This window comes from Rhineura floridana, chromosome 8 (genome assembly GCF_030035675.1).
Source record: "Rhineura floridana isolate rRhiFlo1 chromosome 8, rRhiFlo1.hap2, whole genome shotgun sequence".
NCBI classification, from domain to species: domain Eukaryota; kingdom Metazoa; phylum Chordata; class Lepidosauria; order Squamata; family Rhineuridae; genus Rhineura; species Rhineura floridana.
Window position 1 is genome coordinate 21278241 of NC_084487.1, and position 72089 is coordinate 21350329.

The 72089-nt window shown below is 44.4% G+C and overlaps 1 protein-coding gene and 2 pseudogenes across 1 annotated transcript; 1 reads left to right on the forward strand and 2 right to left on the reverse strand.

The window, feature by feature from the left end:
- Positions 1 to 9688: 9688 nt before the first annotated feature.
- LOC133363524 (small nucleolar RNA U3) lies at positions 9689 to 10032 on the forward strand (annotated as a pseudogene).
- Positions 10033 to 22814: 12782 nt separating this feature from the next.
- MGST1 (microsomal glutathione S-transferase 1) lies at positions 22815 to 38537 on the reverse strand. The gene is made up of 4 exons (XM_061638481.1): positions 38385 to 38537; positions 30666 to 30814; positions 27170 to 27264; positions 22815 to 26295 (listed from the first exon to the last, which is right to left on the reverse strand). The coding sequence occupies exons 2-4, from the start codon at positions 30789 to 30791 to the stop codon at positions 26049 to 26051; spliced, it is 468 nt and encodes a 155-aa protein (XP_061494465.1). The 5' UTR covers positions 30792 to 30814; positions 38385 to 38537; the 3' UTR covers positions 22815 to 26048.
- Positions 38538 to 61981: 23444 nt separating this feature from the next.
- Positions 61982 to 63907, reverse strand: LOC133363081 (endogenous retrovirus group 3 member 1 Env polyprotein-like; annotated as a pseudogene).
- Positions 63908 to 72089: the final 8182 nt, after the last annotated feature.

The window sequence follows — 72089 nt, forward strand, 5'->3', positions numbered from 1 at the left end:
GAGTTACAATTGGCAGCATCTCTGCAAGCTTTTCGATGCTCAGTCATTTTAAGCTGCTATTTTAAGTTCTTTATTGGCTTGTCCTTTTAAAATGCACACCCTGGCTGCATCCCTAGGTTTTGTTCCTAGGGCCAGTAGGCCACACACACCCTCACCAGGCCCTGCTCAGTATTTTTTTATTTCAAGATCTGCTAACCTTACCCACAAAGCAAGTTCCTGCTCAAATCCATGCAAGAATTTAATGAACGAACTAAGAAAAGAAAAGTGGCCAATTCCCTCTTGTGGCTTTAGTAGCCCCTGCTTCTGACTAGGGATGGGGGAGAAATTTGATTCAGTTTGCATTTAAAGCTGGGACTATCCAATTTGCCCTTTCCGAAACAATATAAAAACTGAAACACCGCTGTCCTTTGAAATTAGCAGGTATCTGAATTTTGCAGTACAGTTCAACAACTAAACAATCTTTACAAAAATGCACATATTAGAGGAAAGTGTGCATAAAAATGAACATATAAGTGAAAATAACATACAATATTCATTAGAAAAGAAATTTATTTATTTATTTATTTATTTCATTAAACTTATAGACCTCCCCATAGCCGAAATTGCTTGCAAAATAATGTGTACATTCATCAAAACTTCCTACAAAAATGTATTTATTAGGAGAAATTTGCATTAAAATGCTGGAGAATTCTCACAAGGATTTTTTTTAAAAGCGCAAATTGCTGCAGAAATGTGGAGAACCGAATTTCAGATTGGACAAATGAGAAGCTGAGAGAACCAAAATTGACAGAACTTTCCATCCCTCTTTCTGACCAGAGGATGGGTGAGAAGACCTCACTCTTCAAACTGGAAAGAGCAAGGCAGGAATAGCCCATGTGATGCCATCCAGATGTTATTGACCACAGCCCCCATCATCCCTGATCTTTGGCCATGCTGGCTGGGAGTTGGGCTGATGGGAACTGGAGTCCAGCAACCTCTGGAGAGCCCCATGTCACCTCTCTCTGGTCTATACTGGCTGGTACTGGTTCTCCAGGGTTTCAGACAGAAATCTTTCCCAATCTGACTGGAAGATGCTGGGAACTGAGGGGGAAATACTTCTTCAGAAAGTGCATACTTGAACTATGGCGGCAGTGAGGAAAATGCGGCCCTCCAGATGTTGTTGGACTCCAACTCCCATCATCCCTGGCCATTGTCCATCATGAGTGGCTGGGATTGATGGGAGCTGGAGTCCAACAACATCTGGAGGCACCACATTGGCTAGCCTCAAAGCAAGGGACAAGAGGTAATATTAAAATCTGTGTTTTTGATTATTCTATGGACAACCACAAACTGTGCTTCTCTGAAATTATTATTTATATTTATTTTTCACTTGCTACAAAAAATTGTCTTAAAGCCACTTACAACTTTTTAAAAGCATACAATACCATATTTAAAGTATATCAGAAGACAAATGGACATTATTAACTAAAAGTGCTCATCCTGCAATAACATAAAAAGGACACATCCTACCCTACCCAGCTAAAAGATGAAGGCCGATGAAGAGCAAAATGCCTGCATGAATAGGAATGTTTTCACTTGTTGCCTAAAAGTTGATAGTGATGGTACTAGGTGCATCTCTCTGGGGAGAGCATTCCACAGTCAGGGAGCTACCACTGAGAAGGCCCTGTCTCATGCTGGCACTCTCCACACCTCCCTCAGAGGGGGCACACAGGGCGCACAGGGCCTGAGTAGAGTCATACAGAAAGAGGCAGTCCTTAAGGTATTGGGGTCTTGAGGCAATTTTCATGGTAAAACCTATAAGGCTTTATAGGTGAAAAACAGCACACTGAATTGAATCTGGAAACTAATTGGCAACCAGTGCAGTTAGCCCAGGATCAGAGTTACATGGTCAAAGCTTCTAATTCCAGTCAACAATGTGGCCACTGAATTGTGCCCTAGCTGCAGTTTCCAAACTGTCTTCGAAGGCAGCCCCATGTATAATTGCAGACAACAGAAGTTTGGGTATCTCTGTCCAGATAGGATTGCAGTTGGACCACCAGCTGAAGCTGGTGAAAGGCACTCCATACCACCATGGCCACTTGTACCTCCAGTGACAGTAGTGGATCCAGAAGTATCCCCAAACTCTGCACCTGTTCCTTAGAGGGAGTACAACCCCATCCAGAACAAGCAGAACCCTACGTATCCCTCAAAGGAACCACCCACTAAAGTGCTTCAGTCTTATCTGGTTTGAGCTTCAGTTCATTGGCCCTCATTCAGTCCATCACTGAGGTTAGACACTGGTCTAGCACATCCACTCCTGCACCTGCCGATGTAAAAGGAGAAATTATGTTGTGTGTCATCTGTACAGTGATGACAATGCGCTCCAAATCCCTAGATGACCCCACTCAGAAGTTTCATGTAGATATTAAACAGCATGGGGAATACAACCAGTCCCTGTGGCACTTCACACTGGAGAGTCCATGGGGCAGAACAGCATCCCCCAAGCACCATCCTCTGGAGAGGGCCATCCAAGTAGAACTGGACACACCGTAAAGCAGTATCACCCACCCCCAACTCAGACAGCCACTCCAGAAGAATACCATGTTGATGGTATCAAAAGCTGCCAAGAGATCAAGGAGAATCAACAGGGTCACACTCCCCTGTCTCTCTCCTGACAAATGCCATCATACAGGATGACCTAGGCAGTTTCAGTGCCAAAATTAGGCGTAAACTCCAACCGAAATGGATATAGAAAATTGGTCTCATCCAAGAGAGCCTGGATCTGGTTAGTAACAAGATGCTGAAGAACCTTACCCCAAAAGGGAGCATTAGCAACTGTTTGGTAGTTGTTTAAATTTTCTGGATCCATGACTCCATGACTCCAATCTACCCATCTAGTTTATTCCCCCTGCTGGGCCTCTCATTTCACATGTAATGTAACAGTGCTTAAGAGTATCAATCTTTTCTCTCTTTTTTCCCCCCACTCCCGAGTATGCTGATGTTTTACAGCCGTGCTTGCTTTGCAATACAAATGACATAATTACTTGTTTTTGTCTGGAGGCGGTCCAATCCTTGAGTTCATTTTTTAAATGCAAATCTTTTAAGTATTTTATCCTAAAATGGCAAATGCAAAAAGGGTAGCCTGAGACTAAGACAGACAACCTATCACCCAAAATAAATATGGTGCAAGTAATGGAACTTGCATTCCGATCTCATACTGCAAGCCAAATTGATTACTTATTGAAATATGTTAACATAGTGTAATGGGCGAACTGCCAGAGCCAGACGGACAATAATCTTGCATGAATCATGGGAAGGGACCAGCCCAGCTTTATAAATAACAAATAATGAAGCAATAAAACATCTTGTTTTCTCTGGAAATATACAGTAACTAATCTGTGGCCACCTAGGAGTTTATGCATGGAATTTTTAGACTCTGGTGAGCAGTTAACTTGGTGGGCCCAGTGGATCTGTGCTCACAAGCACTCCTATATTTTGTAAGAATCTACAAAATGTGCAATAGCATTACAAAGCATGAAATAATACTCTTTTTTTAAAAAAATGATTCTAGTCCTCAGTATTACAGGGAAAACAGGATCTAAACTGTGCAAGCAGTTTCAGCTGAAAGACTTATAAACCAACCTGAAATCAAATGCTTTACTGGGGGACTACTTTGCACGCCTTCTATAACTAGAACAAGAGCACAAATCAATCCTTTGTGTCAGCGTGCTCGTGCAGCAGATTTTAGTTGTGGTGGTGCATTGGCGAGTGTCCCCTCTTTGCTAAATATGGATATAATTCAAATGGGCAAACCTGCACATCTTGTGACCAACCAATCAAACTGCAGTGACATAAGATGGCCTACTGCTTGGGATTGTAGGACCAGGAGAATTCAGTCAATGTGGAGGGCCCCACCAAGGGCAGCCCACTGAAGCCCCCCAAAATCTGGAGCAGGGCCTGTAGAGATGTGTTTACTAGTCTCCTGAAAAGGTTTGCTAGTCTTATCAAACCTTTCCACTTCCCTCACCTTTCTTCAGATGATTTGCCCAAGGGGAAAAGTTCAGATTCACATCAAAATTTTGTTATAGGTAAAATTGTGGAAACTTTAAGCTAAACTATTTTTGCCCCTTGCAAAACCATCATGCAAAAGGTAAAATCCAGTATTGGGTTGTCTGGAAATGCCCAGATCCAAATGAAATCTAACTGACCCTCACTCTCAAGCTACGTCTGTCTTCTTCTGAATAACAAGTGGTTTTGAATATTTGAAATACTTAAACGATTACGTAAAGCTGCAAATGACATGCCTCCTTTCCCCAAGATAAATATTTATGGCATTTTTGAGTTTAAAAGCGATATGACAACTTATAGATTTGTGATATTCTTGAAAGAAACCTGCAAAATTGGCCTGACAAATCCCTAATCCATTTATCCATAAAATGCAAACATTACGTGGCTGCTCTTAAAGAACTGTGCATATGTTATCAGTTTCTTCAGGTGTGATTGAAGCACTGATACTGGCAGGCAGCTTCAAATCTCAACAATGCTAGAGAAAGTTAAAGAGTATTTCCAGTGTAACCGCTTTGGATTTAACTTCCTACTGCACTTCAGAAGGGAGATCTAAGGTGCAATCCAACTCACCTTTCTGCTGGGATGAGTTATTATTATTGTTGTTGTTGTTGTTGTTTGTTGTTGTTGTTTGTTGTTGTTATTGTTAGATTTATATCCCGCCATTCCTCCCAGCAGGAGCCCAGGGCAGCATTGGGTGCTGCAGAGTTGGAGTTGGATGGAGTTGGCTCTCAGCTGCACTGGGCTCCACCAGGCTCTGCCGGCAGCAGCCCTCTGCCGCGGCTGAGCTGTGGCGCCACCAGGAGCCTGCTAGTGTTACTGGGGGTCCACTGGGGACAGCCAGCCCAGTGGATGGAATGCTGGTGGAAGCTTCAAAAATGGGGCGTTCTGGGGGCATGGAGAGAGAGGAGCTGCAGGGGGAACTTATGTGAGATCCTCCTCACATTCAGACCCCTCCCCCGGATCCCGATCCCCCCGCAAACTCCGCTGCCAAAAGGCTGGAGGAGTAGAATCATTACCCTAAATTTCCACTGTGGCCTACAGAGAGTGCTTACTCCCCAGGAGGCCTGTTCATCAGAGCTGGCACTTCCTGGCCAGCGCATGCTTGCGGCTCCCCACAGAACTGGCAATCAGCCGGGCAGATGGCTCCCAAGGAGGAGGAGGATCCCATGGAGCTTTCTGCCAGCTCCTCCTTCACCAGCCCCCCTTTCCACTGGCTCCCCAGCATTTGGATTGCTCTGCCCGTTTCGATAAGGATGTTCAATTCACACTAGTAGCTCAACTGCAGACCATGCAACTTCCCCCTAAAGTCGGGTTGCTAACCAATTTGAGAAAAACAGCAGCCTGGCCAATGAATTGGACACTGGGCTGACTGTCAGAATCCTTTGCTTGAAAGCCTGAATTCTGAGCTGGTTGGTTGTTGTCAGAAGGTTTTGAATTAGAATCAGCAGCATCACTTTCCCTTTATGCACAGGCCTGAACCGTGTAACTAAGGTTGCATGTGATCTCCTTTAGCTTGCACTAACAAGGATGAGGGAACCTGTCGCCCTCCATATGTAGTTGGGCTACAAGTCCCATTGCCCCTGACCACTGGCCATATTGGCTGGACTCTGGAGCTGATAGGAGTTACAGTCCGGCAACATCGGGAAGGCTCCCGATTTCCCACTCCTATGGGAACATAGGAAGCTGCCTTCCCCTGAGTCACACCATTGGTCCATCTACCTCAGTATTGTGTATACTGACTGGTAGTGGCTCTCCAAAGGCAGTTTTTCCCAGCCCTGCCCAGAGATGCCAGGGATTGAACCTGGGACTTCCTGCATGCAAAGCAGATGTCTACCCTTTACTTCTATCATTGTCTTCCCCCCCCCATCCCCTTGGGCCAATTTTGACAGGTGGACAGGATTACCCACCTATCAATCACCTGACATCATTATGGCATAAGTTAATTGACAAGTGGCTGGTGCCACCCACCTGTCAAAGTTGGCCTGCATAGTTGAGGGAGATAAAGAACTGGCCCAGTAGGCCAAAAAGGTTCCCCATCCCTGTATTAAGTCCTCCCTGGCTGTACCATTGGCTCCAGGCACCAGAAGCACAGACAGACGGACGGACGGACGGACGGACGGACGGACGGACGGACGGACGGACGGACGGATAGATAGATAGATAGATAGATAGATAGATAGATAGATAGATAGATAGATAGATAGATAGATAGATAGATAGATAGATAGATAGATAGATAGATAGATAGATAGATGACAACTTTGGTGTAAAATGTCAAAATCCAGGAATAGTTTTATCACCTCATCTGCTGATGAGCTAGACCTGGGAAGCATTACAAGGTTACTGTTCAGGGAGAAATGCTCACAGAAGTCCCACATGACTTCTATAACTTCATCAAGGAAAGTTTCAGACAGAATATACGCCTGTTATTCTCCAGACGCTTTCCATATCTCTTTTAGCCTGGAAACCCTTGCCCGGCATTTATCAATGCATTCTGTTGCACTGTAATGCCCTGCCACTGAATAAGGACAGCATGGACTAAAACAGTGAATGAACTGACTCATCAGAAGAATAGGATGAGAGATTACCCTCAAACCTTCCTTCTTTTGTGCACAGAAAGTATTGAGCAAAGCAGCATGTTTAGTCAGGCATTAAAGTGCAAGTGTTTCTTCACATGGACACAACCACCTCCCTTCTGAGGTTCCTGTTTCCAGAGATAAACCATTCAAAGGGACCATTTCTGCCCTTTGGCCCACAAAGGAATTGAAATGTGGAATGCATGATGTACTAAGACAAGATAAATAGATATTGCAGAAAGCCATGTGGCAAGAATTAATACACAAGTGGGGAGGGTACACAACTTGGCTACTTTTATGAGAAAGGATATACAAATTATACAGCCATGATGAGAGCCACTGGGAAGTGTAGTTTGTGAAGGGTGCTGAGAGTTGTTAGGAGACTCCTATTCCCCTGACAGAGCTGTTACATATTACCAAATTCTTCCAAGCTACACAGGAAGTGGATTGGACTGTGAAAGACCAACCCAAATTGTGTTTGCATTTTGACAAATTTGTAGGGCAGTACAATATCTCAGATCCTCCGTGGCGTAGAGTGGTAAGCGGCGGTAATGCAGCCGAAAGCTCTGCTCACGGCTGGAGTTCGATTCCAACAGAAGGAGGAAGTCAAATCTCCGGTAAAAGGGGTCGAGGTCCACTCAGCCTTCCAAGCATCCGTGGTCGGTAAAATGAGTACCCGGCATACGCTGGGGTGGGGGTTAAAGAAAGGCCGGGGAAGGAACTGGCAATCCCACCCCATATATACGGTCTGCCTAGTAAACGTCGCAAGACATCACCCTAAGAGTCGGAAACAACTCGCACTACAAGTGCGGGGACTCCTTTACCTTTACAATATCTCAGAGAGGAGGTCAGATCTCCTGCTCCTCTGATGCATTCTCAATAGCTGCCCAATTTCCCCGCTTTTAAAAGTTTAATAGAAACATCTGTTGGCTATAGTTATGTTCTTAAACTGCAAGGTTTCCCATGGCCCCCATTTCCTATGTGAGCCCATGCACTGAAACCATATTTTGGTTATCTTTGGGTCATATTAAGCTCTGATGCAGAGTCCTCTGGGGGAGGAGGTGCAGACATCACATAACAACCCACCACCCAGCAGCATCCCATTTCCCAAAGCAGAGATGCTTGCACTGAGGACAAATACCCTCTGTCTGTTCTAATAAAATTATAAGTTATCCATGAGACTTGTCTGTTAATAATTCTCCCTAATGTAATTCCTGTCCACCGCTCATAAGCCTCCGACAACCACCCTGTAAACCACTCAATTCATTTCTAAAGTTCTCTCTCTCTCTCTCTCTCTCTCATTCTCTCTCCCCTAGTATGAGAAGTGCCTCCTTCAAACTGATAACCCCTTTTTGGAGAGATCATTCTGAAAGCTAATTCTTCCTTTTGATTGTGAATAATGAATAGCTGGAGAAAAAGGAGGGAGTGAGAGCTTGTATGTCATTTTCTTTTTTGTAGAAGATGTTCCTTCCAATTGCCATTCTCATTAAGAAAATTACCACAAGGGTGGGCTTGTAAAGGAGCATATGTGTCACCAATACGCAGAGCGAGTAATAGAGAAGGAAGTTGAGGCCATTCATCAAAGCGTTTAAGCACATGCCTAATTTCTGGCAACAGCAGACTCTGCCAAGATGGCAGACACAGGAAAAAAGGAGGCAGCCTGCAGGGGAGTTTGAGACTTACCATCTTTGAAACAAACATGCCCATCCCCCCTAGAAGTAGCCATCCCTTTCACAGAAAGCGCATTTCTTCTCTCAGGAAATACTAGGGATTGGGGGTGGGGGTGGGGGTTCAGTTCACATTGAAAGACTAACTTGCCTAATTCACCCTTTCTGGAACAATATGTGAGCTGAAACTCAGCCATGCTTGGACATTTTCACTTCTCCAGATTTTGCAATGCAGTTCTCCACCCAAGAAATATGTGCACAAATATATATACCGAGGCAATGGGTGCATAAAAATGCATATATAAGTGAAAATAATCATAAAAATGCATTATATTATGGGGAAACTGCTTTGCAAAATGTGTATATTAGACAAAATTGCATGCAAACATGGGTAAACTAGGAGAAATGTGTACTAAAATACTAATGAATTTGCATGAGGGTTTTGTTTTTGTTTCTTTAATTGCAAACAGATGTGGACATGTGGAGAAGTGGAATTAAGACTGGAACAATGAAAAATTGGAAAGAAACTGAAACATACAGATTCACCCATCCCTAGACAACACCCATGCTGCCATCCCTTCAGGATACCCTAACTCAGATTCTCGCTTTCATCTTAGCAGGGGCCCCAGCCTACTCAAGCAGCTCTGGTTAGATTATGTGCAGGAGACATAATTTCCCTGTCCAGGTCCGGCAGTTCTTCAACAGGTGGCATCGACAGAACTCCCAGACCCCTGAACCAGCCCAAGAGCATTCTGGGATGTTATTTGAGCTAGGGATGGAGGAGAAATTCAGATCAGTTTGCATTCTTACTCAAATCTACCTAATTTGTACTTCCTGAGACAATACATGCATCGAAATTCAACTATCCTTTGTAATACGTACTTCTCCAAAATTGCAGTGCAGTCCTCCAACTAAATAATACACACAAAAATGTGTGCTTTAGGAGAAAGTGTGTATACTTTTATTATTATTATTATTATTCCCTCCCAAAGGAGTCCAGAGTGGCAAACAACAAAGTATTAAAACAATACTATTAAAATTAAAATATATTTAAAACGTCCATTAAGAGCATCCAAAACTTAAAACATTTTAAAAATTCACACATTAGTGAAAATAGCATATAAAATGCATTCTATTAGGGAAAATTACTTGCAAAACTGCATATATTGGGGAAATGTGCACTAAAATGCTGATGAATTTTCATGAGGACATTTCACACACACACACACACAAATTGCTGTGGAAATGTGGCAAACTAACCTTAAGATTAGAAAAATGAAAAATGAAGAGAAACTGCAATTGTCAGATCTGTCTCTTCCTAATCTCAACATATGGTAGGTGGTGGCAGCCCCGAGGTTTGGGTTAGCCCTTCCATTTGATGCTTTCAAAAGGCTCCCTCCTCCTATACTTTCAGGGATCATTTCTGTAGTTTCTGTGGAGACTGGTAGCTCCAATGCTGGTGAGGCAGTGAAAGCACCTTCGACAGTTCCTTGAAAGTTCAGACTAAAACCTGGAGTGAATTCACTACCCCACTGACATTGGAACCACCAGCCTCCACTGTAGTGCCAATTAGGGATGTATACTCAAAAGTGATTGGCAGAGCAAACCATGAGGAGGAGTCAAAGTGTTCTCTTCTGAGTGTGGAGCAAGGGGGCAGCATTGCACTTCTGGAGCTGCTGCCTGCCACTGGTGACCATTCCACCTTCTTATGCGGAGGTTGGAGGGAGAGAACACAGACCAGTTTTTTAAAAATTAAAAAGTCTTCTCAAATGGGCTCAAATATTTGCCGCTCTTGATGTTGCCTCTCTCACTTTGGCCCCGGTCTGCACCATCACCCAGAAGTGACAGCAATTCCTTCTCACACCTGTCACTGTCCATTTGCTTGGGAGGGCAGCAAAAGAGGATGCAATAATAGAGGCGTCAGAAGCTTGCCTTAGCAGGTACCTAGCAAGATTGACCTTGTGTTGCTTGCTGTAGTTGGTAGGCACCATATATGAATGGGAGATGGTGGTCTCACTTGCTCTCTCTCTGGGACCAAGGAAGAATGTGTCTCGTGAGAGTCTGAAACTCCACATAGAGCACATTGTCTGCCCTCTCCAGATCTAACTATGAGCCATGATGGCTAGGCTCTGCTGCCACAGTAGGAGGCAGAATGCTTCCAAATACCAGCTGCTGGAACCCCTAGGAGGGGAGAGTGGACTTGTGCTCAGGTCCTGCTTGTGGGCTTCCCACAGGCATCTGGTTGGTGAATGTGAGAACAGGATGGTGGACTGGATGGAGCCATTGGCTTGATGGTCGAGCAAGGCTCTTCTTATGTTCTTAGCTAGCCATGCAGATTGTGTGTAAACACTACACACAAGCATGGCAAGTGGGGGCAAGCAAGCTAAGCTCCACCCTCCATGAGTTTGAGGGCAAAGGTCTACCCACGGAGGCTCCCCATGTGATTTAGAACCCTGCAAATCCATGGAAGGCAATGGGTATAGTGACATATGGGGATGAAGCTTAGGGCACTCATCCCCACACACATGTGGCATTTACATGCAACCAGCACACCCAAACAGGTCTTCGGTCACTGTAGAGTGATTACTGGCCTTTGGGTCCTCCTCAGTTCAGAGGCATTCAAGAGTTCCTACAAGGCAGAGTTCATGAACAGCATTCTACTTACAGCACCCACATCACTGGAATCAGGGATGGAGAACTTGTGGCCATCAAGATTCCATGACTTGGACTACAACCCTCATCAGCCCCAGCCTGCATGACCAATGATCAGGGATAATGGGAATGGTCGTCCAACAATATCTGGAGGGTCACAGGTTCCCCACCCCATCCTAGATGGAAAGAGTCGCTCTTCCTGTATAGCCAGCCTGTGCTTTAAGACCAGGAGACGAGACTCTTCTTTGCACTGCCCTGTTAGGGGAGGCTCATTTGGTGGTAATGTGGAACAGAGTCTTCTCCATGGTGGTGCCCCTCATAGGTGAACAGGGCACCAAAATTGCTATCATTCAGCACTGTATATGATCTGCTTTATTCAGGGACTTAAGTTTTTTTCTATTTGAGTGGCTGTTTTAACCTTTTCCACCATGTTCAGCATTTTAGTGCACGTTACTCCTAACACACTTTTGTATGCAGTTTGACTGACATACACATTTTTGCAAGTGGTTTTTCCTAAAATAATGCATTTTGTATGTTATTTTCCCTAATATTTTCATTTTATGCACCCTTTCCCCTAATATATGCAACATTGCTTGGTTGGAGTGCTGCATAGCAAATTTAGATCCATGCGAATTTCAAAAGATGGCTGTGTTTCAGTCCTTGTTGTTTCAGCAAGTGCAAATTTGATAAATTCTGGTTTAAATGAGGAATGATCCAATTTCTCCCCCGTCCTTACTCAGAAGTAAGTCTTAGTTAAATTCAGTGCGGCTTACTCTCAGGTAAATGGGATTAGGACTCAGCCTACATTAATGTTTTGTTCTTCTGCAATGTTTAGCCTTTATGTTTAAAATGGGTTTTATCCAATGCTGTGTGGGCATTGTTTCGCTCATGCAATGGGAGTTCCCCTTCCTCTCCTTTCCTGCTCCCCCAACCCTCTGGAACAGATTTTGAGGGTGCACAGGGGGCTGCAGTGGAGAGGAGAAGAGGAGGAAGTTCGGTTTCACAAACAGAAGTCTGTTCCGTGAGTGGAACAACAACATTGGATGTAATCCAATATGTTCATAATATGCGTATGCATGTATTAGCCTGTGTTTTGTATGTTTGTAATATAAAAAAAATAAAAAGAGAAATGGTGCTAATTTTACTGAAACTTTTTAATGTATTTTATTACATATATATCCCAGCTTTCTTCCAGTACTCAAGGCAACACACACAGGATTCCAAAAAATCAATTCTGAAGGAAAAAAGCAGAGCTTGGAAAAGTTACTTTTTGAACTACAACTCCCATCAGCCCCAGCCAGCATGGTCACTAGATTGGGCTGATGGGAATTGTAGTTCAAAAAAGTAACTTTTCCAAGCTTTGGAAAAAAGCAAAGGCTGAAGGCTGAAAGTGACAAAAAGACTCCATGGGGAAGGGAATTTTGAAGGCTAGGCACCACCACTGAAAAGGACCTGTCCTACATAGCCACCAATTTAACTTCAAATGAGGTGGGATGTGGAGCAGAACTTCTTCTGATGCGTGAGCAGAGTCACACATGTGGTCCTTTAAATGCCCCAGGCCCAAAACATGTATGACTTTAAAGCCCTAAATGACTTGGGACTTAAATATGTAAAAGAGCACTTTCCCCGTATCAGCTAACTTGGACACTGTGGTCAGCAGGTGATGCCTTGTTGGTGGTGCCCACTGAGGGCTGTCTGGTTGGCATTGACCTGTAACAGGACTTTTTCAGTGGTGGTTCCCTGATTGTGGAATTCCCTCCCTGATGAGGTACGTCTGCCTCCCTCATTATTAACTTTCAGGAGGGATTTAAAAATATTTCTGTTTACCCAGGCATTTGATCGCTGAAAGACACTGATCCTGGCAACCTGAAGATCTCTGGTTGAGATAATGTTTTAACTGTTTTTAGTTGGCTTTTTCATTTATGATGATATTATGTTATTATTGATATTGTGTTTGCTGCTCTCGGTTCCTTAAGGAGGAAGGCAGGGTATAAACTGGATAATAAATAAATAAAGGTTGAATTATCTGTCTGGAATGAGGCCTCGGAAGGCCACTTTCTCTAGCTAGTGCCCAACATGGCCTTTATAAAACAACATTGAAAGAGTCATTTTCATTTTAAAAGAAAGAAGGGGGGGCGCTTCAATTAGCATATTGCCAAATTATTCTACTATAACAGTTCTTTGAAGTCTGCCTTGCTGAGTGATTCCCCAAAGGAAGTCAAGCACTCTGAAAACAATTAAGAACAAAGGAGGGGGAGGAAGCGAAGGAAAAAGTGAAAGAATACTGTAGTTAAATTAAGCAGAGAGAGAGACAGAGTTGCAACAGTCTACAGATTAAACAAGCCATCGAATCATTTAACAGCACTTCCTCAGACCTGGAGACAGTAAATACCAATCAGATTTTTAAGAGAAGGGGGGGGGAGAGAGAGATAATAGCTCAAACGATTAATAAATGAAAATGACTTTGGAATGTAAGCGAAGGTAATAATCCACCTGACCTGCCACTTAGAGCAGTTTGTTCTGTGTTTAAAATGGATCTTCTCCCAGCATCCTCCCCACACACACACTCAACTGTCCTCCCAAACTATGCACTTTAAAAGTAATAAACAAAACAATCAGTGCCGCTTTAAACTACGTAATGATTTTGTGTTAAAAGCAATTTCCCCCTTCTCCGGCAAATATCAAAATGTTTAAGTCCCAAGGATATTATTTATTGTGATACAGGACAATATATTTTAAAATGGATTTTTATTAGGGGAAAAAATATCAAGTACATGACTCCATACATATCATTATATAAGCATAAGTGGCAGCATAATACTTTCAGGAGGAATTACTGCTGGCTGTTACATTGTCAAGCAGAGGGAGGCGATTGCTTCTTGGTCCCAACTTGCTTTGGTACCACCTGAAGCGTAGGAACATGAAAAACCTTCTTTATGTCAAGTCAGCCCATCAGTCCATCTTGGTCAGTATTGCCTGCACTGACTAGCAGTGGCTCTCCAGGAATTCAGAAAGGGTTCTCTCCTAACCTTACCTGGAGATGCCCGGACTGAACCTGGGATCTTTTGCATTCAAAGCATGTGCTCTGCCATGGACCTGTGGCCCTTTCCCTGAAGTCCTTTGCATTGGGCTGTGAAAAGCATCCTCAGGCGACCATATACTGTATTGCCAGTGAAGGCTGGCAGCTCCAGTGTCAGTGGGGCAATGAATGTGTGATTTTACTAATGGTTCTGTTACAAAGAAATAAAAGCCACAAAGTGTGTGTGTGTGTGTGTGTGTGTGTGTGTGTTTGTGTGTGTGTGTGTGTGTGTGAGAGAGAGAGAGAGAGAGAGAGAGAGAGAGAGAGCTTGCAGTCAGGACCCTTTCACATGGGAAAGGGGTTTAATCCTTATGCACATGCAGACATATGCTGTAGTCCTTATGAAAATCTCCAACTTTTGAATCTGCTTTTTGCCAAAGAATGCCATTAGTGCCAATTTTATTTTTTTGTGATTTTTTTTTAAATTAGCAAATCTGATTTTTAAAAAACCTTATTTTGAATACAAAATTCATTTTTAGAAAGTTTTAAAAAACAAAACACTATTATCTTTCATCCATCTAGCCAACATTTCGATAGAATTATGTTACATTTTAAATGACCAGTCATGATTTTCTACTAAATTTTCTCCAGGTTCTTTCAAACATTTTGGAAATAGGAGTGTGGCAAATTTATAATGCAATCCAAAAATTATTATTAATGCAACCTTGGTACCAGTGGGGTGTAGTCTAGAATCACAGAGTGAGAAGGGACCTCAAAGGCCATCTAGTCCAACTCTCTGCCGATGCAGGAAATCCACTACTACAGCATCCCCTACTAGGTGGGCACCCAATGTTGGACTAGGAGTGGGAATATGTGAGTCCAAATCCCCATCAGCCATGAAGCATACTGGGTGACTGTGTGCCAATCACCATATGTCAGACTAACCTACTTCACAGGCTTGTTGTGAAGATAAAATATATTACCCTGAGTTCTTTGGAAGAAGGTTGCAATTAAAATGTAATAAAGAAAGAAAGGCTCATTTAGATATATGTCACTCTTTTTTTCTGGTTTTGTTGGGTGGAAATCTATTCAGAAAATAAACATTTTACAAAGCCAAAACAAATAGTTGCACAGCTTCTCTCCTGCAGTGAAAATATAGGAGATTTTGAATGCTTTCTTTCAAGCAGAAGGGAATAAAATGTCTTTTAAGTAATCAAGCCTCACTGTGAGAATTAAAAATACCTTTTCTATATGTCCCTGTCTCAAAGCAAAGTAATACTAAATATATATAAGAAAGTTCAGGCTGGAACCGCAAATGATTAAAACAATGTCCCTTGGGTTGCAACTCAACCGGAGAAGACATAGATAAAGTAGCAAGGAAAGGAGATGAAATACAAATAGGGATTCGCTGCGGTGTCCAAATGAGAAACATTTCTTTAAAAGGGGCTGCATCATTAACAATTCCATCACTGGGCTGTGCAATGGACTCTCTATTGCTTACCCCAATGGTTCTTAAACTATAATCCAGGGACTGTAAGTTGTCTCTGGTGCACCGGTCTTTCAGATGGTCCCTAAAACCACAATGAAAGTAGCAGTAGAAAAGGCTGGAGAGCCAGATGTTCCTTTGGGTACATCTGCTCCAAAAACATATATCAATTTTATGGCAGGTTATAGGGTTCCCTAGGGTTTTTGGTGACTCTGCATCCCCAAACTAGCCATTGGCAGCTTCTCCTGATGTGGGAAGACTATAAAGCAAGCATGCAGAACCTTGAGGTCCTCCAGATGTTGGACTACAACTCCCACCATCCCTCAACATTGGGCATGCCAGCTGGATATGATGGGAGCTGGTATCCAACACCATTTGAGGGCCATAGGTTCCCCATCCCGACTATAAAGATTGAAACTCTGCCTAGATGAAAACAGCATCTACTGGGTCCAGTTTGCAGATTCTGATTCTTGGCTCATGACCCCTGGCTTCAGATTTATGATTCCTGATTCTTAATCAGATACTCCCTAACTTCCAGCATTGACAGTGGGGCAGTTTTGCCCATTTACAGCTTAAGCCAATTGGAGAATGTGGCCACCCTCCTGGGCAGACAAGCAAATTGGGCACAAATGACATGCTGCTATAAAAGTGGAGGCTCTGTCAATTGATGCATCTTCCTACAAGGGTCTAGGAATAAGGCGGCTGCATGGTATTAGCAAGAGAGAGCAATCAAGGGAGATATGATCTGCTGCTATTTTTTATTAATGAGGACCTGTTTGATGCTTTAATTTGTTATGATTAATGTATACTGTTAGCTGTCCTGTGATCCTATTTAGTTAGTTAGTTAGTTTATATCCCACCCTTCCTCCCAGTAGGAGCCCAAGGCAGCAATAAGGAAATTAGATAGATAGATTAGACAGACAGACAGACAGACAGATAGATAGATAGATAGATAGATAGATAGATAGATAGATAGATAGATAGATAGATAGATAGATAGATAGATAGATAGATAGATAGATAGATAGATAGATAGATAGATAGATAGATAGATAGATAGATAGATAGATAGATGAGAGCATTGGAGTCTAAGGAACTGTAGGCTAGGGAGCCAAGAGTCCAACCAGTGCCAAATGAACAGGACAGAATGTTACATATTAACTTGAATTAACCAGCACTTGGGCTGCAAGCCCCTATTTAGCCTGGACTCCTACTGGAGTCATTAGAGAGGAGCCACAGCTCAGTAGTAGAGCATCTGCTTTCCATGCAGAAGATCCCAGATTCAATCCCTCGTATCTCTAGGTAGTGCTGGAAATGTCCCCTATGTGAAATCCTTGGATAGCCACTATCAGTCAGTGTTGATGGATGGATGTCTATCAGTCAGTCTGACTATCAGTCAGCTGGATGGATTAATGGTCTGACTCAGTATAAGGCAGTGTCCTATATCAATGTAGCATTGTTGCTGGTGGTATGCAGCCAAAGTTGAGTTTTTGTCCATAGTCGAATAAATTGTGCAAGTTTTTGAAGAGCTAGAAAACTGCAATAGAGACAATAGTGAGATATGCCATTGGTGCAATAGCTGTGTCATACTACACTGAACTCTCAGTGGCAGGGGTATAATCTTTCTGTATTCTTTCATGCTCTTTTTCTCTTGAACATACTTCTGTGATCCTAGAGCTGAATTTTCTTTTAGGATCTCTGCCTGAACTATTAGAGAACTGTATTTCTCTCCCACCCAAGGGCCTCAAGAAGATTTAGCAACATGGTCTTCCAATTTGGCTGCCCACAACCTTGCATTGAGCAGGGGTTGGACTTGATGGCCTTATAGGCCCCTTCCAACTCTGTGATTCTATGAAATACGATGAAGAATTTCACGTACAACTTTGAATCCATTTTTAATATTCTTTAACTGTCTGAGAAATTTTCTTTTTCAGACGCATCACAAACTGTCAGATAATTTTGCTTCTGTGCTCTCTGCAAACATTTGGCAAAATGCCTCCCTTTGCTACCTGCAAATGGGATAGTGGTTAAATTGCTTTTCTCTGGAAAAAAAAAGTGTCAGTGCTACTACTGAGAACATAAAAGAGCACTGCTGAATACGGCTACATTCCCATGTGGTCTAGCATCCTCTTCTCACAGTGGCCAGTCAGATGCCTATGGGAAGCCTGCAAGCAAGACTGGAGTGCAAGAGCACTTTCCCCACTAGTGATTCCCAAAAACTGGTATTCAGAGGCACACTGTCTCTGAAAGTGGAGGAAGAACATAGCACAAATGTCTGGCTAGTAAGCATTGATAGCCCTGTCCTCTATCAAGTTGTCGGATTCAAAGCCATCCAAGTTGGTGGCCATCACTACATTCTGTCGGGAATGCTTTGATTTGGATTCCTGCATTGAGCAGGGGGTTGGACTTGATGGCCTTGCAGGCCCCTTCCAACTCTACTATTCTATGATTCTATGACATCTTGCGAAATGAATTCCATACTTTAGCTGTTGTGTGAAGAAGTCCTTCCTTTTGTCTGTCCTGAATTTTCACACATTCCGCCAGGGAAACCAACACCTGTTTTGCTCTGCATAGAACAATTTGGAAGGAATCCCCCCCCCCAAAAAAGGAGGGGAAAAAAGCCAAAGGGGGACATCTAGTGGTGGCTCTAGATAATTCATTTCAACAAAAAGTAGCATTTTAGTTAGCTGAGGTAGGGGTGGCTAACTTCCTACTTTGTCTGTTGAGAAATGAAATACTATCATGTACAATATTTGAACACTAATGAAAGCTAACAATGATAAATTAATGAGTCTTAATGCCACATGTAGGTACAGAAGAAAGAAGAATCTATAGTTGCTAGTCAGGCTCACATTATGGTTATTTCTGTAGCCCTGTTTAGCCTCTCAGAGAGCTGTTCTCAAAGTTCCCTGAGAAGAGGGGTTGACTGTTAAACCACTCTGAGAATTGTATGCATGTAGCTCTGTGAGTAGGACAGGGTTCACCTAACAGCTCTCAGCACCTTTCACAAACTGCAGGTCCCAGGATTCTTTGCAGGGAGCCATGACTGTTAAAAGTGGTAGAATAGTGCTTTGAACGTGTAGTGCAGATGGAGCCTTTGTAGAGTGGAAGAAAGGACAATCACTAGACACCCCTCAGCCGTCTCAAAGTATGGTAAGTGCAACAAAAACACCACACCTGACCCATTTCTTTCCCCTTTGATAATTTTTATATGCAATTTCGTTTATCATTAATTGATGGAGAATGGTCAAGATGGGTTGTAAATGTAATAATAAATAAAAATAAAATAAAGCACTTTTGTCTGAAGAGGACATTCAGATATATACTGGATAAGGAGGGTGGAGTGTTAGGCCTTAGGTGGAAGTATAAAACACCAAACCAGAGCAAAGAGGGGAAGGACTGTAAAAGCCAATCACTTTGAGTCCAGAGTTTCTGGACTGGAATAGCCTGACCTCTGTTGTCCATCACTGGTAACCTCCAGGCTGGATTACTGTAATGTGCTTTATGTGGGCAGTCCTTGAGGTTGGTCCAGAAGCTGCAGCTGGTGCAAAATATGGTGGCATGACTGCTCACTGGAGCAGAGTATTGCCAACATGTTACCCGTCAGTCAGTTTTATTGCCTAGCCATAGGCCATTGCAACATACAAAATCGCTGGTTATATAAAACTACAGTTAAAACATTCTTTGGTAAATTTCAAGAGGTGTACAGGGCAAAACTTATCCCCTATGAATTACTCGACAATTGAGCCAGCTGTGCCGCACAGATCTTATGTGCAGCACAGGCAAAGAGAGCGACCCTGTGTGTAACCGCAGAATCTTTGAACATGTTACCCCACTGCTGAAAGAATTGCACTGGCTGCCCATTATCTACCAGGCCAAGTTCAAGATTCTGCTTTTGGTGTACAAAGCCCTACACAGCTTGGGACCAGCATGCCTGAAAGATCGTCTTAGCCCTTATATACCCAGTCGATCACTGCACTCTGCCGGTGAGGGTCTCCTGCAGATACCATCTTATCAGGAGGTCCATTCCACACAACATAGGAAGACCTTTAGTGTAGTGGTGCCTACTCTTTGGAATTCCCTCCCCTTAAATCTCTGTTATCTTTTCAGCACCTACTGAAGACCTTCCTCTTTCAACAAGCCTTTTAAGTAGAGCCCTTATCCCAGTCTGCATCTGTATTGGAATTGCTTTTTTAAGAGGTTTTTAAAACTTTTTTTTTAAAAGATGTTTTGTTTTAATATATTTCAAAGGTTATTTTTAATACTTTTAGAGGTTTTTGGTGTTTTTGTTTGCCGCTCTGGGCTCCTGCTAGGAGGAAGGGTGGGATATGAATTTAATAAATAAATAAATAATAAATAGGATAAGAACATATGGTGGATCAGGCTTAGGCCTATTTAGTCCAACATCCTGTTCCCACAGTGGCAAACCAGATGCTTATGAGGAGCCCACAAGCAGGATCTGAGCGCAACTACACTTTTCCCTCCTGCAGTTTCCAGCAACCTGCATTCACCGCCATACTGTCTCCGACAGTGGAGGTAGAATGTAGCCATCAGGGTGAGCAGCCATTAGCAATGGAAAGGTCTTCAATTTAGGTTCTCTCCATTTCTCATTTTCCCAATTTTAAATTCAGTTCTCCACATTTCTGCAGCAATTTGCAATTTTGTTCTTTAAAAAATCCTCATGAAAATTCTCCAGCATTTTTGTGCAAATTTCTCCTAATAAACACATTTTGTAGGCAGTTTTGAGTAATGTACACATTCTTTGCAAGCAATTTGTCATACAATGCATTTTTGTATGTTATTTTCTCATATATTCATTTATGCCCACTTTCCCTTAACATATACATTTTTGTAAGCGTTGGTTGGTTAGTGAACTACATTGCAAAATTTGAGTAAGTTGTTTCAGTTTTCATATTGTTTCGGAAAGTGTGAATTTGATAGATTCAGCTTGAAGTGCCAACTGAATCAAATTTCTCACCCATCCCTAGTAGCCATTGATACCTTTATCCTCCACAAATTTCTCTGATCCTCTTTTTAAAGCCATCCTAGCTGATGGCCATCACTGCCTCTTGTGGGAGTGGGTTCCATAGTTTAATTATGAGCTCCATGAAGAAGTACCTTCTTTTGTCTGTCCTGAATTCTCCAACATTTGGCTTCATTGGATGTCCTTGAGTTCGAGTGTTACGGGGGAGAAAAGTCTTTCTCCATCCACTTTTTCCATGCCACGCATAATTTTATACACTTCTAGCATGTCCCGTTACTTGCCTTTTCTCTAAATTAAAAAACCCAAATGTTGTAAACTTTCCTCATAGTGGACTTGCTCCTGCTCCTTGATTTTGGTTATCGTTTCTGAACCTTTCCAAGCTCTACAATGCCCTTGAGTATTCCAAGTGCAGTTGTGCCATAGATGGAGAATCTGCCTCTTCACCCACAACTGTACCCATCCCAGGAGATACAGGACATGCTGTTTCTTCCAAGTTTCTTGGCCTCTCCAGGCCTAAGATGATTCCATTGTCCCAAGGATGATTGAGACACTGAAGTAAAATCACCCTTCTGTCTTGCAATGTGCCAAGTAGTATTCATGTCCTGCAAATGGTTTGAAGACAAATGACTCTCTTCTACTGAAGCTTGTATGCTTTTCCTGATGGCAAGCTGACTGAGCAATTTGAAGGAAGAATGAGGGATCACCAACCTGGCACCCAAGAGGATTTAAACAATGGATTTTTTCCAGATATTTTTTTTAATGATAGGCACTTCTTTCACAAATGGAGAGGCTTTTCTAAATATGTGGGTTGGAGGAGGTGCTCAAGTATTCTCTGTGTGTGACCTAGCATGGCGTAGTGGTCAGAGTGCTGGACTAGGACCTGGGAGACCAGGATTCAAATCCCCACTCTGCCATGAAGCTTGCTGGGTGACCCTGGGCCAGTCACAGCCTCTCAGCCTAACCTACCTCACAGGATTGTTGTGAGGATAAAATGGAGAGGAGAAACATATGCACCACCTTGACCTCCTTGGAGGAAAGGTGGGATATAAATGTAATAAATAAATAGAGCTGTGCTTGGGCAGAGAGAGATGCGTGGTATCTGTGCGAGGGGGATATATGTGTGGATTGTGAGAGAGGAAAAAATGTATGTCGTGTGTGTGTGAGAGAGAGAGAGACTGTGTGGTCTGTTTGTATGTGAGGTCTGTGAGAGAGAGATGCATTTAGGCACAGAGGGAAAGATTACGTGTGGCTGAGTATATATGAACTCTATGAATTTGTGTGAGACGCCTGTACGTGTGCATGCGCTGTGTGAGAAAGTGAGTATGGTGTGATCACCTTATATATTTTTCTGGGGAAATGCTCCATTATTAGCAACAGCTTTGGTGTTTGGAATCAATATTGTGTGACTTCCACAGTCGAGAGCAACAGGACAAACGTGGCTTCCCATGGCAAGTATGAGGTTGTCTGGGGGGAGGGAAGATGGTGGCAGTGGAGGAGTAGCAATGACTATACTCTTTCATTTTGATATGCCATGCCTCCCACAGCAGCCTTTCTGTGACTGCTCCTCGGAGGAATTTCTCAGTATTTGAAATGTGCCTGTTGGTCCAAAAAAGGTTGGTGACCCCTGGTATAAAAAAGGGTAAAGGTGTCCCCACACTTGTAGTGCAAGTCATTTCCGACTCTTAAGGTGACGTCTTGTTTACTAGGCAGACTGTATATATGGGGTGGGATTGCCAGTTCCATCCCCGGCCTTTCTTTACCCCCCAGCATATGCCGGGTACTCATTTTACCGACCATGGATGGATGGAAGGCTGAGTGGACCTCAACCCCTTTTACCGGAGATTCAACTTCCTCCTTCCGTTGGAATCGAACTCCGACTGTGAACAGAGCTTCGGCTGCGTTACCGCCACTTACCACTCTGCGCCACGGAGGATCTATGACCCCTGATATAACATATGTATAATAGCCCCTGGAATACCTGTTGTACACACACAGAGTCTGGACAGTAATCAGATTTGCATAACAAAAAGTCTCATAATGCTGGTTCTATTTTTATGGAAAAGGAAAGTGCTACAAAGGCTTCATTGCTGAAACTGTGGTAGAAGACCCTCAAAAATTCTTTTCTTTTTTAAAAAAGGGATATGTTCGGCTAAGAAAAATCTGTTCCCTGTGTTTATTTCAGCACTTGGTTTCAAACTCCTATTTGCATCAAAGTCTCCTTTACAACCAGGCTTGGCATTGCTTTGCAATATCTTATTATTAAGGTAAATATTCTTCAGAGAACTCCCTGATTTGAATCTCTGATTCATTGTGACATCCTATTTGCTGGCTGCAGTTAGAGAAGTCAAGGGAAGGGAAATAGCCCCCCAAATTCAAACACACCTTTTCTTTTCTGCTGTTGTCTTTATTATTTATGCTTCAAAAACATACATCCCAAAACAGCATCTGTAGAAAATTACCACACATACATGTCATCAATAGTGAGCTGTTGCACATTAAAAAATCTGAAAGCTTGTACGAGATTCCAATCATTTGGAGGTGAGACAGTATGTGCAGGAGAGATGAGGAGAAAGATAATCTTCAGGAGCAAAACAAAAAGTTGTTTGCAAATACCCAGAACTAGCTACCATATACTGTAAGGAAAAATTGCCTGAAAGAACATGGCAGCATTGCAGCTAATATTATGACATTATTTGGAATGCTGACTGATGTTCAAGGAATGTTGGTAAGCCTCTCAAAACATGCAACTTTATGGGCAAAGTCTTTTTACTGGTTTATAACCACCAGTATGACATTTTGTGATGACCTCAAGGTGTAGATCTACAGAGTCAGAGCTCATAAAATAGGTTTGATGTGCGTCCATTAACATGGGTATAATGCGCTCAACAAGCATGGGCTGGAGCTTTGCTAGATGCCTGTAACAAAGGAGTGAGGTGAAGTGAGGGTGACAGATCTGTAACTGAGACCATGACTGGCATCCACCAGGTACCATGTTTACCTGTCAAGATCTTATAATCAAAGGATCCCAGGACCTACCCACTCTTATGAGTTTATTGCTTAGCAAGTGGCTATTTGTTTCTCATTTGTTGTTACATCTAGTTCGCATATCATACTTCACTTCTGTGCATTTGTTACAGAGACACTGTATTTTCCCAGAAATGAAGACAGAAAATGATTTGCAACTGAGAAAACATGAGTGTCCCACCATGATTTGCAGCAGGACTGGTTTCAGGGCTGAGAAGGTCCTTGCTCCTGTGAGGGTGAGCTATCCTAGGATTCATGGAGGACTTACACTAGTCGTGTGGCTGGCAGCTTCTGATGGCCGGCCATTTCTCCTCCTCTACGCTAGCCTTCCTAGACTTGAGGTCTTCTAGATGTTGTTCACCGACAACTCCCATCATCCTTGACCATGCTGGCTGGAGCTGATGGGAGTTTTAATTCTAAACATCTGGAGGGTATCATGTGGAAACCTGCTCTACACAATGTCCAGGAAGTGGAGTCAACTGTCAACTGTGTGTGGAAAAAACATGGTTGCTACTAAATTTTGTGGCAGTGGCCATTTCCCCCCCCCCCTGTAAACAGCCCAATTTCTGGAGACTCCTTTGCATCTCATGTGAACTGAGCAAGATCTCCAAAACAGGGGTGGAGAACCTGATGCCCTCCAGGGGACGCAAACTCCCATGAACCCCAGCCAATGTGGCCAGTAGTTAGGGATGAAGGGAGCTGTATTATCAATTCTATGCAGGGGGAAACAAGGCCACCACCATCCAAAATATGGCCACTACAAGGAAAATTCAGCTACGTGAACAAACTTAAAAACAGCTTTGCTGAGTCAGACCAAAGACCTATCTAGCCCTTGGTTCTGTTGCAACAGTGGCCAACCAAAGGCATCTAGAAATTCACAAGAAGGGCACAAAAGTGCTGGCCATCCCTTATTGCTAGCCTCTAGCTTCTGGTATTCCAAAGTACATGTAGGTTTGCCTCTTTACGTGTAAGTCCACCTACCTATCATGGGTAATAACCCCTAACTTTTAATATGGAAAACAGTACGCACAACAATAGGCTTACCAAAACAGTGATCATGCAAATGATGAAGAGGCAATGGTGAACAACGTCTTGATTGGTCTGAACAAAGATCATGTTGGAGGAGGGGTGTAGCTGAGTGGCAGAGCACATGCTTTGCATGCAGAAGGTCCCAGTTTCAATCCCTGGCATCTCCAGCTAGTACTAGGAAAGACTCTTGTATGAGAAACCCTGGAGAGCAGCTGCTAATCAGTGCAGACCAAGGATGGGGAACCTGTGGCACTCCAGACGTCATTGGAGTCCCAACTCCCATCAGCCCCAGCCAGAATGATCAACTGTCAGGGATGATGGGAGCTATAGTCCAGCAACATCCGGGGGTCCCAGGCTCCCCACTACTCAGACAATGCTGAGCTAAGTAGAAGGCAGCTTTCTACATCTTTCTGTACTGGTGCTCACTAAATGTGAAGTACTGATAGCAACACCAGCAAAAGCAGAGAATAGTCATGGAGCTTTAATGCCCAACACAGGGTGTAAGTCATACAGAAGAGCACTTGAAAAGTTTGGTACAGCAGTGGATTAAAACTGAATTCTGAAGCAGCTTGTCCAGGTCTTCTGAAGCTGCCTTAGATTGGCTCATACCATTGGCTCATAGATTTCAGCCCAGTTTTGCATACTGGAACTAGCAGTTTTTTCCTCCAGGATCTCAGACAGAGGTCTTTACCCCTTGCCTGCTTGCTGATCCCTTTTAGTATTGAACATGGGACCTTCTTCGTGCAAGACATGTGCTCTACCACTTCAGCTATGGTCTTTCAATGCGGAGGGCAGGCACATTTCCCTGGGAAACTGTTTACCCACCGCCGATTAATCTTCCCCTGGAATGCACAGCTGCAGGAGAGTATCAGGGTTTGTTCTGGGGCCACATTCACACTGTACATTTATTCCACTATTATTACACTTTAACCAGTCATGGTTTCCCCCAAAGAATCCTGGGAAGTGTAGTTTGTGAAGAGTGCTGAGAGTTGCTAGGAGACCCCTATTCTCCTCACAGAGCTACAATTCCAAGTGGTTTAACAATCAGTCCCTCTTCCCAGAGAACTCTGGGAGCTGCAGGTTTGTAAGGGAAATATGGCTTTCCTAACAACTTCCAGCACCTTTCACAAATTACATTTCCCAGGATTCTTTGGGGCAAACCATGACTGTTTAAAGTGGAATAATAGTGGAATAAATGTACAGTGTGAATGTGGTCTGGGTCACGTTCTCAGTTCAAGTGGGCAATGGTGAGATCCAATATGGTTGACCAGCATCTCATGTGAACTAAGCATGGTCCCTAGAACAGGGGCGTAGAACTTGGTGCCCTCCAGTGGATTCAAACTCCCATCAGCCCTAGCCAGCATGGCCAGCGATCAGGGATGATAGGAGCTGCAGTCCAACAACATTTGGCTCCCCACTCCTGTCCTAGAGCATGCCCCATGATGTGCTGCCATGCATTTGGAAATTCTGTGGCAGGCAAAGGAGGGTTTCCTGAAGGCAAATTTTTAAAAACTACTATGGGGTAGCATTTACAGTGGCCTAACAACAGCAGTTTTCTTTTCTATTACAAATTCAGACCAAGTAGCACAAGCTTGAATATCATTGAAAAAGTAACAAAATAACCAGCTGTCCAAGCCAATCCCCTGCAGGGCTGGGGAAGGGGTACCAAGTAGGCGATGGTATGGAAGATCCTAGACCCAAGAAAGATTCTATAATGCATCAAGGCTATGGAGAGGGAAACACCACTGAAAGCATAGAAGAACCCAATGAAAAGGAATGGGATGATATTCTCAAGGTCGTTGAGATGGATCCTAGGGAAATAAGCAGAGATGATTCACAGTGGTATGAGGTTGTTTTTAATATTTGCTGCCAATTAAAGCAACTCTGTAAACTGCAGGCAGGCAACATGGTGCCCTACACATGTTGCTGGACTTCAGCAACCATCATTTCTGATCATTGGCCATGCTGGCTAGGGCTAATGGGAGCTGGAGTCCAACAACATCTGGAGGGCATCACATTGGCTTCCCCTGACACAGACCAATCTCCTACACTACTTCTTTGTCCAGAGGTAACATACAATGCAGTTTCATCATATCTAAATTGCTGCTTCATGTTTGATACTCTTCTGTTCCAACTGTCTTACACAAGCTAGGACAACAGAACGTGGCATATTCACTAGGAGCAACGAGGATCAGACTCCGTGCATATGATGATGTGGTCTTTAGTCCACAAAGGCTTGTGCCATATAATATTGGTTCGCCTTTAGAGTGCCACAAGACTCCTTGTCACTATAGCTTGGGCTGGCCCACCTGGTTAGATTGCTCCTTCATATTCAGCTCCTATCTGGATGGCCCATCCTTGGGATGCTTGCAGACACCAGGATATAAAGCTCCACAGGAGGGGACAGGGTGACCCTGGGTATGTGACAACGCTAGACATTCTGTGATTGCTATAAGAATTTTGCAATGGACTAGTGCCTGAATTTGTTTTCCCACCCTCCCACCTCCCAATTCCTTTTCCCTCTATGTTGCATGTTTTAGACTATAAGCCTGAGGGCAGGGGCTCTCTGATTACTGATCTTTGTAAGCTGCTCTGGAGGCCTTTTTTGGCTGAAGAGCAGGGCAAAAACCCTTCAAATGAAAGAAATAAAAATAACCTAATTTTAATTAAAATCCCCTGGATTACCTGCGCACGCGCTCCACATCTGGATCAGTCCTCAAATATTTTTTGGCATTCTCTCCTTTAGCAACTGATGCTGCATCTTCAGGGTTAGAAAACGCCTGTTCAGGACAAACGCATTCAGAACAAAAGACATTAGAACATAGGATGCTCAGATTAAAATGATGTCCGGGAATAAAGGTCAAAACCTGTCAAGATTGGTGTGGTGTACAGTAATGGATGAATCTCTCAGTTTTAGCATCTTTGAAAACTGAATCTTCCATTGTTAAATTTGGTTCTTCACCTTTCTGCAGCAATTTGCAATTATTATTTTTTTAAAAAGACACCTCAGTAAATTTCATCAGCAGTTTAGTGTATATTTCTGAATTAACATACTTTTGTATGCAGTTTTAACTAAGCAATTCCCCCTATGATAATGTTTGTGTGTTATACAGCCATAAAAGTAATTGCAATTGTACTGCCTTCAAGCCAATTCCAACTTATGGCAACCCTATGAATAGGGTTTTCATGAGGCTGAGAGGCAGTGACTGGACCACCCATCGAGCTTCATGGCTATGTGGGGATTCGAACCTTCGTCTCCCAGGTCGTAGTCCAACACCTTAACCACTACACCAGGGTTGGAATGGATGATTCCTGTGGGTCCCCTTTCCAGCCTCTGATTTGGAATCATATGCCCTGGGGGCTGGCTCTGCTAGCCAGATGAATCTCCTTTGTTAATCAAATGGAGTGGCCAGGTAAGATAATGGGCTCTATCAGTTGCCCAGCAATGGAGAATGGGCCAGGAAGACCCCTTCTGTCATTTAAACTCTGCAGGAGAGCTTCCCCCCCCCCGACTCCTGGCAGCTAGCAGAAGTTGTGCTTGTAGTTTTAGTGTGTCTAGAGAATTGCTGGGGACTGAAAGGCAGAGAGAGACTGGGGTGCCTTTAGGGTGCCTCCTGCAACCCAGATGGAAAAGCTGGGTATTGGACTGCTGATGCATTGAACCCCCCAGTATGGATTTTTCACATTCCGCAATGTTAAACTGAAAATATCCCCATTTCAAAACAAAACCTTACAAAATTTATAGTCCTGAACTCAGAAATGCTTGCTTAACAACCCTCTCAATTTTCATGGTGATACACAAATCAGTTACGAGAGAATAGAGAGTTCAAAGTCTAAAAAGAGAGAAAAAAACCCAGAGCCCTTTTGGACTTTTTTCTGTCAAGAGGTCTCATAATCTGTTGAAATTCATTAAATATCAGCCATGTTCACAGAGTACCTGGAATCCTGTTACTGACCTTGCCCCATACTCTGACCTTCATCTTCTGCTGTCTAAAAGTTAAAAAAAATGTCTGGCTGATTTTTAATTAATTTAATAAATTTTGCATTGAACCGAATGATCGTGTCGGGCATGCTCAGTAAGAACCAACTGTCAGTGTTCTAAGTCAGACTCACAGCTGCTGGGCTTGGCTAATCAGGGGGCCACACCCACACCAGACTTTGATTTCATGTGAGACAGCTACATGTGCCTGCTGTAGAATAAAAAAGTGGGGAAACACTGAAAAGCAATGATACTGTTCAGAATGTTTTCCTTTTGGAAAGGAAAGGAGCTTCCCCTCTGCACAGTGCCCACCCATCCAATCTCCTACCCTCCCTGCCCCTCCCTCAGGTCAGTGCTGGACTACGACCTGGGAGACCAGGGTTCGAATCCCCACACTGCCTCTCAGCCTCAGAGGAAGGCAACGGTAAAACCACCTCTGAATACTGTTTACCATGAAAACCCTATTCATAGGGTCACCATAAGTCAGGATCAACTTGAAGGCAGTCCATTTCCATTTTCAAACGTGATTGCACAGAAATAAATCCCACTGAACTAAAAAAGTATACAGATGATCAAACCCACCCTCCCTTCCCCTCCCTCTTGCCCCTTCCCTTCCCCTTCCTTTGCCCCTCCCTCCCCATCCCCAACCCCTTCCAATCCCCTCCTTCCCCTTCCCCCTCCCCTTCCTCCCCCCCATGGTCAGTTTTACCTATCTTAAGCATGATTGCACAGGAGTAAATACCATTGAACTCTATAAGGATGCAAATGATCAAACCTGCCCTCCACTCTCCCTTCCTTTGCCCCCCTCCAATCTGCTCCTTCCCCTTCCCCCTCCTCCTTCCCCATGGTCAGTTTTACCTATCCTAACCAGGATTGCATAGGAGTAAATCCCATTGAATTCAATAAGCATGCAAATGATGACCTGCCTTTCCCCTCCTTCCCCTCTCCTCTCCCTTCCCCCTCCCCGCTTCGTTCTCCCTCCCTCCCTCCCCCTGGTCAGTTTTACCTATCCAAAGCATTATTGCACAGGAGTAAATCCCACTGAATTCAATAAACATGCAAATGATCAAACCTGTCCTTCTCCTCCCCTCCCCCTCCTGCCTGCTCCCATCCCCCTCCTCCCCTCTCTACTCCTATTCCTACTCCCCTCCCCATCCCCTGTGGTCAGTTTCACCTATCCTAAGCATGACTGCAGGGGAAGAAATCCCACTGAACTCAATAAGCATGCAAATGATCAATCCATTCTCATCAAACTTGCACAGGATCCCATTTCTTACCTCCCGGATTAAAAAGCAGAGAAATTCACTAATAGGCAAAAAACCTTGTGGTTTAAGGACGTATCTATAGCCAACAGATATTGCTATCAAACTTTAAAAAGCAGGGAAATTGGGCAGCTATAGTGAATGCACCAGGGGAGCAGGAGACCTAACCTCCTCTCTGAGATATTGTACTGCCCTACACATTTGTAAAAATGCAAACACCATTTGGGCTGGTCTTTCACAGTCCAATCCACTTCCTGTGTAGCTTGGAAGAATTTGGTAACATGTGCCAAATTTTGGTTCGCATATTGGTTTGAGAAATGCAAGTTTCTCACTGAAATGGTAACAAAATCAAATCCTCTTACCCGTAGTTTTGTATAGGGCTGATGAGATTTGGATTCCAACAATATCTGGAAGGCCCCAGGACCCCCATGTCTGCTTTAAAAATAAAAAGAGAAGCCTATCAAGTCCAGCATCCTATTTGCCACAGTGGCTAACAGGAGGCCTCTCCCAGGTAGCCTTTGAGTCAACACTAGGGCTGAATAAAGGCATCATTTTCTGTTTCATCCTGTATTAGTCACATGCAGCACCGTTTCCATTCTGCTGCAGTTCACCTTTCACCATGATGTTTCATGGTATTATTCATCTTACTGTCCACTGGAGTGAAATTACATAACTTAAGTAATTTACGTAATTACTTAAGACTGAGTGGCTATATATGTGATGCAAATGCAAAATCCAAAGTAGATTAAATGAACAGTTTGAGAGCTCAGGGTGCAGGGAGAATATAACAAGGTTACCAAGAACTAGTGCTGGGCCCCACATCTCTCCCCAGACAGCTGCAGACCCCCCCCTCTATCACATTAATGGGCACTTTGCTAGCCTGGGTCTTTGAAACCACAGCAACATGTTCAATTTGCAAATACAGAGGTTTTTTCCTCACCTTTTTCTTCATCCTAAAGAATGCTGTTATGCTGCTCATCAGCATCATTTTTACGATGAGGATGACCGCATATCTGGCATATGCCGTAAGCACCTCCATATCTACTAATTCATTAAGACTGGGCATTTTGGCCAGTATCCTCTGAAGACCTGGGACAGAAACAGAGAGCAAGAATGTTATATAACAGTCATGGTATGACATCAGCACTTCCATCCCATGAGGGAAAGTGAGAGCGTGTGGATGCCATGGTGCCATCTAGGCAGAACTTTAGGGCAAAAGTTCAGGGCCTCACTCAGTGGAATAGGAACAAACAGGAAGCTACCTTATCAGATCATTGGTCCATCCAGCTCAATATTGTCCACAATGATTGGCAGTAGCTCTCCAGGGTTCCAGGCAGGAGCCTTTTTCCAGCCCTACCTAGAGACACCCGAGATTGCACCTGGGACCTTCTGCATGCAAAGGAAATGCTCTACCACTAAGCTAAAGCCTTTCATCCTTTAACGAACAAGGGAAAAGGCAAATGCAGCAAGGCTGCATTCTGAAGTATGTGGAGCATATTACTACTACTACTACTATTGATGATGATGCTATTTATAATAGCAAAGCAGTTCACAAATAAAAACATGAATAAAACCAATTATAAAAAAATACAGCTACCAGTAATTAAAATACACAATAACACATCCATCATTAAAGTATGTGATAAACAAGTCCAGCATAGCAGTTAAAACAGTTAAAACAAATATCAACAAAGGAGATTCGAGGAAAGAGATCAGGGAAATGCTTGTCTCTTCAAGATATTTCTGTTGAACAGAAATATCTTGAAGAACTGGTGGAATGCCAATACCGATTCTGCCACTGGAATATCCCGTATTTCAACAGGGAGAGCATTCCAAAACTCTAGTGCCACCAGTGAAAAAGCCCACCTCTGTGCTACTACAAGCCAATAATCAGGCTGTGGCAAAACTAACCAGGTTCCATTCGATGATCTGAATGCCTTTACCGGGCAGTGGAGCGGAAGGTAATCTTTCAAATAACCTGGCCCAGAGTTGTTTGATACACATTGCCATCTAAAAAGCCCTACCCCCATAAGGCCATCAATTTAAATTAACAAACCTCACAACAGTTTGAATGTTTCATCATTATCATCATTACTATTATTATCATCATCAACCACCACCACCACCACCACAACATTAATAACAACAGCAACATTAATTAACATCCGGAGGCTGCAACCCTACCTTCCTGTCCACCAGCTCCCACTCGTAGTACATGCGCTGGTCACCTCTCGTTTAGACTATTGCAATGCGCTCTACGTGGGGTTACCCTTGAAAACAGTCCGGAAATTACAACTGGTACAAAACACGGCGGCCCGTTTACTTACGAATAGCCGCCGTTATGATCATATTACCCCAGTGTTATACAATCTTCACTGGCTTCCAGTTGTATTCCGGGCTCAATTCAAGGTGTTGGTATTAACCTTTAAAGCCCTATACGGTTCCGGCCCAGTATACCTGAAGGAGCGCCTCCAACGTCATAAAGTATGCCGCCCTACAAGATCTGCCACTCAGGGCCTTCTCTCAATTCCGCCGACTAAGGTAGTTAGGTTGGTGAGGACTCGGGAGAGGGCTTTTTCTGTGGCGGCCCCCACGATTTGGAACTCCCTCCCAATAGATCTTCGACATGCCCCTTCCCTAGACATATTTCGCCAGGGCCTGAAAACTTGGCTTTTCCATCAGGCCTTTACGATCCTTGAGACTTCCAAGATGAATTAGTTCTGGAACTGTAATACGAACAATCTACTAAATACTGTAATTCTTACTGTACTGTACTGGCTATATTGTTATTGTATTTTATTACGTTTTATTGTACGCCGCCTAGAGTGGCCATTGGCTAGATAGGCGGCCTATAAATTAAAGTTTATTATTATTATTATTAATACTCCACCTTTCATCATCACCAGGAGCAGCAACAACAAAAATTTCAAGGTGGATTGCAGTGTAACAAAGGTTTTAATTGTTTTTAATGCCATATTTTAAAATTGTTGCAACCTGCTGCCCTTAATAATGATGATGATGATGATGATGGTGCATATTACTAAAATAAACTACTCTTACAATAATGCAATAAAACAGGCTTAAAAGCAGTATAAAAACAATTTAAGAACAATGATCTGCAAATGCTAGCTGAAACAAAACATTATTCACTTCCAGTCTGAAAGCAAGAAAGGATGGGATCTTCCTGGTGAGGCTGCTCCAAATCTTGGATGCCACAGCTGAAAAGGCCCTGTCTTGGATAGCCACTTCTCCTATTTCTCAGGGCAAGGCCTCAGAAAACCAATGATGACTTCAGACAGGCTCACATGGAGGCAGCTGATTCTTGGGATATTCTGCTCACAGATCATTTAGTGTTGTAAAGGTTGACTTGAGCCCAGAAACAACCTGGCAACCAGTGTAGCTGGTACAAGTTCGGTGTAATATGATCTGATCAACTGTCTCCAATTGAAGTTTCCAGACAGGGGAACCAACTGAAGCTTTCATACAGTCTTCAAGGGAAGCCCAGTTAGAGGTCTACTCACATATTTGCCAACTATAACTTGAAGGCAACCACAAAGGATGCATTGACTGAAAGCTCAGGGCCTATACCCTTCTTACATTTGCTGCACTGTGCTTCCTCCCCATGCCACGTTTCAGCCCCTTGGGAAGAAGCCCTGACTACAGCTGTTCCCAACACCAGCATTGCCCATGCTGATTTAGATTAGCTTATAGGCAGAGGCCTGTTCTTTCTATTTTTCCACAGCGCCTAGCACAAATTAGCTATGGAGAACCTGTGGCACTTCAGATGTTTTTGCACAACTCCACCGGGCTAGGTTCAAGGTGCTCATTTTGGTTTATAAAGCCCTATACAGCTTGGGACCAGGACATCTGAAAAATCATCTTACCCCATATATACCCAGCCAATCACCACACTCTGCAGGTGAGGGCCTCCTGCAGATACCATCATATCAGGAGGCACATTCCACACAACATAGGAAGCAGACCTTTAATGTTGTGGCACCTACCCTTTGGAATTCCCTCCCTTTAAATATCAGGCAGGTGCCATCTCTGTTATCTTTTCAGTGCCTACTGAAGACCTTCCTCTTTCAACAAGCCTTTTAAGTAGAGACCTTTATCCCAGTCTATGTCGGAATTGTTCTTAAAATATTTTGTTTTTAAGATGCTTTGTTTTAAGATGTTTGTAAAGATATTTTAAGATGTTTTTAGTGTTTTACCACTCAATGTTTGTCGTCCCGGGCTCCTTTTGGGAGGAAGGATGGGATATAACAACAACTCCCATCATCCCTGACCATTGGCCATGCTGGCTGGGGCTGATGCAAGTTAGAGACCAGCAACATCTGGAGGGCCACAGGTTTCACACCCCTGCATTAGGTGTTTTTATATGTAATACACTCCAATAAGGCAGAGATGGGGAACCTTTTCAACCCAAGAGCTGCATACCCTTTGGGGGCAATCTTCTGGAAGTGTTGGGCGGAGCCAGAGGCAAACCAAGCAAAGCAACCAATGTGAATTTTACCTTTGTACAGCAGCAGGCTACTTTCTACACACTCACACACCCTTCTCTATCCGCCATCCAGGAAAGCAAGCATCATGATCAGAGTTCAAGGGCATCATCAAGCCAGGCAAAAACATTCATGGAAGGTGCAAAGCCCAGCCAGCGAGGGGCGCATCTTGGGGAGCATTCCAAGGGTCAAAGGGAGAGGCCTGGACGGCTGTGCTTGGCTCCCCAGACTGGGGTTCTCCTGTCCTTGAAATAAGCTTGCCATATTTCTAAATCAGAAGGGGTTCTAGGATCCCAAAACACCGTATATTATCAAGTATAGAGCTTCCTGCGCCTCCTCTGCCCTCTCTGTAATGTGAAAAATGAATGTTTGGAAGGAAGGATAGGGTGGGGAGCTCTGGTAATCAAAGGGTTGTTAAAACAAAAAGGGATTACGAAGAGCTCCAAAAAGACCTCTCCAAACTGAGTGAATGGGCGGAAAAATGGCAAATGCAATTCAATATAAACAAGTGTAAAATTATGCATATTGGAGCAAAAAATCTTAATTTCACATATACGCTCATGGGGTCTGAACTGGCGGTGACCGACCAGGAGAGAGACCTCGGGGTTGTGGTGGACAGCACGATGAAAATGTCGACCCAGTGTGCGGCAGCTGTAAAAAAGGCAAATTCCATGCTAGCAATAATTAGGAAAGGTATTGAAAATAAAACAGCCGATATCATAATGCCGTTGTATAAATCTATGGTGCGACCACATTTGGAATACTGTGTACAGTTCTGGTCGCCTCATCTCAGAAAGGATATTATAGAGTTGGAAAAGGTTCAGAAGAGGGCAACCAGAATGATCAAGGGGATGGAGCGACTCCCTTACGAGGAAAGGTTGCAGCATTTGGGGCTTTTTAGTTTAGAGAAAAGGCGGGTCAGAGGAGACATGATAGAAGTGTATAAAATTATGCATGGCATTGAGAAAGTGGATAGAGAAAAGTTCTTCTCCCTCTCTCATAATACTAGAACTCGTGGACATTCAAAGAAGCTGAATGTTGGAAGATTCAGGACAGACAAAAGGAAGTACTTCTTTACTCAGCGCATAGTTAAACTATGGAATTTGCTCCCACAAGATGCAGTAATGGCCACCAGCTTGGATGGCTTTAAAAGAAGATTAGACAAATTCATGGAGGACAGGGCTATCAATGGCTACTAGCCATGATGGCTGTGCTCTGCCACCCTAGTCAGAGGCAGCATGCTTCTGAAAACCAGTTGCCGGAAGCCTCAGGAGGGGAGAGTGTTCTTGCACTCAGGTCCTGCTTGCGGGCTTCCCCCAGGCACCTGGTTGGCCACTGTGAGAACAGGATGCTGGACTAGATGGGCCACTGGCCTGATCCAGCAGGCTCTTCTTATGTTCTTATGTTCTTAACCCCAGCTTAGATTTGTCCTTTAGTTCAAACTTAAAAAAAACAAACAGGTTTTCCCACATTGTAAAGACAAAAATGAAAAAGACTGAACTTTGAGACAAGCAGATAAGCCCCTTTTGTGGGTGGGGATAAACCTTTGGAGAGATCATGCCTCCCTGGATACACCAGAGCGGCAAGGTGATGGTCAAAGTCTGCACCCAAGATAGTAATGATACAGGGTCAATGTGCAAACCAGTGAGAAACTAGGGCCCTTTCACAAAGTATTCTCACATGCTGTAGCTGCCCAGGCTCTGTTTGCACAGGCATGTGCTTCAGCAATGACTCTGCAGTTAATTGTCTGGTTGTACCACTGTACAACTCTGACCTTCACATCTGCAGATGCAACCAGATCATTTGCTATAACTGCCAGGACAGCAGAAGCGCTTCAAACCAGCAACAACGTTTACCTTGTTGTCAGTTTCTTCATGCAACTGCCAGGGAGTGCAGCTCCAGAAGGAGTGGGGCATGGGAGAGGATAGGCCAAATAATTTGCACTAAGTTGAGCTTGACTGAAGCATGCTTATAAAAGCAAGTGCAATTCCCTGAATCCTACTCGCGTCAAAAGCGGGAAGAATTCTTTTTCCCCTCCCCTGCCTGCAACAACTTATAGGAAACGGATGCAAACAGAATGACTGCATTTGCTGCTCAAAGCAATTCCTTTTGAAAGAAATGAATCCTTAGCATTTTGTAAGTCAGTCATTTGCTACTATGCATGACCTCCACCAGATGTGCGTGCTTTTCTCTTCACAGAGCAAGAAAACATTTGACAGATGATAAAATAATTCCATCTGTTTGCAATGTGCTTGTCTGAGAGTGCCAGTACTTATGGAACCAGGGGTGGCTGGTGCCCACTGGGACTGGTAAGGCAGAAGGAGAGCTACTGTATGGGCAGCTGGAGCCAATGGCAGTCATCCTCCTCTCTGCCCTTGGCAGCTGGTGGCTCCATGTCAGTGGGAGCTGTGGAATCTGCTCCGGGTGTTAGTCTGAACTTCCCTTCAAAGTTCAGACTAAAACACGGAGCAGATTCCACAGCCCCACCAGCTGCCACTGCTCTCTGTTGAGTTCTACCAGGGCAGCCATGAAACGAAGAAGGAGGGAGCTGACAGCCAGGGTCAGCCTTGGATTGGTTGGAAGCAAGAAGGCAGGCAGGTGAGGGTTGGCTGAGGTCAGCACACAGAGGCTGGTGGGGCACTGACCCCTTTGTCCAAATGAATCAGCCTCCACTGTCTGCCACCAATATGGCACCAGGCAAACACAGGAGGGCTGCATCAGCAGCCTTAGGGAAAACCAAGGTTTATAAAAGTAAAAACATATTAAGGGGCAAAAAACCTGTAACATGGACCAGAGCAGGGGGCAAAAGTAGCCTAAGGATTGAATGTGTTCAGTGGTCACAGAATGCTGACTGACTGCTGATGGGGGGGTGAAAAACAAATTGAGAGGGAGAATGATATCCTTGAAGAGAGCATGGCTGACTGTCTGGAGCAGTGAAAAGGCACACTCTCCACACTGCAACATTTTGTTGCAGGTCCCCCTTGAATATTGCAAAATAGGATCAGAAAAATAACCCCATGCAGCCACTGCAAAAGGGATCTGCTTGAACCTTTCCCTTTCTAGAATGTTACAGACAAATGTAATTTAGCAAAGGTAAGATTTGAGCTTAGGAGTAGGCCTTTATAGTTCAGATCTACAGGCTAGTCCTCACAGGCAGGAAATCTGTGCCAGGGCTGTAGTAGTCTGCAGGTGCAGGTTCACATGACCAAATATCCCTCCTTCCCCCCCCCAAAAAAAACAACCCAAAAACAGTTTCCCTGAACTAGCAAACTGCCTTCTCCCTGACATGCTGTTTTTTTACGCACAGGGATTTTTTATTTTATTTTATTTTGTATGGAGGAGCATTCAGTCATGAGACTGCAGTCTGAAGTTTTCTACCTCAAACACTGATTACCTTCTTAGCAAAGATCAAGGCCTGTGTCACACTAGCTCCAAGAAAATCCCATTCTTAAAATTAATAATAAATCTTTTTTTAAAATTACTTTAATCATTTTCTAAAATTGTGGGGTTTATTGAGCAATCATAATCAACAACCTAAACCATTTTAATTACATGCAAATATTGTGCAACTGGATGCCTTGAAATGCTTTAGTGGCGCCCACAGTTACCACACATGCACCTCTAGCACACATTTCACATACACCCCAGCGGCGTATTTGAACTTCTCACTCTAGCAAACTGTAAGGTGCTACTTTCTCCAGTCACCCAAAGAAACCTATTTTCCTCAGAGAAATGTTAGAGAGTTTCTTAGGTTGGGGACAATGCAGGAACTAAGGCTGGGTAAGGCCAATCAGAGTGCCTCAGATTTTAGTCCTAGGTCACCAAGGGGCCTGCACATTTTTATCAACTTTTGCAGCTTCACAGAGCAATGCTGTGACCATCAACTCAGAAGCCAAACGAGCGCAGTGGGACTTACTCTCAGGCAAGTGTGTAGAAATATATAGGGAACTGCAGCCTTAGCTTCTATCTCCATGGGAAACCTCTTCCCACCCTCAACTCCAGCTTCACACACTGGCCTGTGTATGAGGCTTGTAGGGAAAGTTGCACAGACACAGAAAGAAAAAGTTCAGCCACACAGGATACAGCTTTTCTTTTCTTTGGCAAAAGCTTTTTGCTGCAAGGGAAAATGCTCTGCAAAGAATGAAAGCCAAACGCACCTTTCCTTTTCCTGATCCGCACAGAGACCACGGCTGGGGAAAACAAGAAGTAGCTGCTGCTGGTTTAATCGCTCTCACCCACGCACAGTGCCTCTGTCCTGGTGCTGCCCACTGCCACTGGGACTATCCTCCCTCAGCCCTCCCCTAACTCTGTTTCCCAGCGACTCTTGCTCAGTTCAGTGCCTCACACGCCCCTCCAGCCCGGCGAGGTTCTTCCCTGCCCCTCCCACTTGGCTGTGGCACAGCTTCTTACACACACGCCCGTTCAGTTGCAACATGCTTCCTGAATAGCCTTTGCTCCACTTTTTCCTGGCAAAGGCCTCACGGTCTGATGGTGCTTTCTTTCCCAGTAACTAGAATGTGGTGGAACTACAGTTAAGTAGAAGGCAGAAATGTTGGTCCAGGGCGTTTGAACATGTACAGAGTGTCACAATTTGAAGGGTAATTTTATAAAAAGAAAAACCTGCATCTTAGGGCCCCTCTAGACTAATGTTATAGCTCACCACAACTACTCCCCTCCTCTCAGAGCTCACCAAAAGCGTTTTACAATACTCCCCCTGCTTCTTCCCCCCCCCAATGCTAGAAGTGCAAAGAAACACCAACCCCACCTTACCCCCCTTGCCAACCTCCCAGGCCAAACAACCCTCCCCCTACAGGTCACCCTCCTTCCACTCCCTCCCATCCCCTCCTCCAATTCTCCTCTCCACTCCTCCCCCCTTGTGGTCAGTTTCATCTATCCCAAGCATGATTGCATGGGAGTAAATCCTATTGAACTCAATAAGCATGCAAATAAGCAAACCTGCCCTCCTCCTCCCACCTGCTCCCATCTCCCAAGGCCTCCCCTCCCTCCCCCTTCCCACTCACCATATGCTCAGAGGCACGTTACCAAATTCTTCCAAGCTACACAGTGGATTGGGCTGTGAAAGACCAACCCATGGTGTTTGCATTTTGACAAACTTGTAGGGCAGTCCAATATCTGAGACAGGAGGTCAGGTCTCCTGCACCCCTGGTGCATTCACTATAACTGCCCAATTTCCCTGCTTTTTAAAGTTTGATAGAAATATCTGTGGGTTGTACGCAGGGGTGTAATTGTTCAGGGTCTCACGGGGCCTTAGACCCCTTACTTTTTTGGGAGCAGAATCCCAGCAGGGTCCCTATGTCTCCAGCATTGTACAAAGCCAATCAGCATGAAAGGGGGGGGGGGTTAGCCACTGAGAAGAGACTTCTAACATGCTTCCCTGTCCTTTCCCACTGCTTGAAGCCAATCAGAGTGAAAGAAGGTAAGAGAGGCACTGAGAAGACACAATCCCCTTCCATACTGATTGGCTTCCAGGGAAGGACTGAAGAGTGTGGAGATGATGACCAAGAGCAAGCAAGCAAGCAAGGGGCATGACTATCATGAAGAGACCCTGCACTTCTGGATTTGTCACTACACTACTGGCTCTACATACATTCTTAAACCACAAGGGTTGTTTGACTATTTGTGAATTAATGGATGTAAGAGGTGTTGTAAAGGGGGGATTAATCCCTTTCTTCCCCTACTGCAGTCCTAACACACACAACACATACACACGCGCATACACACAATACCACAAGCTCACAAGGGAAGCATCCACTGGAGCCAATGGAATTCTCGCTCACACACACTGACCCAGGCTAATAGAAACGTCAGGAGAGGTGACTGTGGATTTCCATCAGGACTGTGTTCGCTGCCACCATCAGCATCTTGTGTGCCATGGTCCCAGTATAAATGGTCTCCCCCCTCCCCACCTTGCAGAAGTTATTAACTGTAAACAAACACACACACACACACAAAAATCCAGCTGATGCATGTAGAATTGCATCTAGTTTGGCCCTAAAACTCAAAATTTAGAACATGCAAATGTGATAGACAAGATCCTCACACAATGTCCATTTCTGCATCAAATGTCAGATTCAATACTTTCTGAGCTCAGTGTGGATACATTAAATCCACTCAGACTTTTCCAACTAACAGTTAAAGAATTTCCATCTTATGGGGCTTTTTTTAGACGTTAAGCAGCAATGCACACTGCCTACCCAGTAGTTAGAAACTCTTCTGGCATAAATGAAAATAGACAAGCAGTTGGGGATTATAGTTGCTCTCGAGGGCCTCGTTCTTGAAGCCTTGACTGCGGTGAATAGGCCTCCCGGTTTAATAAGAACATAAGAAGAGCCTGCTGGATCAGGCCAGTGGCCCATCTAGTCCAGCATCCTGTTCTCACAGTGGCCAACCAGGTGCCTGGGGGAAGCCCGTAAGCAGGGGTGGGAAATCCAGAGTGCAGCCTTAGCTCCATCCAGCCCCATAGTTAACTGAACAGATCTCCAAGGATTTGATACCCCAATACTCACGAAGACTATCCATAGTTTTTTTTTGTGACCATTGTGCCATGGCCTTCAGTTGGAATAAGGATGGGTGCATCATGTGCTTTTATGCTTTTGAGACAACTGTTATTTGAAACGTCTGCATACACAGTTAAGCCCTACAATGGTGCAGGGTTTATGAGAGAGGGGTTTTCAGAAGCATGTATTTCTAGATCAGAGATGGGGAACCTATGGCTCTCCAGATGTTGGTGGGCTCCAACATCCCGCCAGCATGGTCAAAAGTCAGGAATGATGGGAGTTGTAGTTCAGCAGCATCTAGAAGGCCACAAGTTCCCCATCCCTGTTTTAGAGGGGAAATAATACTGCTTCTGGAATAAACAGATTATTATCATCATCATCATCATCATTTCAGACTCTGGTGTACTTGTCCCTTTTTCTACCAAGCATCAAGCCAGTACATGTAATGCTAGTGATTTCAGGTGAATGACTATAAATGACAGAACTCAGACCAGGCATAAAACACAACTTTGTATTTGGGTCCCACGGTATGGTCTGAAGGCACATGAGGCTACCACCTTGCTGCATCTAAGCAGGTCTGGGTATGGTCAGTGTCAGTATGCCACCTTGGGTTTCTTGATGAAAGAAAGGCAGGATATAAATGGAAGAAAATAAAAATAAAATAAACTTTAATCTATGTAGGCTCTGTGTGTGTGTGTGTGCGTGCGTGCATTCCTCAGATCTTTCTTTATTGTACCATGTAAATTTAGGACATGGCCACAAACATCAAATTTCTAAGAAAGTTATTAGCCAGAGTCCCAAATATGGAACTGTCTCTAAATTATAATCTGTTGCAGGGGTCGCCAATGTGGCACCCATGGGCCTAAGTGTGCACCATATTCCCTGCTGAAATTAGGCTTGAAAAAAGCATTATTGTGTAACCAATAGCAAAGGCTGTGGTGTATGTTTAGTTGTCGTGTGTTTATTCAGTTTGCAAATGTATCCACAGTCCCCCAAAAGGTGGCAATCCCTGATTTATATTGCTACACCTGTCTCACAGTGCAGATCTAGCTGGGGGAAAAATAACGGAAGGGTCCTCTGCTCCCCTCATCTTCCAGAGGATCCCTTCTCTTTTTACCACAGCCCTTCCCCCTCACACACACCTTGCTAAGCTCATTCATTACGTAACCAGCATGACTAACCAAAATCATTCATCAAAGATTATGACTGGGGCTTTCTAATTGGATTTTAATAGGCACTACTACTGTCCCTTGCGAAAGGGTGTTCTGTGCTGATAGCACTATCGAGATCTGTGCACATCTGCTCACAGGAGCAATGGGTTTGAGACAATTTGCCAGTGATTAAGGAGTTTTTGTGCCATGCAGTTATGAAGAAGTGCAGTCTTAATTAGAAGGCCTCGTAAAGCCAACTGTCACTTCTGTCGTCTCACTACCAGCTCTTTGTTCTGGGGCCTTTTGTTGGAACTCCAGCTTTGGTGTCACCCTCTGATGGAGATCAGCAATGAGGCAGTGGAGGCTGATCCATTCGGGCAAGTGGAGCATTGCCCCACCAAGATCAGTCTGTCCTCAGCCAGCCCCCAACCTGCCTACCTCCTTATAACCAGTCCAGGGGGGCCGCGCTGGCTGCCAGCCTCCTCGTCCTCAGCCTCAGTGTTACCTCAACGAGGAGAATGGGGACAAAAGCAGAATTAGTTGGCTCCACCTATCAGTGAGTCTGGTTCTGCTAGCCATTTGCTCTGGCTCCATCTACCGTTGGCCTCCTTGCTTACCACCCTACCAACCCTAATGAGCACCAGCTTCCACTGCGATGGAATCTCTACCTGAATGCAACTGCCACCTGCAAGCAATGGGGCCTGAAAAACCTTGCCCTGTGCTGTTTGCACCAGGCAAAGAGAAATGGATGTCAATATTGCTAGAATGTCCTGTGTACTTGTTGCTGCACCTCTATAACTTGTACATTTGTTAATAAACACATTATTAGACACACTGCAAGTTTCCAATGTACTCTTCTTCAAAGAAGCAAACTCTTTAAAACTTGGCATATACTTTAATCTTTTTTTTAGCTTACTCTTGTTTTTAATTATATTCTGAATGTGTTTAAATACCTGTTTTTAAATGTCTCATTGATAATTTTTTTTGTATACCACTTAGAGGTTCTATTACAAGCAAGCAGCATATAGATTTTGTTAAAATAAAATAAAACTCCTCTGAACTTACTATTTTTGTTGTTTATTACTTGTCCATCCTTCACCACAAGGTCTCAGGGTGGGTTATGGCAGCTTTAAATACAATATTTAAACCAGTTTAAATCAAACTACAGTCATACGTATAGAAGAATAATACTAATTTTGTGCAGAGGAGGTAAAAATAAAATGAAAGTATCATTAACCTGCTCTAGGTCACACCTCTGTCTGAGCCTAATTTAGTGGGTACTCCAGGCAGGGCCTTTACAGTAGTGGTACCTCTGTTCTGCAACGCCATCTCCCAGCCATTGGTTCCTTCTCTCAACTTTTTGAAAGGTTGTGAAGAAGTTTTTTAATCAATGAATAGACAGTGGTTCCTTCTGTTTTTCATAACTGGATGATGAATTGTATAGCTTAGTGGGAGTTTTGTAATGGTTATATGTGTTGCTTTTAGTGTTGCTAAGCCATGTTGAGGATCACTTGCTTGGCAGGAAAACAGCATAAATACCCAAATATGTAAATGATCCTATCAGAATTCTTTCCCTCAAAATTCCAACAAATTATTTTCACCATCCTAATGTGTTTCTGAAAAGCCTTACAGACTTCATCGAGCTTTAGCACAGTGTTCTTCTGTCTTAGGTCCCCAGATATGGTTGGACTACAACTCCCATCATCCCTGATCATTCGCTAAGCAGGTTGGGGATGATTGGAGTTGGAGTCCATACGAACATAAGAAGAGCCCTCAGCGCCAAGGTAATAGCACAACTGATATATGGAGCACAATTTTGTGCCTACAGTAACTTCGGATGTCTGGAAGCTATAAAAGCCAAATTTCTTAGAGCCATTTTGGGGCTCCCCTCTTGTATTCCTAACGTGGCCTGCCGTTTAGAGGTGGGACTTCCTCTGATAGAGACTCGGGTGTAGACCCTCAGGATATTGGCTAAAGATGATCTTTACCCCTGGGGGACTAGCCCCTCTTACACTAGAAGATCCCTTCCAGTCAAAATGGAAGCGGATGGTGTTTAAGAAAATATACGCTTTAAGTTTCTCTCCGGAGATGCTTATTAAATTCGGGCTAACTAAGGCCAAACTGCTTATTTCCCAACGGATAAAGGACACTGAACTTCAAACTAACCTGAGTTTGCTGGCAGCATACCCTAATCCAGGCCTGACCCGAAGGGTATTTCTACCGGCAAATTACCTTGCAGATCTAACTATTGTAAAATATAGAAAGGCATTTACCTTAGCCAGACACAATGTCTTGTCTTCTGCTCTCCTTAAGGGAAGATACAACAGAGTCCCCCTTGGTGATCGAGTCTGCCCATGTGATAACGGGGAGGTGGAGTCAATTGGACATGTCCTCTTACATTGTTACTTTTACAGGGACATCCGCCTTGCGTTCATCACCCCAATCTTACAAGCATTCCCTCTGGTTTCGGAATCTGATTATCCCTCCTTTATGTTAGGGGATAAAATCCCATGGGTCACTAGCAATGTAGCCAGATTTTGTGCGGCAGCTATCAAGTGTAGGAAAATGGTAATGGATCTTGGTTAAATACTTTATTCTAGCCACTATGTATTTTTAAAAACATTTTTAATTGTAAATTCAGTTCTTTTATATTAATTTGCATGTATTTCACGCTTTCGTGTATGATGCAATTCTTTGTATTGGATTTAGTGATATAATGGCTGGTCTGCGACCAAAATAAAAATCATTAATTCATTCAAGAAGAGCCCTGCTGGATCAGGCCAAAGGTCCATCTGGCCCAGCAACCTGCTCTCACAGTGGCCAACCAGATGCCTGTGGAAAACCTGCAGTCAGGACCTGAGCGCAACTGCATTCTCTTGACTTTCAGTTCTCAGCAACTGGTATTTATAATGCCTCTGACAGTGGAGGTGGAACACAGCAGTTGGGGCTTGTAGCCTATCTTCCGTGCATCTGTGATACCAAATATCAACTGGGCATCCAAGGTTGAAGAACCCTGCTTTAGCAGATACTTTCTGAGACAGAAGCAGCAACTCTAATGCTCATATGAGTATCCTGGGGTGAAGAAGGTTGCCTGATATCCACATATTCTTTTCTAGTCAGGAAATGTTTCCCCTGTGCAATAGATACCCCCAATTTGCAATAGGCACATTTCCCCGTCATAAAATATATGGGGTCTTTTGTCATTTTGTCTTTTGTCATTCTACACATTTGAGCCCTATGGTGCAGTGTGTCTGATTAATTTACCTTTAAAAAAAAAAAAGTTGGTCTCCAAAATCTTGAGGACTGGTAGAAAATTGTTTTAAAAGAAAATAAAAGCTGGGATTTTCCAAATTCAGTGGACATCTTGCAGTTCCATAATTCATAGTGCAAGTGATCACTGAGTGCTCCTTCACCTGGATTGTTTTACATTTGCATTTAACGCTTCCTCCTTGGCCTTAGAGCACCATTGTAGCCTTACAACGACCTCGTCAGGTAGGACAGGTTGATAGCCACTTGCCCAAGATCACACACACACACACAGGAGGGATCTAAGCCTCAATTTCCACCACACAAGCCCACTATTCTAGCCACTGTGCCACGTTGGCTCACCACCACCTTGGGTTCCACAATGGAACAAAGATGATATCTTTTACTGAAAAAAAAAATACATATCCCTTACACTTTTTATTTAAAAAAGGCATGCTTTTAAAAAATGGCTCCTTTACAAATGTGTGAATGTCGCTTTAAAGAGCAGGAGAAACTGAATAGGAAGAAAAGGTAGAAGATTTATCCCAGGCTGCTATTAATGCGGAATTCATTCATCCCTTGTGGAGCTTTATCCTCCTCCTCCTCAAAGGGCTGGGGATCTGCGTAACCAATTTAAAGTCGTCATAATAATCAGAATCTGCTTAGCCAGCAAAGGCAGAGGCAGTTTAAAAAGTGCAAGACCCTCCCTCCCTTTTTCCTCCCTTCTTCTTCCTGCAAGTTCCTTGTCACCCTGAACTTTTCTGCTGGCTTGCAGTAGCAGCCGTCCTCTACCGAAGGCAATAACCCTCTTCAGGGTCGACTCTTCAGGCAAGGATTTTCTGCTGCGGTGCACGATTGTTCCTAATGATTTTATGGGACTCTGCTAGACATTAATAGCCACTTGGGACAATTATTTCAAAAGAAGCTTTGTGTAGTGAGAGGCTTGCTTCTAAAGTACTGCACAAATGCTGAGCTAGAAGCATGCGCGCACACACACACATTCCCTTTGTGTACCCCAGTGCTATATATGTTTGTATTTATTTGTTTGTAGATTGGTATTACCCCTCATCAAGTGATCCCAGGGTGGTTTATGATATTTTGGCCACAACCTCGCCATTTACATTTAAAGCAGTTTTATACCACTTTAAATAGTTGTGGCTTCCCCCAAAGAATCCTGGGAACTCTCATTTGTTAAAGGGGCTAAGAGTTAGGAGGCCTCTGTTCCCTTCTTTGGAACTGCAAGCTCTTTGGGAGCAGAGACTCTTTCTTTTGCTTATGCCACCCTGTGAAACCCTATAGTTTCATTCAGAGAGGACAGTCCCTGAGAAGAGTCACAATGCCACAAAACAACAGCAATGACAAGTGTTCAGCCTATAGCAAATGTTTGGCTTGGCAATAATAAGAATCTTTGGCACAGAGATGACAGGCTACGCTACATGAAGCAAGCTGGGAGAAAGGGTGGGATATAAATCAAATAATAAATACATAAATACATAAATAAAAGCCACAGAAAGAGGAATGGAAGACAGAAGATTACGTCCCCTCTCTAATTTTTATAGTAGAAAAATGTGTATCGTTATGCATGGGGAAAAGACGAGGGCCTTACATGATTCAGGGACCACAGTGTGTGTTTGTGTAGTGTGTGTGTGTGTGTGTGTGAGAGAGAGAGAGAGAGAGAGAGAGAGAGATTGGTACAAAGTATAAATGCATCTGTTTAGGTTATGGCACAGACTAGTATCCTGCTACCAGCATAAAGAATGCAGAACATTGGTGCCAACCAGTTGGTCATTCCCTCACTATTAAAATATTTGGAACGGAGCAGAAAGCCCCAATTCAGTGGAAATAAACAGCTTCCCCCTCCCCCTGAGAAAAAACAATTTATAAGAATGTTTTTTTGAAACGCAGTATATATGTGAATGATTAAAATAATAAATAACTGACCAGGCAATTTTAGCCTAATTGCTCAAATTGTGAAAGAAATGTGAAACTTCGTTCTTAATTTTAGGTATTTATTTTTACATCTCAATCCCACCTTTCCTTCAAGGAGCTCAGGATGGCATACATGTGGAAAGTTGGACACAACCATCTGCACACCTGAGGCTCTCCATCACACAGGGAGCATCCCAGTCAATCAATCAAAAATAAATAAAAGCATTCTCCTATTTAGCCTATTAACCTTGTAGGAAAGATTATTGTATTTCAATTTAGTGTTTATATGGCTCTCCCACCTGACATATCTGTATGAACCCATTTGCTTATTGCCTCACCAGAGAGTCTTCTGTGCTTCTTTTGCAGCGGATCCCAAGAACAATTATCAAATGCTTCTCCAGAGTCAGCCATATTAATTCCTTTTAACACATTTCGGCCTGCAATTTAACAGCCTATTAGGGAGCACAGAGCAATAAAGAAATCACTCGACAAATGGCTCTTTTTCATAAGACCTTGCTTTTAAACCTTGTTTTAACTCTGGATAGCGTTTTGGTAGGTCTTCTTAAAAATGCTTTATTTAAATATAACATCTCTAACCAAGAAATGTAGAGTAAGAAACAAGGAATTTTGTTTAACTGGAAAACATGCTGGTTGAAGAGAGAGAGAAAGAGAGAGAGAGTGTGTAATAAGCTAAATTACCATTCTATCTCAGGAATCTAACCAGGGGAGAACGGGGCCTTTCCCTGAATTCTCAACTTGCTTTTTTAAAAAAGCAAGTTCTATCCTTTTATTTAGTTATTTAACATTTATTTGAGTTGATTCCCTTTATGAATCACTTCCCATAAAATATCCCAAAGCAATTTCACAGTAAAAACATCAACAATAAAGCCAATTAAAAACAACTCCATGTATCTAAAACCAATTTAAACCAATTCCACATCTAAAAACAATTCTACATATACCGACAAGTAAAATGAGTTCATATATGAAAACAGTATCAAATCAAACATAGACACATACAGGAATAAAAATCTCCACTTAAAAGGCTTGCAGATAGGTACTGCAGGTGCCAAAATGACAATAGAGAAGGTACCCTTTCCGTTATGTAATGGGATGCGAGGAGGGAGTTCCAAAGGGTAGGTGCCACCACACTAAAGGCCTGATTCCTATATTGTACAGAACAGACCTCCGTATGAGATGGTATCTGCAGAAGGCCCTCTCTTGCAGAGCACAGTGATTGACTGGGTATATAGGGGTGAGACAATCTTTTTGGTATCCTGGTGCCAAGCTTTATAGGGCTTTCTACACCGGTATTAACACCTTCAACATAGCTTGGTAGCCAATTGGCAGCCAGTGCAATTCTTTCAGTTGTGGTGTAACAGAGAGGCAATATTCTGCCTTAGTGAGCAGCTGCTGCATTTTGCACTAGGTGCAGCTTCCGAGCTAACCTTAAGGGCAGCCCCATGTAGAACACATTGCAGTAATCCAACCTGGAAGTTACCAGCACATGGACGACAGTCAGGCTATCCCAGGGCAGAATGTCCATAGCTGTCTTACGAGCTGAAAGTGATAAAAGGTACTCCTAGCCACTGATGTCATCTGGGCCTCTAGTGACAGAGGTGAATCTACAAACCTGCTCCTTCAAGAAGAGCCCAACCCCATCCAAACCTGGCAGTTGACCAATTATCTGGACTCAAGAACCACCCATCCACAGTGTTGCCAGAATTCAGAATCTGTTTCTTGGCTGTCATTCAGCCCACCACTGAGTCCAGGCACCAGTCCAGGGCTTACATGGCCTCTCCCCTCTGAGAAATAGAGCTGGGTATCATTAGCATACTGATGGCACTTCACTCCTAATGACCACTCCCAATGGCTTCATATAGATGTTGAATGGCACTGGGGACAAATGAAAACAAATCGAAATAGATCATATAAATTGAATTAAATTGAATTACATGTATAAATGACATGCACAAGGTCCTATGGCAGCAGCAGGCAAAGAAAGCAGGCCTGCATTAACCTTGGTGACTCTGTGGCCCAATCCGTAGAGTAATGGATTCACCACTCAGCTGCTGCTCCAGGGTGGCATCAAAGGAGATCCCTGCCCGTTACTGGAAAGAGTCATGTGACAGTGAAGAACAGAGGCAGGAGACAAGCTGGAGCTGCACAGGACTTTGTTTGTTTGTTTATTTATTGCATTTGTATACCACCCCATAGCCGAAGCTCTCTGGGCAGTTTACAACAATTAAAAACATTAAAAACAAATATACAAATTTAAAAATACATTTTTAAAAAGCAATTTAAAAACACACGCTAAAATGCCTGGGAGAAGAGGAAAGTCTTGACCTGGCACCAAAAAGATAACAGTGTTGGCGCCAGGCACACCTCGTCAGACAAATCATTCCATAATTTGGGGGCCACCACTGAGAAGGCCCTCTCCCTTGTTGCCAGCCTCCAAGCTTCCCTCAGAGTAGGCACCCGGAGGAGGGCCTTGGATGCTGAGCGTAGTGTACGGGTGAGTTCATGTTGGGAGAGGCATTCCATCAGGTATTGTGGTCCTAAGCCATGTAAGGCTTTATAAGTTAAAACCTGCACCTTGAATTGAGCTTGGAAACATACACGCAGCCAATGCAAGTGGGCCAGAATTGGTTTTATATGTTCGAACAGTCTGGTCCCTGTTACCAATCTGGCTGCTGCATTTTGCATAAGCTGCAATTTCTGAACCCTCTTCAAAGGCAGCCCCATGAAGAGTGCATTGCAGTAATCTAACTTGGAGGTTACCAGAGCATGGACAACTGAAGCCAGGTTATCCCTGTCCAGATAGGGGCATAGGTGGGCCACCAATCGAAGTTGGTAGAAGGCACTCTGTGCCACTGAGGCTACCTGAGCCTCAAGTGACAGAGATGGTTCTAGGAGAAACCCCAAGCTACAAACCTGCTCCTTCAGGGGGAGTGCAACCCCATCCAGGACAGGTTGGACATCCACCATCCGGTCAGAAGAACCACCCACTAGCAGCATCTCAGTCTTGTTTGGATTGAGCCTCAGTTTATTAGGCCTCATCCAGTCCATTGTCGCAGCCAGGCACCGGTTCAGCACATTGACAGCCTCACCTGATGAAGATGAAAAGGAAAAATAGAGCTACATGCCATCGGCATACTGATGGCAAAGCACTCCAAAGCTCTGGATGACCACACCCAAAGGTTTCATGTAGATGTTGAACAGCATGGGGGACAGAACTAACCCCTGTGGACCAACCAATGTTCCCCAAGCACCACCTTCTGGAGCCGACCCACCAAGTAGAAGCCGAACCACCGCCATGTAGTCCCTCCCACTCCCAACTCAGCCAGTCTTCCCAGAAAAATACCATGGTCGATGGCATCGAAAGCCGCTGAAAGATCAAAGAGAATCAATAGAGTCACACTCCCCCATCTCTCTCCCGACCAAGGCTGTTTCTGTGCCAAAACCAGGCCTGAAACCCAACTGAACTGGATCCAGAAAATTGGTCTCATCCAAGAGTGTCTAGAGCTGGCCTGCCACCACTTGTTCAAGGCAGATGTAGGAGCCATACCTGGAGAGCAGCTAGCAGCAAACTATGTGGGCACTGGGCCAGCACAGGAACATAGGGACTGCATTATCCCAAGTCAGACTATTGGCCCATCTAGATCAGTACTGACTACCACAGCCTTTGCCAATCTGGTGCCCTCCAGATGTTTACGATTACAATTATAGTTCAAAACATCTGGAGGGACACCAGGTTGGCAATTAGTGGTCTACAGTGACTGGCTCTCCGGTTTCAGACTGGAGTCTTTTTCCAAGCTTACCTGGGCACAAGTCTGTCCACACTGCATCTGCACACTGTGTGGCTCTGGTTCACATCTAATTCCTCCACCTCCAAGCAACACCGTCCAGTAACACCCATCCTCAATCACTAGCATGCAATGGTATCCATTGAGTAGTGTGTTCAGACTCTCCCCTACACACTGTCATTGCTGAGTACACTACACAATCACACATAGATATAGATACATTACATTGCCTTCCAAAACTTCCAGCTGCTCTTCCTGCAGTCTCCCTGCCACACCCCATTAGCTGGAAAGGGTGTCACCTTCTCCAAGCTCTTGTGGGTATCCCATTCAATAACACAAAGAACTCCCCAGCAATCTAGAGACCATCTTCTCCTCATTGGCTCCCATTGATGAATCGTCAACCACCAATCCTGAACTATTAACCCAGCGAGCTAACAAAGGACTGGTCTGTCACCCAACAGCAGTAACAATATTATTCATTCAACTGCAGAACACATGAAGGGGTCCCTCAGGTGGATCAAAGAATGTTCAAAATGCTACAGAATGATAAGGGAATAAGAATGGATCTTGCAGTCTTGCAACCTCACAAGAGAGTTATCTTTGCCCTACATGGGGTGGAGGTGACTGACCAGGATAAATAGCAAGAGGTCAGAGTTTTTTATTGGGAAACGCAAACAAGTCAACTAGATGTAAGTTGCTTTGGTATGCTTTCTTAGCAGTACAAGTTTATTTTTAGGCGCTGGACCGCCGTGTGAAAGCTATTGTTCTTTTGCAACTAGGAATGGGGGATAAATTCAATTCAGTTCACATTTAAGGCAAACCTGCCAAATTTGCACTTTCCGAAATCGTACGTGAACCGAAACACAGCCATCTTTTGAAATTTGAAATGATCTTCTACAGACCAAATAATGTGTACAAAAAGGTATATGGTAAAGTGTGCATATAAGTATGTAGCAAAAATAATGTGCAAAAATGAATTAAATTGGGGGGAAATTGCATACAAAAATGTGTACATTAGGAGAAATTGGCACTAAAATGCTGATGAATTTTCATGAGAACCTTTTAAAAAAAACACCACAAACTGATGTGGAAATGTGGAGAACTTAACTTATTTATTAAGATTGTATCCCACCCTTCCTCCCAGGGCAGCAAACAAAGGACAAAACACTAAAAACATGTCAAAACATTTCAAAAACATTTGAAAATTTATAATTCAGGACTGGAAAAATGAGCAACAGAAAGAAACCAAAATTTACAGACAGATTCACTCATCCATACTTGCAACTGTAATAAATAGTTTCAGGGATGAGGGTCTTCAACAGCCAGTGTTTCCATGCTACAAGGTGTAGCACTGTGGCTGGTTGCTTTAAGTTAATTTCATAAATAAATAAAAAAGTGGGTTGAAAGGAATATCATATCCCATTATCCTCTCCACCATCTTATTAAAAAAAATTCCACAGTTTTTAGCTTTAGGACATTGCCACCAGATATGAAAGAACCACTTAATTGTCTGTAGCTTTTCCAACTGAGCTTTTAATAATTCTTATTTATTTTATTTATTATAACGAGGGTCATACAGCCTCTTGACATGAACTTAAAACAGTTCTCCCTAATTGCTCTGTTTAATGAAAACTCTCTGTTCCAAAGATAATGAATGGGATATTTTTTCCCTACATAGTGAACCCACTTAATCATTACGTGTTCTTTGGTTTGATCTGTTTCTGTTTCTAGTAATACTAATACTAATATTAATACTAATTTTAATAATCTGATAGATTTCTGTGTACAAGGAGAGTTGTTGGGTGTTTGTTTTTACTTTAAAAAAAACATTTATATACCGCTTATTTGCATTTCTAAGCGCCCTGGGCTACTACTGGGATAAAGGGTGTGATATAAATCAAATAAATAAATAAGTAAGCAGTGTACATAAAAACAAACTATAGAGAAAATGAAACAATAAAACAAAAGTTTATAAAACCAGACAATACTTTAAAATGCCTCCTGGAACAAGGAAGTGTTAGTCATGTACCTGGAGTTCAATAAGGAGGGTGCCTGTATCCAATGTCAGCAGGGAGGGAGATCCACAGGCTTGGGCCCACTACATTGACTGCATGGCAGGACTGAAGGAAGGCTAGGCTGTGAGCAAATCTGACAATGTACCACTGCACAATGCAGGTGCTGCTTTGCGTGTTTTAATGTTCCCTCACTTGATTTTTTTTTTAAATGCACAGATAAAACTAGTATGTCAGGAAGAAGTGCAGGTCAGAAACACTACATTTCTACAAGCAGGGACTCCCTCGAACATTTTAAAAAGATGCTTCTATAGAGTGTATTGTGTATAGACCTACAAGGACAGGCTTGAAAAAGTCTGTGGAATAAAATCAGCAGAACTGGCCTGGGATCAGGGGTGGATAGCATTTCAGTGCTCACATGCCTTTATTTTTCCTCCAGTAGAGAAAGCCAGCAGCAGTAGGCTTACCATTAATAAAATTAAGCCAATCTATAGAAACATCATTTGCATAACTTATGGAAGTTGCAAAATTCCACTTTCTTGATATTTGGTAAACCATATTAGCATGTTGTGCAATTTTGATCCCTGCGTGCATGCTTCCTAGTGCATCACCCTGCATATATAATCGCTTTTGTTCTCTTTTGAACCCTTTCCAAATTCATGTTCGTTGTGTTTTTTCTTTCTTTCTGAGGTCAACCTTGGTAGAGATGGCCTGGGCATTACTCAGGATTAACCATCAGCTGCTCTTCACTGCCCAAGGTCAATGTAAACAGTTCAGGAGTGGGGGTGGGAATGATGGATTGCTAATTACTTCGAATTAGACCTTCTTCCATGCTTGCTACCTTGCTGGGTCAATGTCCCACTACTGCTATATTTAGGGGAGGAGGAGGAGGAGAAAGCCAAGTAATTCTTCCCAACCTTTCTTGTGTTTTTAACAAGTGAGTTGATTGACAGTTCAGAGTGCCATGTCTTTCAAAACGAGCATGACAGACAGCCCACAGGAGTGGGCACGGGTGGGATGGAAACCCTGTTGAGAAGTGATGCAATGCAGTCCTCATTGTCATGCCCAGGTACAGTTTTATGTGATTAAACAGAGGCTGAGATAATTGGGAAATGTAGAGGATGAACAGTCAAATAAGTAATGATTAAAAGGAAAGCTAGAGGGAAAGAATGGAATGCACAAAACTATTGAAATGTCCGTTGTTTTACATATGGTTCACCATATCATATATATTAATTGTATACTCATTCGAGTGTGGATCCTTACATGGCCAAAATGGCACAACAGGGAAGTCTCAGCAGGCAGCCCCAAGGATTGCACAAGTACAAACAAAAAATCTGCAAGGAAGGAAACCTAAGAGAGAAGGCACTCCCCAAAACAGCTGAACAAAGACTGAGCATGCAGGTTGAAATGGGAGCGAAGAGTTATATTAGAAAAAAGTGTGCACACAAATGTGTATTAGTGGGAAAGCATATAAAAAGCATTGCATTCGGGGAAAATACTTTAAAGAAACTGGAGACATGCACACATGAAGTGGTATGAATTTATGTATTAAAAAATTGCAAACATACAGAAATGAGGTGACCTGACCTTAAAATTGGAGAAAAATCAAAAGTTATCCCTCTCTAGCTGTTGTCAGTGAGTAGATCAAGGGTCACCAACATGGCACCCACAGGCAAACGTGTCCACAGAAGCCTTTCCTGGCATCTGAAGGGTGCCCCCCCAACATTAGAGTGTGAAAGAAGCCAATAGAATAGGTTGCAGTGTGTGTTACAGAATGTTTGTTATGCCTGCAACAGTTTCTTCGGTTTGCAAATGTGCCCATGGACCCCAAAAGGTTGCTGCTCCCTGGAGAAGATGATACTGAGCTAACTGGAACAATGGTACCGACATAGGATAACGATAAGGCAACCACTGATGTTCCTTAGTGCCACTTTGAAGCCCGTGAGATGAACAAGGGACCCTTGGCTGAGGCAGACATCAAATTCACTTGAACAAAAACAACAAATGTTTACAGGGAGGGTGCAAGTAACAATGGGGGACTGTCAGCCCTTTTTCTGACATGATGTATAAAAAGAAATTCAGGATATCATCTCGGGGAGAAAATTAGAAACGTTGGAATGGAAATGGCAAATGATTTTTATTGAAATGAACATCCTGCTGTCAAATGGAAAGCTTTAGATATTGATGCTTAAATTTTTTTTAAAAAAAATACAACCACTAATCTTTTAAAAAGGGATGTGACAGTGTGATGCATTCATTACCTATTAAAAAGAGAAGCAGACAAATTTAGGCTGCTACCCTATACCAGCTTACCACTAAGTAAGCAAGCCCTATTGAGCTTAATAGGACTTACTTCTGATTGGAGGCCCACCATCACTTCTGTTCTGGAGAGGTGCAAAGAACTGCTGCCCTGGGCTCCCGCTGGGAGGAAGGGAGGTAAGTGCTTCCACTAAGTTGTACGTAAAGGCGGTTAGGGCGGCAAAAAAGTCTTACTTTGCTGCCACCATCAGATCATCTCTTTGCCGCCCAGCGGAGCTTTTTAGGGTGGTACGTGGACTTTTACATTCCGGCCCTCATGATACTAAAGAGACATCTGAAGCCCGCTGCAACGAGTTTGCGGAGCACTTCCAGGACAAGATCGCATGCATCCGTCGGACCTTAGACTTCCATGTTATGACAGATGAATCCATTGAAGTGTCCAGAACGCGGCCTTGTCCTTTGTTATTGGATGAGTTTCAGTTGGTGCAGCTTGAGGAAGTGGACAAGGTGCTTGGAATGGTGCGGCCGACCACATCTACTCTGGACCCTTGCCCATCTTGGCTGGTGAAGGCTGGCAGGGCTGAAACCACCGGCTGGGCCAAAGAGGTGATAAATGCCTCCTTGAAGGAGGGAGTAGTCCCTGTTAGTCTTAAGGAGGCAGTAGTGAGACCTCTTTTAAAGAAACCTTCTTTGGACCCAGATGTTCTTAACAATTATAGACCGGTGGCGAATGTCCCTTTCTTGGGCAAGGTTTTGGAGCGGGTGGTCGCCGGCCAGCTCCAGGCGCTTTTGGATGAAACCGATTATCTGGATCCGTTTAAATCCGGTTTTAGGTCCGGTTTTGGCACTGAAACAGCCTTGGTCGCCCTGTATGATGACCTTTGTCGGGAGAGGGACAGGGGGAGTGTGACCCTGTTGATTCTCCTTGACCTCTCAGCGGCGTTTGATACCATCGACCATGGTATCCTTCTGGGGAGGCTTGCGGAGTTGGGAGTTGGTGGCACTGCTTGGCAGTGGCTTCGCTCCTACTTAGCGGATCGTCACCAGAAGGTAGTGCTTGGGGAACACTGCTCGACACCCTGGACTCTCCATTGTGGAGTCCCTCAGGGGTCGGTTCTGTCCCCCATGCTTTTTAACATCTACATGCAGCCTCTGGGTGCGGTCATCAGAAGTTTTGGAGTGCGTTGCCATCAGTACACTGATGACACGCAGCTCTACTTCTCCTTTTCACCTTCTTCAGGTGAGACTGTTGATGTACTGAACCGTTGCCTGACTGCGATAATGGACTGGATGAGAGCTAATAAACTGAAACTCAATCCTGAGAAGACCGAGACACTGTTCGTGAGCTCTTTCCCTGCCCAGATGATAGATGCTCGTCCTGTTCTAGATGGGGTTACACTCCCCTTGAAGGAACAGGTTCGTAGTTTGGGGGTCCTTTTTGACCCTTCCTTGTCGCTTGAGGCTCAAGTAGCCTCGGTGGCACGGAATGCATTTTACCATCTTCATTTAGTAGCACAACTACGCTCTTATCTGGACAGTGATGATCTCGCTTCAGTTGTTCATGCTCTGGTAACTTCTAGATTGGATTACTGTAATGCGCTCTACGTAGGGCTGCCCTTGAAGACAGTCCGGAAACTTCAGCTAGTGCAAAACGTGGCAGCCAGGTTGTTGACGGGGACCGATCGGTTCGCGCATATAACACCTGTCCTGGCTCGTTTGCACTGGCTACCTATCTGTTTCCGAGCCAGATTCAAGGTGCTGGTGTTGACCTATAAAGCCTTATATGGCGTGGGACTGCAATATCTTGTGGAACGCCTCTCCCGCTACGAACCTACCCGTGCGCTTTGTTCAGTATCTAAGGCCCTCCTCCGGGTACCAACCCATCTAGATGCCCGGAGGACTGTTACTAGATCTAGGGCCTTTTCTGTAGTGGCCCCCGAATTGTGGAACAGCCTACCTGAAGAGATCCACCTGGTGCCTACAGTACTTTCCTTTAGGCGCCAGGTTAAGACCTGGCTATGCTCCCAGGCATTTTAACGTTTTAATGTTTATGTTTAATGTTTTAGCTTAAATTTGCTGATACTCGTTATAGATTTTATTGTAACATTGTATTTTAATCTTGTTGTACACCGCCCAGAGAGCTACTAGCTATGGGCGGTTTATAAATGAAATAAATAAATAAATAAATAAATAAATAAACTTCTTTCTGCGAGGGAGTGTAGTAGTGGCTGATGCAGGTGTCCTTCCCTTCTCCACTGATGGGGGGCATGCCTGCCCCTTTTTGTGTTCCTGTCTCTTTTTCAGCTTTTTTTAGATGTGGCAGCCATTTTGTGTTATGCCACAGCCCCACAGCAGCCATTTTGTGACTGGCACACAGCACTCTCTCAACATTCCAAAAGACGGGCATCCCCTGCTCAAAGGGCATCCAGAGGCTTGGGCAGGTCTGCTAAGATTGTTGACCTCCTCCCTCCATCGTTATCCCTCTGCTTTTTCATAAAGGATATGAGTTACTATTGGCTGAGTTCTGATCCTTATGGACTCTGGCTGCCATTTATAGGGGTGTACAAAGGGGGGACTCTTGTTTCTCCATTTGTTTTCATTTCATTCATTTCTATTTCATTTCATTTCAAGTACATTCATTTCTATTTCATTAATCATTAAATTTGTTTTGCTACTGATTCAGAATCAGTTCATTTCCATTAGTCTTTGTTCCCCGTTGATTTCAATGGGTGATTCAGCCACTCTGCTGCTTGTAGGTTCAGTGTTTTCCATTCAAATAGCATGGAAAATGTGGAGAATTAAATTTAAGAATGGAAAAAACCAGAAACTGAGAGAAACCAAAATTGACAGATTTACCCACTTCTATTCCCAATGCAATGATGCCACCTCATGTGTTCAATTTCACTAAAAGATTTGGAGCAAGATGAACAGCCACCAAATTTTGGCAGCAGTCACTATGTTATCGTCTATAGTTTCACCTGAACTATTCTGCAGTTAGAATCACAGTATGGGAGAAAGAGACATTTGCCCCTGGAATGAATACTGAATATGAAATGAAGAGTGTTGTAAAATGAGATACAACACTGGGTGTAAGCTAGCTAACTGCTATATACATTAACTGGCAAACATTGGTCCAGATTAAAATGTGCATGTCTCGCCGTATTCAGAGGTATCATTAGTAAAACCATCTACATTAGTAACAACTGATGGATCTGAATTACATTCCAAGACATTCCCTGGGCAGATAGCAAAAGACAATCAGCACGTTTCGGAGGTGTTAAATGCTTTGCAGAATGGCACACAACCAGCCTACTCTGCAAAATAAAATAAAATATCACTGGTACATCTTGTACAAATATAGTTTTCTCAGTAGAGAGGCTGGATGGTGTTACTACCCAAATGCTGAAACTGTGTGGAACCTTTCCATTGCCAAATGCTGACCTCAGATATACATGGATATCTGTGCACCAGTCTGAATCATATCAATATGAATAGCTACTGTGCATGTGTGTCTTCACAAAGCAGCTAGACGTAATCCACACATAAGGTGAAGCCCAGTCACTTAAAGCTGAATCATGTTCCCCATATGAAGCATATTTCTAAATAACAAGGCACATTGGGGAGCATGAATACATGTTATGACCTGCAATTAAGACCCTATTCCGTCATTCTTCATGGACGTGATTAGCATTGTGTGGTTGAAAGAATGGGATCACACTTGCTGCCCCCCATCAAACCCCCTGCTAGCCCCACCTTCCTGCTTTCCACACATTGGGGGCATGTCTGCAGAGAGTGAAGCCTGCCAAATGTACGCAGCACTGTCCCCCATGAGGTGGAGCCCTGCACAATCACACTTATCCCCTGCAGACATGCCCCAATATGTGGAAAGGAGGAGGTGGAGCAAGAGGCAAGGGCAAGAGGACAAGGGGGCTATGCGCAGAGCAATGCATGCTCCCTCCCCCCCCAAAAAAAATGAAGAAAAGAACAGCTGCATCCTGTTCCCTATTTGGAAGCAAATTGCTTGTGTTCATAGTAATAAGCTCCATTTGGGTGCATAGGTGCATGTTCCAACCTGAAATCAGTGTAAAGTTGCATCATGCTCCCTATTTAAAATGAATCCCTAAGCAGCGTGCCACTAAGCTCCATTGTGGGGGAGAATGCATTTTATAATGTGAAGCTGGTTCAAAGCACCATGACATAGACAGAGTCAAAAGAAGCCAGGAGGGGACTACTTTCCCCATCACCAAAAATACCAATAATATTCCCAAATCTTGCTTTTCCACAAGAGCAAGGGTGTGCCATTTTAACACCGGAAACTGTAACATAGGAGCATAGGAATCCGTCTTACCCCAAGTCACAGCATTGGTCCATCTAGCTGCGGCCTACAGGCCTAATAAGGCCCACCAGTTCTTCCCATTTGGCCAGTGAGGCTGTTTCAACCAAGCCATGCCCACCTGCCCTACACCTGACATCATATATAAGATAAGGTGTGGGGACAGGCAAATGTTTGGCTCAGCTAAATGCCAATTTGCAGGCATCGCCAATCACCTGGCCTGGACACCCCTCAGCAAAGCAATGTGCAAGATAGAGCTTTGAAAGGGGCTTCTCAGGAGGGTCTCACAGAATGCTTTGCAAAGTGTTCTGCAAGACGAGTGCAGGGCAAAAACATCACCTGATAACCGGCCCATGGGGGATGGGAGAGAGAACAATCTGGCCTGCTTACCAGGTCCAGTTCCCTACCTCTGGTCTAACCTGACTAGCAGCAACTCTCCAGGGTTTCAGGCAGGGGACATTCCCAGCCCTACCTGGAGATGCCCAAGATTAAAGCTGGGACCTTCTGTATACAAAGCAAATGCTCTCCCACTGACCTACAGCCAATCGCAGGTAATCATGGCATCCCTAATGTACAGTTAATGCATAAAGTGATGTTGCAATACTGAGCAATTCCGGCCTTTGACAGTCAGGACAGATGCTTTAACTCCGGCTTCTGAGATGAAGCAGCAAAACAAAGACAGAGTTGGTACAGGCAGAACACAAACCCTTAATGAGAAGAACTGAACATTCCCTCTCAAATAATTCATTGCATGCACTACTGGAGAGGATATGTTGCAAAGGAACATGCAGCGTTAGTTGTGTCTAGGTGTTTGCCAGAACATGTGATGTTTAAATGTGGGGACAGGGGCAGGAGTGCACATGTAAGCCCCACCCCCCACATCTCCATGCATGTACGTCCTGCCCACTCAGTTCCCAAGTTTCCTGTTGAGCAGGAAAGGTCCTCAGGGGGCTTTTACTCACATTGAACATGAGCAGAATCCCACATGCAGTGGGGGACCCTGATAAAACAGGGTCCTTGATCCCATGAGGCATTCTGTCCGAGCAATCTATCTACACACGGCCGCCCTTTGCATTAGAACCTAATGGGATGGCCTGGGTAGACTATGTCCTTGAACTCTGCCAATGCTTCCTGTTTGTCTAGAAGGAGGACATAAAGGGGTGTGTGAGCATGTGTAGAAACTAGCCTACTGTAGAAAGATAACATTTACATTCACTGTTCCACCCAGCTCTACCCACCACTGGCATGTGGCCCCCAGAAAGCTCCCCAGAAGGGAACACAGCCCTGAGTCTGAAAAAAATTCCCCATCTGCATTAGACAAAACAGCCCCCTGGTCTCAGGCGGTGGATTGAGGAAAGTGATGGATTATCACGCCTTGCCCTTCTGCTGCTGCCTTCACCTTCTGCAGGGCTGCCCATGGCTGCCATGTTGCTTTCTCACTCATTGCTGCTGCTGCTGCTGCCGCCCTCCAACCCTTCCATCCCCTTTGCAGTGGTAGCCAGCAGGGGCCACTGCATCGAACTCTAGGAGTGCCACTGGCTGGTACACTCCTATAGGCCTCTCTGGGTTGTTATTGTTATTATTATTTGATTTATATCCCACCCGCCCTCCGAGCAGGAGCCCAGGGCAGCAAACAAAAGCACTAAAAACATTAAAACATCATAAAAACAAACTTTGAAACACATTAAAACAAAACATCTTCCAAATGTTACTTTAAAAAAGCTATGAAAACATCTTCTAGGATTAAAAACATTTAAAAAAAGAAAGTTTAAGAACATATTAAAAAACAATTCCAACACAGATGCAGACTGGAATAGGTCTCAACTTAAAAAGATTGCCCAAACAGTACTCTGATATGGTGTCTTTCCATAGAGAGAGGCACTGCAGGCAAGGTGAGGACTGCAGGATTTCTTCCTGAGCAAATTTACAGGATTGGGCCACACCTCTCTTTCTACAAAGCAATTAATAGCAAGTTTCCTGATGCAATTCTCCCTCCTTGCACAAACCAGATTTTATTGCTTCATTCCCAGGACGATATTATAGATTAGCATCTACTAGCAGTGCATTCAGTTTTTGCAACATAGCAGCGAGCACCAGAGGAACATGAACTTCTAGGAATAAACTCTGCTAAAGTGGCAATCTAGGGTGTAAACCACTGGCTGAATCTATGAAACTGGCTAATATATGGATATATTGACACATAATTTACACAGTAGGAAGTTAGAACTGTTACGGTATAAGAACAGAGTCTCAGGCCCAAATTCGGTTCAACAGATGGCTTTATTGCTAGCAGAGGCACAGCACTTTTATTCAGTTACAGGCAACAAAGATACAAAGATACAATTCTCCAACTGTGAGCTTGGTAATTTTCCATTCTAAAGCGATCTTCTGCGCTTGCGCCTCCCTCTGGCCTACGTGTTAAACCCTCCTTTACTAATGGCGTTCTGCTACCCTCACAGTCCTCCCCTTGATACTTCACTGACCCTCACTAAGAGGTTCAGGGAGTATCATTCTCACATGTAGCTATGGATCTGTATTCATACAACGCCATTAGCTGTACTGCTGTCCTCCTGTCTGCTATGTTTTCCATCATGTTTCTTAGCCCTTGCATAATCAGAGGTAAAATACAAGGTAACAAAACACACATCAAAATTCCCACAAGTATTATTCCAATGATACCTCGTATCCCTCCTACCCATTGGAACCATGGGCCCAATCCTTTCGCCCACTCAAATCCTTTCCATGTTTGCACAGGCACATGTGCAAGCTTAATTATTTTATCAGTTATGTCTTCTATTACTTTTCCATTATCATCAATGTGTAGACAGCAATTAGTCAAATTAAACTTCCCACAGACTCCTCCTTCCGCTGCCAACAGGTAATCAAGGGCGAGCCTGTTTTGATATACAGCATTCCTAAGCTGGGTCTGTGTTTTAGACAGGACAGTCTAGGCTCTTGCAGTTTCATTCGTTATAAGTTCAAGCACCGCCTGTAACCGAATTATTCTATTCAACATGTAAATTGGGGTCCTGTACCCATAAGACCCATCCTGGGCCCAGGTCGCAGGTCCATAGTACTGGACTATTCTCTCAGGGGGCCACTCATCATCCTTCCAGTCACCAATCTTAATCGTCATTCTTTTTTTTCTATCATACACTGGATGTCCCAACCGAACCCCTGCACTGAGGGGGATGAGAAAGAAGGATGGTCTGACCTCTCCTAGGGTACAAGTTCCCTCCCAGGGTTCGGGTAGTTTGGAATAAGCATATTTCCCACAAACCCAGTAAAACCCTGGCAATGCTTTCCAGGAATTATTGTTAACAACTGATAAATTTAATCTTAACTTTAACTCCAATGTCCATAACAGGTTAACCGGAATCATAGAGGCATTGGGCCAATAACTAACAGTGGACTGGTTCAAAATGGTCATGGTTTCACAGGGCATCTGACCTATCTGCGGGGCTCCGGGGGAGATTCTTTGTACGCACCAATGACCAACAAGGGTAGCCTTCAATATCCATTGACTGTGGGGGTTTGAGACATTGGTAGTGTTATAGGGCTGACTAACATTCAACTCAGCAGCTTCCCAGGGCCAGTGATCTCCAATCTGAGTCCCCCCACAAACATAACAGTTGCTGATATTTAAAGTGGTGGCAACAGTTTCTGCAAAAGTAATAAACAAATTTCTGGCCACTTCAGGCACCTGAAAAGGGGTTTTTATTTCCTCCCAGAATTCGGAGAAGAAAGTCTGCTGCAAGGTATGACCCGCTTCTGTCAATTGGACGAGTTTCAGATAAAACAATCCTAATGGGTCCTTTCCCCGGCCATGAATGCGTAACCCAAAGTGTTGCCCAAACTTACTCAGAAAGGCCTGTGAATTATTAATAGTAAAATTTACATAATTACACTTCCGAGGCCCGCAGTCACTTTGTACTGTGACCTTAGAAAGATGAGCACTTATCCCGGTAGTTTGCCAGGTGGCCCAGCCCACACAGTTCCAGTAAGGACATTGATTCATGCATTCAGTACTTATTCCTTTTTCCGGGCAGATGTATTTGTCATTCCATGTATAGGTCTTCTCCCAATCATAACCTCCACATTGGTCAGGCCATTTTGAAATCTCACAAGGCTCAATTTTGATCCACGCTTTAGTATTAGGGGTGGCTAACCTAATTTGGGAGAGCACCCGTCCACTCTGCGTGCCTTCCCTTACCTGGAGCCACCACTGTTCAGGATTTTCTTTGGGGTCATAGCAAGTTGTCTGATTTCCCTGAGTACAGACTGAGTAACTAACGTTACGAAACTGGCAAGTGACAGTTGTTCCTTTACAACTGAATTTACTCTGATAAACTATAGTGTCCTGGATATTGTTATGGTTCCTAACAGTCTTAATACAAATCCTGCATAATGGGAGGGAAGCCATTTCACAGTGGGGAGGAAACAACAGCAGCATTAGAATAACCCCAAACTGGAACAGTATAATCAAATAAGACAATTTACAACAGGGCATTCTAGTTGAAGTTGGGCAAATCTGAATCTTCGGGCGGTGTCCCACTACTCTATCCAGGACGGTTGGGGATGCAGCGCCCTCAGCTATTTCGCTCCCTCAGTTGCCGGTCCCGAGGAGGCTTCTCCCGTCGCGTCCCGCGGGGTGGCCTCCCTTCTCAAGGTCATCTTCAGGTCTCTCTGGTTGGCAATCGTCCATCCTTCCGGAGAGGCTATTTTAGCACGACTCCAGTGGATCCAGGTAGGGTTTCCTTCGACCTTTAAGGCAGTAGGGGTAGTTAATAAGACAACAAAAGGTCCTTCCCAAATTTTTCCTTGTAACTTTTGACCCATACTGTATCTCCGGGGCGGAATCCATGGACAGGGGTGGTGAGTCCCAAGGGGCTCTGTTCTGTGTACTGACCTATCTCTAGAACAGTTCGGTTTAATTCTCTTAAAATGCGCTTCAGGTTTATTTCCCCCCTTAATGTCAGGGTATCCACTGCCACAGGCAAAGGTGGTGGCCTCCCGTAAACCAGTTCATATGGGGTGAGACCATTAGCTCCAGGTGTACATCTCATGTGTAGCAAAGCCACCGGCAGCATCTGAATCCATTTAGTCTTTGTTTCCGCGCACATTTTCCTGAGGTGCAATTTCAGGGTCTGATTGGCCCGTTCAACCGCTCCGCTGCTCTGAGGTCTCCAGGCACAATGGAGTTTCCAGTCCACTCCAAGAGCTCTGCTGAGTTTTTCCGTCACTTCAGCTTGAAAGGCTGTGCCGTTATCACTGTTAATCTGTCGGGGCAACCTGTACCTGGGGATGATGTCCTCAAGTAAATGCTTTACTACTCCCTTGGATCCTTCAGACCGGACTGGCCAGGCCTCAACCCATCGGGAAAAGGTGCATACAGTCACTAATAAAAGTTTGTAGCCCCCGGCTGGTGGCATATGGGTGAAGTCCACCTGGATCACTTGAAACGGGCGACTTCCCCGGAGAATCTGGCCTGGTTCAGGGACGGGTCCTCTTCGGGGATTGCTTCGGGCACAAGTTACACATCGTCGAGATGCTTCAGTGCACAGGGAAGCAAGTTTATCAATAAACATAGTCTTCTCAATTAAGTATCGGAGTGCCTCTTTTCCTAGGTGGCATTTATTGTGCATATGGAAAACGGCCGTACGGGCTAACCTTTGGGGTACCCAAATCCTGCCATCAGTAAGAACATACCAGCCCCGTTGAAGGGTATAATTTTGTCTCTGACTCTCCTCAATTTCTTCCTGGGTATATTGCGGGCCCTGAGTCAGAGAGGGTAACGAAATAGTCATTATATTGTCAGTCTTGGGTAAGGATTCTAGGGCGGCTTCTTTGGCAGCCTTATCAGCTCTAGCATTCCCTCTAGCCACAGGGTTAGCTTTCCCTGTGTGGGCTCGACAATGGATTACAGCTACTTGTGCAGGCTTCCAAATGACTTCCAGTAATTGGTGAATTTCAGGGGCATGTGCCACTTCCTTGCCTTCTGCAGTCAGAAATCCTCTTTCCCAATAAAGGGCTCCATGTACTTGAACAGTTAAGAAAGCATATTTAGAATCGGTGTAGATGGTAACCTTTTTCCCTTCAGCCCACTTCAAGACTTCAATTAGGGCTATGAGTTCAGCTTTCTGGGCAGACGTACCAGGTGGCAGAGGTTTAGCCATTAGGATTTGATCTTCAGTGACCACAGCATACCCTGCATGCCAGACTCCGTTTATGATAGAGCTACTTCCATCAGTAAACAATATAACTCCCCCAGGGATTGGCACATCCTTCAAATCTGGTCGGCTGGAATGTACGGTTGACATAATTTCATCACACTGGTGTATTAATCGTCCAGGCAGGGGCATCAGGGTAGCCGGATTCAGGGTCGCTTGGTCCCTTATAATTATGTTAGGATTTTCACATAGCTGGGCTCGATATTTTACCAAGCGAGAGTTGGTCATCCATTTAGGCCCATGCACTTCTAGTAAAGATTGGATAGAATGGGATGCAGTCACTTCTATAGTTTGGCCGTACGTCAGTTTGACAGCTTCTGTCAAGAGAAGCGAGGCTGCCGCTATACTCCGGAGACAGCCTGGCCATCCTCGGCTAACAGGATCCATATTTTTGCTGAGATACGCGACCGGTCGGTTCCAGGTTCCAACTTGCTGTGTGAGAACTCCTACAGCGGTTCCTTTTCTCTCATCGACAAAAAGCTGAAAGGGTTTAGTAATGTCTGGTAACCCTAAAGCAGGTGAGCTAGTTAATGACTGCTTTAACCGTTCTAAGGCCTGGATTTCTTCTCTTGTCCAATTTATGGGACAAGATTCTGGCACCCTTCCTGTTAACAGATCGTATAATGGTCTAGCCATGGAAGCATAATCTAAAATCCAAATACGACAGTAGCCAACCATTCCCAAAAATACACGGAGCTCCTTCTTGTTGGTAGGCCGGGGCAGGCAATTAATAGCCTGGGTTCTACTACTGCCTAAAACACGGGTATCCTTGTTGATCGTGAATCCTAAGTAGGTGACTTCTTGGCTACATATTTGAGCTTTGGCCCTACTAGCACGGTACCCACAGTTCTGGAGCCATCTGAGTAATTCGACCGTGTCGGTGGAGCATTCTTGTTCAGTCCGGCGGGGCAGGAGGAGGTCATCTACGTACTGAAGCACTAACCCGACCTCTTCTTGGAATTGCTGAAGGTCCTTGGCTAGTTGCTGGCCAAACAGGGTGGGTGAATTCTTGAACCCTTGAGGCAACCGTGACCAGGTGAACTGTCTTTTCCGACCAGTCTGTGGATGTACCCTGGTAAAAGCAAAGATTGCTTGAGAATCAGGATGTAAGGGGATAGTGAAGAAAGCGTCTTTCAAATCAATCACAGAATACCACTGACTTCCTCCAGGGATCAAACCTATCAGAGAATATGGATTAGCGACCGCCGCCACAATATCTTTGGTTTGCTGATTTACCAATCGGAGGTCTTGCACTGGACGATAGAGGGGGACTGGTCCAGAACTGGGCTTTATTACAGGTAATAAGGGGGTATTCCAAGCAGATGTGGTCGGCACCAGGACCTTAAGTTGAACTAATTTCCCCAAATGTTCATGCATGGAGATTCGGGCCTCTGCTGGAATTGGGTACTGGGCTTGATTAACTACGGTGTAATCGTCCTTTAATTCTATCCGAAGGGGTATGGCCAGTCTGGCCAACCCTCCAGGGTGATCTTCAGCCCACACTCCAGGCACAGCCCCGATGACACGGAGGGCTGTCAGTGACTGATGAATAATTGCCGGTGCACACAGACCCATGGCTGGTCCGAGTCTCCAGGCTTCTTGGAGGGGGCAAGTCAACGTCAGAGGCTGTCTGTTAGCCGTGGCGGTGACTCGGCCATCTGGGTGAAAAGACAAGGTAGCTTGAACTTTACAGAGTAGATCGCGGCCGATTAATGGTATTGGACAAGAAGGGATCAGGATGAACTCGTGATCAACCTCACAGGAACCAACCTTGGTGCCTACTGGTTTAAACTGGGGGGCCTGAAGGATTTGTCCTCCCGCCCCTATGACGGGTATGTAGGTTTTCCTTTTAATGGGTAACTCAACAGGCAGCACATTGAGGACCGAACGCTGAGCTCCGGAGTCCAGAAGACCCTTGATTTTCCTGCCTCCCACAGTGATTTCCAGTACGGGGTCGGGAGGCAGAATGTCCCGTAGGCATTCTCAGTCCTCCCCTTCATAATAGTCTTCCATGGTCATAGTGCGGGCAGGTTGTCCAAGGGGGGGGGTGGAGGTCGGAACGGGGGAGCCTGAGGATTCAGGTTTCCACGTCCCCTTCCCCGGCTTTGTCCTCGATGGGACCTATTATCCTGTCCACGTCCTCTTCCCCACCCTGGAGGTCTTTCCAGACATTCATTTTTCCAATGGCCTTCCTTTTTACAATATGCACATTGATTATGTCCTAAAGACGGACGAGGGTGTGGGAATTGTTCTCGTGACTCCTGGGGCCTCAGGACAGCTGCAAGAAGATTAGCCTTTTCCTTCATCCGTTTTACTTGTTCCCGTTTCTCTTCCACATCTCGATTGAGAAATACTTTATCTGCTAGGACCTTTAACTGGCTGAGGGGCATTCCTTCGAAGCCCTCAGCTTTCTGTAACTTCTTTCTGATGTCCGGTGCTGATTGGGACACGAAGGCCAGCGCCACTGTCTGTCGGTTCCTTTCATCCTCAGGGTCGATGGGGGTGTATCTCCAGTATGCCTTAAAAAGTCGTTCAAGAAAAGCCCCAGGGCTTTCATCCTTTTCCTGGACTACATCGTGGATCTTTTGCATGTTCATCATTCGCTTCCGGCCCTTTTTCACCACTTCGATAAAAGCTTGTTGGTACTGACGCATGGTTATACGGTCCTCTCCACTAGAAAGGTCCCAGCGTGGGTCTACAGTTGGAGCATATCTGGCTATATACATTGCTCGATCTTCGTCACCCGCTCCCTCCCGCTTGGCAATTTTGCCTGCAGCCTCTTCCAAGTTAGTCTGAATTTGCATTCGTTGCTCCGTAGTCATCAAATATCCCTGTAACTGCTGTATGTCGGACCAGGTGGGGTTCTGGGCTGACACTATGCCTTCAACCATATCCACAAATTTCTCCGGTTCCTCTTCATACGATGGTCCATGATTTTTCCAGTTGAGCAAGTCGGAGGAACTAAATGGCACATACGTATAGGTATCAACCGATTTGTAGACTACTTTGCCGGGATCAATTGGGTCTGAGGCGGGAACCATAGCTGGGACGGTGCGAACAGGCAGGATTTTAGAGTCCGCAAGGTTGCTTTCATCTGTATTTTTGTCCCTTCTTTGACTGGTACTTATCTCTTTCCTCTGTTTAAAGGGGCTGGGCTTCCCCAACTCTTTTTCTATTAATCGGGCAGAGCTCCGGAGGCTTTCAACGCCCTCTCCTGCGGGGCTTTCTTGACCCTCTGCCCCGGGCAGCAGAGGGTATAGGTGTTTATCCGGAGTCTCATGCTCTACCGACCGAGTCTCAGTTACAAGGGGTGGTGGAGCTGATGGTGCCGGAGATGGACAAGGACACACATACGGCGGAGGTGATTCTTCAGGCTGAGTTCCTAAAACAGGTTTTTCTGATTTCTCGGCCTGGTCTTCTGAAGCTGTTTTCTGTTTCCAGGTGACAGTATAACAGAGGTCGGGCTGCACCTTGGCCTTCTGATTCATTTTGCGACCCGCCTTAGGGGCCTTCTTAACCTGAGTTAGCATAATCATAGCTGCATTTTCCACCCATTTCTTCGCCCAGGGCGGTGGATTGTTAGCCACCTTCTTCCATCCTTCCACATAATGGATATCTACAGGGCATCCAGGATTGCCTTCCACTATGACTACTTTCCAGAGGTGGGAAATGGCCAGACCATAAAAAGTACCTTCAGAGGGCCAATCCACCAGGGGTCTGAGTCCTGGCCAGTCCCAGGAACACTTAGTCTTCATGGCCTCTATATTGCAGGTGCTAGTATCAAAGACTTCAGAAAAGTGTTTGACCATGAGAGCCAAAGGGGTTGAAGAGCCTCCCCCCATCCTAACCTAGTTCTTTCCTAACCTAATCAAATCAGGACAGAAAACAACACAAAGAAGGGGAGGATCACAGGATACAAGCCGACTATAGGAATTGGGGGAGTCGACCTGCTGAAGCGAGGGTTTCAGGCATACACCACTGCCCACGTCTCCCGGACTTTCAAGACACCCTAGGGCGTCCCAGGACTAGTGCGTCCAACGGTCAGACATGGGAATCGAGTGGTCAGTCACACACTCACCAAACAAATGACAGGAAACCCTCCTCCCAATCCTCCCGACAGAGAAACAGAAATGGGGGCGGATCAGACCCCCCTTCGATCCACTGGGATCGGCTGGCAGGCAGAAACAGGACAGTAATGAGAAAGATCCCCTTATACTCGCCTGGCAGTGAACACCTCCGGTACCGAGTGTAAAGTGATCTGGACCGAACTTCCGAAAGGACCTCGTTGGTTCAACACCGCTCCCCGGCGTCTCCCTCAGCTCGATCGGGCATCAGCAACTGCTGAAGACGCGCTCCCAAGGGAGGTGGTGAAGCGATCCGGGGAACCGCGGGGACCAAGGCGGATACAGGGGAAATATCCCTGACCGAGACTCCAAGTAGAGCAGGGGGAAATACCCCTGATCTCAAGTCCCTGTTCGGGCGCCAAATGTTACGGTATAAGAACAGAGTCTCAGGCCCAAATTCGGTTCAACAGATGGCTTTATTGCTAGCAGAGGCACAGCACTTTTATTCAGTTACAGGCAACAAAGGTACAAAGATACAATTCTCCAACTGTGAGCTTGGTAATTTTCCATTCTAAAACGATCTTCTGCGCTTGCGCCTCCCTCTGGCCTACGTGTTAAACCCTCCTTTACTAATGGCGTTCTGCTACCCTCACAGAACTTTGCTTTTTTTTAATGCATTACATTTTTATTCTGTCCTTCTGCCATGAAGCTGAGGCTAATATATCCTTTTCCTCCATCCCACTTTTATCTGCACAACAACCCTGTGAGGTAAGTTAGGCTGAGAGATGAGTGGACAAAAATCACCCAGTGAGCTTTGTGGCTAACTGGAGATTTGAACCTGGCCTCCCTTAGTCCTATTTTAACCGTAACTACTACACCAAACTAGATTTTGAGAGAAACTTGAATGGCAGGCTTCAGGTAGGGCAGAGGCAGAGAACTTCCCCCCAGGGAACTCCTCCTCCCCCCCTTGGAGCTCTGCATTCCTTTGGACACATGCCCAAAGTGGGTGGGACAGGAACCAGTGGTAGGCATCTTTCCTCTCTCTAGTTCTGCCACCCCACTCACAGATATTCTTTGTTTCTGATTACTCCTTCCCTTACCTTTCTCCCTCTTTTACCTGGCACCCTCCCTCTTCCTCCTCGTCCTCCAAATCCTATTGGATCCTTCCCTCCCTAGCCCTGGGAGAAAGCAAGAGATCTCTTTAATGCAAAGCAAACACAGAGGATTGTCAGTTTCACCCTAGCAATGCAAAGGCACAGGTTTATTAGTTTATTGATAGCAAAGCAGACAGAGGCTGGTTAGTTTCACCTTAGAGCAAAGGCACAGGTTTGAAAGTTTATCCATAGCAAAGTTGGTCAGTTTCACCTTTAAAAAAGCCTTCCTTAAATGGAGCTTAGTTCCTGGAGGATTCCTTAATTAAGGTGTTACTGCCTAGTTAATACAGTACTGTTGGAAGTGTGGCAAGAACAACCACTATTTGGTTGTCTTTGCATACCTAAAGGAAGATAGAGAGAGGGTCCTCCAGCTGGCTAGACTGCCTGCCCTTACCTGTGTTCCTCTACCTGTCTTCCCTTCATTTTAATCTGATTCCCTCAAGGAGCTGACCTCACTTTCATCCTCTCCTTTTTTCTTCTCTGAGTAGCGGAGGGAGAGCAAACCTTTTGTCTCTTTCCTCTGAAGCATCAGGGCTATGTCCAAGCGTGGTCCGGCACCTCCAACTAGTTAGCTTGAACTAGAGCCTTTCCTAACAAATATGTCTTTCTTTTAATAAAGAACTTTTCTTATTTTACTAAGTCTAAAGTCTCCGTGATTCAAAGCAAGGCAAAGCTTGTTTTCTCCCAAGTAAACCACACACACACATGCTGCACAAAACGCTGACCAATCTCCACTCAGCTAAACTCTGCTAAATTTTACCAATACTCCAAGCAGGAATGGCACCAGGCATGCTGGGCCCTTGGACACCAGCCTGCCCCAGGCCCGTGGCACCATAGCGTAAGACACCCATACAGGCAGTGTGGGGCTAATAAGCCTGCCTGCATGCCCCACCTGCCTCTCGTGTCATGTGAATGATGTGTGTGTGTGTGTGTATCTCACATGCCCGCCATTAACCAAGATGGTGGTGGAGGCATTAGGCCCTTAGGGAAGCCCCACCACCACCATCCTAGGTGTGATGTGTGTGTGTATCGCACATGCCTGCCATTAACCAAAATGGCGGCAGAGGCATCAGGCCCTTAGGGAAGCCCCCACCGCCATCTTAGGTGATGGCAAGCATGCTCACACAGCACACACAGCATTCACACTGACGGAAGAA

Bases quoted from the DNA above. Each gene is read 5' to 3' on its own strand.
- MGST1 (XM_061638481.1), bottom strand. From the start codon at position 30,791: ATGCCCAGTCTTAATGAATTAGTAGATATGGAGGTGCTTACGGCATAT. The intron at 27,265-30,665 runs GTGAGGAAAAAA...TGTCCTGAACAG, and splicing joins TCTTTAGGATGAAGAAAAAG to GCGTTTTCTAACCCTGAAGA. The intron at 26,296-27,169 runs GTAATCCAGGGG...TTATTTCCCTAG, and splicing joins GATGTGGAGCGCGTGCGCAG to GATCCATCTCAACGACCTTG.